General features: G+C 43.1%; 1 protein-coding gene across 1 annotated transcript; it reads left to right on the plus strand.

Annotated features, from left to right (window-relative positions):
• The first annotated feature begins 14,152 nt into the window (after window positions 1-14,152).
• LOC100763899 (T-cell immunoglobulin and mucin domain-containing protein 4) lies at window positions 14,153-41,542 on the plus strand. The gene is made up of 9 exons (XM_035448104.1): window positions 14,153-14,210; window positions 18,347-18,688; window positions 20,639-20,876; window positions 22,014-22,082; window positions 22,397-22,450; window positions 34,996-35,077; window positions 37,329-37,416; window positions 40,288-40,327; window positions 41,458-41,542. The coding sequence occupies exons 1-9, from the start codon at window positions 14,153-14,155 to the stop codon at window positions 41,540-41,542; spliced, it is 1,056 nt and encodes a 351-aa protein (XP_035303995.1).
• The last annotated feature ends 30,547 nt before the right edge of the window (window positions 41,543-72,089 follow it).

Raw genomic sequence — 72,089 nt, forward strand, 5'->3', positions numbered from 1 at the left:
CAGGAAGTTCTGCCTATACCTTTTCCTTTGCTATTGGCCATTCAGATTCTTATTAGACCCATCAGGTCCCTTAGGCAAGCAGTAATATATCTTTACATAATTAAGCAAATGCAACATATCTTTACAGAGTTAAACAAATATTTTGCAACATGTAAGTTCCCTGTGTATGTGCATGGTATTCATGGAGGCCAAAGGAAGGCATTGGATCCCTGGAACTGGAGTTACAGGCAGTTTTGAGGTGACTCATGTGAGTGCTGAGAACAGAAGCTGGGTCCTTGGCAAGAGAGCAGCAGGAGCAAGGGCTCTTAACTGTTGCAGCCCTGTAGTTGATTTTTTTAAAAACTCTTTTACGCTTTTGGGGCCCACCACACAGCTCCCACATAAATAGACAGACTATTCTTACTTATGAATTCCCAGCCTTAGCTTGACTATTTCTAGCCAGCTTTTCTTAACTTATCCCAAATACTTGTTGCCTCTGGGCTTTTACCTTTGTCTATTCTGTATGTCTTTCTTTACTTCTTACTCCATTGCTGGCTGTGTGGCTGGCCCCTGACATCTTCTCTCCCTCTCCTTTTCCCACTCCTCCTTCTTCCTTCTATTTATTCGTTCTTGCTGCCAGCCCTACCTATTTCTCTCTCCTGCCTTGCTATTGGCCATTCAGCTCTTTATTAGACCAATCAGGTGTTTTAAGCAGACAAAGTAACACAGCTTCACAGAGTTAGACAAATGCAACATAAAAGACTGCAACACATCTTTGCATCATTAAACAAATATTCCACAGCATAAATGAATGTAACACATCTTAAAATAATATTCCACAACACAGCCCTGCCTTTGTTTTTCTTGTTTCCCTTAAGGGTTGTGGGAGGGGGAAAAGGTGAGGATGTGGTTGATGCCTTTCACAAATGGGTTTTGGACTCTTCACCATGTAGAATCAAGTTTCTGCCTGGAGAAGTGAAAACAAGTCATTGTATAGAACTCTTAAAGCAGCAGTTTTCAACCCAAAAATGTCGAACGACACTTTCACATGAGTCGCCTAAGACCATTGGAAAACACAGACATTTACATTACTACTCATAACAGTAGCAAAATTATAGTTGTGAAGTAGCAATGAAATGATTTTACGGTTGGGGTCACAACAACATAAGGAACTATATTAAAGGGTCACAGCATCAGGAAGGTTGAGAATCCCTGTCTTAAAGGCTCTCTCTTGCAAGTGACCTGAATGAGAAATGTGACTCTGTGCCCAAAAGAGAACTGAAAAATTTGTAACACACACACAAACACACACACACACACACACACACACACACACACACACACACACACACACACACACAAATAAATAAATAATAAATAAAAACAAAATAACCCTGGGCTGGAGAGATGGCTCAGAGGTTAAGAACATTGACTGTTCTTCCAGAGGTCCTGAGTTCAATTCCCAGCAACCACATGATGGCTCACAACCATCCATTATGAGATCTGGTGCCCTCTTCTTGTGTGCAGATATACATGGAAGCAGAATGTTGCATACATAATAAATAAATAAAATCTAAAAAAAAAACAACAAAATAAACCTCAAACAAACAAAAAACACTGCCACGAACTTAACTAACCCTAATTTATATAAAATCCATTGACTGAAGTTTCCAAAGGCCTCCAGTTTTATATCTGAGGTTTCTCAGTATTGTGTGACATGGGAAGTGATTTCACCATATTTGTACCAACTAGTATCTCACCAAAGGAACTGAATGCCGTACCTTTTCATTCTTACAACTATTCTCCTACTTCCAATTTCCTGAGGCAGTCTAGCATCAGAGTTCAGTTTCTGGTATTTCAGCATTTTCTGGAAACCTTCAAATAGAAACTCCATTTCAGAGAGGAAAATAGATGCAACAATGACTTTTTGAACCATGCAGAACATGGACCCACCCAGGCTCCATTTCTCTTTTTTCAGCTGGTGGCCCCGGCTCTCTGAGGTTGGCTTCAATGCCACATGACTCAAATCTGTTTCCTCACATCTTTGTTTTCTTTGCCTATAAATCAAAACATTTCCCCAGTTTCTTAGGATTTTGAATTTATCCATCAGTAATTTCATCCAATTCTCAAATCGGTTCTCTGGTGAAGAGATTATTCATTTGTATCTTACAGATAAAATAAAGTGAGTTTCAGAAGTGAGATCAAGCCTTACCAAAATTCCTGGCAGCCACTCTTGACTTTCCTGATTTGTCATATCTTCCACCTAGTGGTTCAGAATATGAATCCATTCATCCACTCCTCTGATCCCTCTTTCCATGTAAGTATAACGAAGAAGCCATTGTACCTTTACAAGTTTATTTTGGAAGCTCATATGTAAACAAGATATATTGTTAAGCATATAACCATGGCATAATGAATATGAGATCCCTTTCCATTTTTCTAGCACCTAGGTCTGGGGACGGTAGATCAGATGGCCTTGGGAGGACATCTGCAAGTGGAGGATTGGCTGTAGGTATCCAACTTTAGGATAGATGTTTAAAGTAAATCCTTTAGTTGCATTTGTTTCCCAATATTATACACATATACACAGATGGACACACACACACACACACACACACACACACACACACACACACAAGATAGACATAGAGACACAGAGAAAGAGACAAAGGCAGAAGACAGAGACAGACAGAGACAGAGAGACACCTACAGAAAAAAATTGGAGATGGATCACCTTTGGCTGAGAGATTTATTGAGTGTTATCAGTATTGCAGATAGCATCAGGGTCTCAAGAGAAGGGGTCTTCAGCCCCACCAGACAAAGCAGGGTGCCTACTCTTAAAGGTTTCTGAGGCAGAGAGAGATTGGCCCTTGTACCATGCAGAAGTAGACTAGTTAAACTGAGCTGTAAAATAGGCTCTATGTGATATGGACTATGTGGTAAGAGTCACAAAGACACTGGATAGTTGAATGGGGCTGATAACTGCAGTTATATTGTCTCAAACACCAGACTGCAGAGGTGGTTGGGCATTCCTCTATTCTTTTCTCAGACCCAGGAGGAGAGATGATGGGAGGTGAAAATGATGAGTGGCCTATTCCTCCTTCACAGCAGCATCAAGAGTGGAGGAAGACGGCAGGAGAGTGAGCCCAGACACTACGCAGTGATGCCTGGAAGTCCTGGTGTCTGCTGCAAAGGCCTTTCTGGATCTGAAATTGCAAAGGACAGAATCTATCACAAATTGCCTTAGCTCTAAAGAGAATTTGTTGGCTCATTGAAGTCCTTATTTCAGGAGGCTGAATTAAATCAGACCAGCCATGCTGTATTCACCACCCACTTTCTGCTTGATCAGTTCTCTGTTGAACAGCTTTGCTCATTAGTGGCACAATGGCTAGTGTGTATTTTAGATTCATGTCCTCAGAGATCAAAGATCAAGTGGAAAGTAACAGGGACCCCGACTTCCCAGAAGACTCTCAAATTGTCTCACAATTATTAAGTCAGTTTGGGACACTTGTCTAGCATTGAGCCAATCACCATGGCCACAGTCAAGAACAATTGCACTTGAGCCATGTTTACTGAAAACAGGGAAGGGCCTGTTCTCCATAGACAAATCTTCCGATGCGGAGAAGCGAGGTGGTAAAGACATGAAGTACACAGGGCAGCTGAGGATGGTCAAAATGTGCTTGAATACAAAGTGGCCATGAGATTTTAGGATGCAAATTCCTCAAAGCCTGTCCATGGAACATTTCAGACACCAATTGCTATTAACAAGAAACACTTATTTTTGGAAGAGTGAACATGCCACAATATGAATGTGGCAGTCAGAGGATAACTTGCTGAAGTTGCTGTTCTCCCTCCGCCAGGAGGGCTCTAAGGATTGAACTCATATCATCAGGCTTGACTGAAAGCCCCTATACCTTCTGAGCTATCTTGTTTGATCACATTTGTGTTTCTTAAGTAAAGGAATAAGTGCAATAAACTTTATTTTTAATTTTTTAATTTATTTTTAATTTTTTATTACTTATTTTTTTATTTTTTATGTTTTTGGTTTTTCGAGACAGGGTTTCTCTGTGCCTTTGGAGGCTGTCCTGGAACTAGCTCTTGTAGACCAGGCTGGTCTAGAACTCACAGAGATCTTCCTGCCTCTGCCTCCTGGGTGCTGGGATTAAAGGTATGTGCCACCACTGTAAGAACAAAACACCTGGATGACCCTAACCCCGCCCCCTAACAACCCGGGCACTCACTCACCCGCCATGCCTTTCGACCTTTGCCCTACTGCGCATATGCAACCTTCCCTTTAAAAGGTCCTGCCCCACACCCCTCGATCTCTCTTTCTCTCGGTTCCCCTAGGGTTGGCTGACTGCCCATCCCCCCCTTTCCCCCCTCTCTGGTAAATAAACTCCACGTGGATTGCTTATTCGTTGTTCCTTTCTTTATTAGCAGCTGCAGCTTAAACAAAAGAATAACATTTGGCGCCCTGGACGTGGGAAGGCTCTGCCCTTGATACCCCCTCCACATCCCGCTGGCGGGTACGTGTTGGGTCAAGGGCATCCTTATCACGCGGGATAAACAATCCACATTCCAGATCACCGGTTTGCTGGGATTCTACATACAACACCGGACCCAATTCGGTAAGGCTACCCCTTTCAGTTAGCGTAAACGTCTCTCTGAACCCGAGGGACTGACCGTTGATCGTCCGGCACCCCTCTGGTGTTCTTGGAGGCGGGGAAACACCCGGCCACGACCTTCACGGTTACGGTCGACCCCCTTCGCTGACAATCCCTCTTGGCTTACTTCCTAAGGGTGGTCCCATCAGTAGCTACTTGCTCCCTTGGCGATTAGTCGCTGCGCTGCGGGACTGTGGGATTTTCTGTTTTCTTTTTCTTCTTCGGGACAGCTGAGTCCCTGTTCAGACCCAGGGTCTATCGGGCTAAGGCCCCTCGGTACCCCCCACCCGGGCTGACGAGCATCCGGAGAGGGGCTTTTACCAGTTTTTAACTTGCTCACCCATGGGAAATAAGCCAACTAAGGAAATAAGCCCATCCACACCACTGGGATGTCTTTTAGAGAACTTAAAACCCTTCAACCTAATGCCATTAATTAAGGCATCTAGACTCACATATCTCAGTACTAAAAAATGGCCTAGGTATTCCTTAGAGAACCAGTCTCACTGGCCCCCAAACGGGACATTAGACCCCGAGGTTTTGCAAACCGGAAAATGGAAGGAGTTACCTTATGTACAGGCTTTTTTCTATCTATCTGCTAAACACTCTCTCTCTCCCTCCTCATCCCCAATTCTTCTGGCTATGGAATCTAAGCCTGAATTAAATCTTATAGACTTGGATCCAGCTGATGAACCTCCACCGGTTCGCCTTCACCCTTCAGCTGCGCCTTCTAAAGCTTCTACTAAGATCCTTGAACCTTCTCTCTCTTCTGTCTCAACCTTCCCCGCTCCGGCTTCCTCTGACTCAGCTGCTTCTAAACACTCACCACCTTTGGCTCCTACTTTCACCCCACCTATTACCCGTTCTAGGACCGGATCCAGGGCTACTAAAGCTGATCCGGCCACCATCCTCCCCTTGCGTGAGATAGCTGGTGTGGACGGCGTGGTTAGAGTTCACGTTCCCTTCCCACTATCAGAGCTCTCTCAGATTCAGCACAGATTAGGATCTTATACTTCTAACCCCACTGCCTTTATAAAGGAATTTCAGTATATTTCACAATCTTATAGCCTTACTTTTCATGATGTCTTCATGATTTTAAGTAATAACTTACTACATGAGGAGCGCGAGCGAGTTTGGAATTATGCGAGGGCATGTGCAGATGAGATACATCAGACTCAGCCAACTCACCCTACTGGGAATGATGCTGTCCCGGAGAAGGAACCCCACTGGGATTATAACACCCCGGGTGGTATCCTGGCTAGAGACCAGTTTGTAACCTGCTTAATGTCTGGTCTCCGTAAGGCTGCCCTAAAGCCCATAAATTATGATAAACTCCTAGATATAGTTCAGGACAAATCAGAGAATCCTTCCCAATTCCTACAGCGTCTTAAACAGGCCTTTTTACAGTATACTAACTTAGACCCTGAGACGCTAGAGGGAAGACAACTTCTCATGACATACTTTTTCGCTCAGAGTTGCCCCGACATTAGGGCTAAACTTAAAAATTTGGAGAAAGGACCCCTAACTCCACAGGATGAGGCCCTAAGAGTGGCGTTTAAGGTGTACCATGGGAGAGATGGCCAGACCCTTAAGAACAGATACCAGATGCTAGCTGAAGCCGTCCGACCAGCCTCAGCATCTGCCCGGGATCCCTTGCTCTCCGGGGCCAGAGTGCCGCAGCATCCATGCTTCAAGTGTGGTCAAAAAGGGCACTGGGCCCGGGGTTGCCCGAACCCCCGCGCACCACGAAAGCCATGTCCTAGATGCCAGGAAGTAGGCCATTGGTCAGTGGACTGTCCCCGTGTCCCAGGTGACAAGAGGACATCAAACACAGGCGGCCTTCCAGTCGATCTCTTAGCTCTGGCTATAGATGAGGACTATGAATGACGGGACCCTGGCTCTCTTGACCCGACCACCATCATCTCTGAAAGGGAGCCCCGGGTGGACATTAAAGTATCAGGGCGGTCTATCTCTTTCCTTTTGGACACCGGTGCCACATACTCAGTCCTAAAGGAGTTTTGGGGACCTACCTCTCCTTCTCGTCTTCCTATTGTCGGGGTAGGAGGACAGCCTTACTTACCTCAGCAGACTCCACCGCTTAGCTGTATTTTTAGGGGGATTCCCCTTACTCATTCGTTTTTGGTTATACCGACTTGTCTGGTACCTTTACTAGGGAGGGACCTCCTAGCTAAAGTGGGAGCTTCTATTTCCTTTGCTCCCCACATTCGCCTAACTCCAGACTCACCTGCTGCTCCCCTCCTCCTCCTTCTAGCTACTCACCCTACGGGGTCCAGTACGTCATTTCCTTTACCAGCCTCTCAGGTAGACCCCAAGGTCTGGGACACCCAGAACCCTTCTGTGGCTAGACACCATCCCCCCATTGTCATTCAGTTACAGGATCCCTCTAAGTACGTTGCTCAAGTTCAGTACCCACTCCCACTCCAAAGCCTTAAGGGACTTAAACCTATTATCTCTGACCTCCTAAGGAAAAAGCTACTTCGTCCTACCTCCTCCCCCTTTAACACCCCTATACTGGCAGTAAAAAAACCTAATGGGACTTTTCATCTGGTTCAGGACCTCCGGCTAATTAACTCTGCGGTCGTGCCCCTCCATCCTGTGGTTCCTAACCCTTACACACTCCTCTCTACTATCCCCCCGGGGACATCTCACTTCTCAGTTTTAGACCTTAAGGATGCCTTTTTCTCTATACCCCTCCACACCCGGTCTCAAAATATCTTTGCTTTCACCTGGACTGATCCAGATACTCATGTCTCCACTCAGCTCACCTGGACTGTCCTACCTCAGGGTTTCCGGGACAGCCCACACCTTTTTGGTCAGGCCCTGGCTTCTGACCTGCTCTCTCTGTCTTTCCCTAAATCCAAGTTCATACAGTATGTAGATGATATTTTACTTTGTAGCCCCTCCTTGGAAGTTAACCAGACTGACACTTCCACCCTCCTAAATTTCCTGTCTAGCAGGGGTTACAGAGTCTCACCTTCTAAGGTTCAATTGTCTACTACTCAGGTCACCTATTTGGGACTAACCATTACCCCAACCCACAAAGCTATTACTGTAGACAGGAAAAACTTAATCGGGTCTCTTGCAGTTCCTTCTACTAAAGAGGAGATTTTATCATTTCTGGGAATAGCTGGCTTCTTACGTACCTGGATCCCCTCTTACTCCCTCCTTGCCCGCCCCCTTTATGAGGCAGCTCTCGGACCTCCCCATGAACCCCTCCTTAACCCTGTTACTAAGCCCTTTCAGAGACTTAAACAGGCTCTCCTAAAAGCCCCTGCTCTTCATCTACCAGATTTAACTCGTCCTTTCTCCCTCTATGTAACAGAAAAAGAAGGATTTGCCCTTGGAGTTCTAGGTCACCAGCTAGGACCTTCCTTTGCACCTGTAGCTTATCTGTCGAAGAAGCTAGACCTAACCACCCAAGGATGGGCATCCTGCATACGTGCTTTAGCAGCTGCTGAGCTTCTTATCCGTGAGTCAAAGAAACTAACCTTTGGGTCACCCATCACTGTCTTCTCTCATCACAACCTGTCCCATCTCCTAACCTATAGAGGCTTACAAACTCTACCTCCTTCCTGAGTTCTTTCCCTCCAGGTGGCATTAGTAGAAGATGCCACACTTACTTTCCAATCTTGCCCACCCCTTAATATCTCAAATCTTCTACCTCAACCTAATGCTAACTATTCTCCAACTCATTCCTGCATTGAAACCTTAGAGGAACTATTGCCCCACCCTTCACACATACAGGAGGGCACACTACCTCAGGCCACCTATACCTGGTACACAGATGGCAGCTCCTTTTTACATGAGGGGACCCGTAAAGCGGGCTATGGCATAGTGTCAGACACCAGGGTGGTAGAAGCACTTCCTGCCCACACTACTAACCAACAGGCTGAATTAATAGCCCTCACCCATGCCTTCCAATTGGCACAGGGACACTCTCTAAATGTTTACACAGACTCTAACTATGCTTTTCATATCCTCCTGTCCCACGCAGCTATTTGGAAGGAACGTGGGCTACTTACTACAAGAGGAGGATCCATAACTAACTCAGATTATATTATGGCTATGCTAAGGGCCTCTCACCTCCCCAAAGCTACAGGAATTATTCACTGTCGGTCACACCAGACTGACAGCTCCGTTATCTCTAGGGGCAACAATCGGGCTGATAGATCAGCTAGGGCTGCAGCCCTCCGAGGCCCAGATCTACCTCACCCACCACAGGGAGTTCATACACTACAACCCACATCCTCACAGCCACCTCCTGACATGAGACAAATTCTGTCCTATTTACACCAGCTTTTCCACCCTAACAGTAAGGCTCTTTCTCTGTTTGTCAAGGCTCACCTCAAACCTACTTCTGAGGACTTAAATTTCTTAAAAACTATCACTGCCTCCTGTAAAACCTGTCAGATGTCAAACCCTAACTCCAAGTATCGTAACTCCTCTTTTCCCACCCACCAGGCTAGGGGCTCTCTCCCAGGGACTGACTGGCAACTTGTCTTCACCCACATGCCCACAGTCAGGCGAGTTAAATACCTCCTGGTACTAGTGGATACTTTCTCAGGGTGGGTAGAAGCGTTTCCTACTACTAACAAGAAAGCTCAGTCCGTCTCTAACATCCTTCTCAGGGAAATTATCCCCCGGTTTGGGATTCCAGCCTCTCTTCAGTCAGACAATGGTCCTGAGTTTACCTCTCAGATCTCTCAAACCCTGTCTAAAGCTCTCAATATTCCTTGGCATTTTCATATTCCATACCACCCCCAGTCCTCAGGGAAGGTGGAGAGAACTAACCGTTCTTTAAAGACTGTTCTGGTTAAAATGTCACAGGAACTTCACCTTGACTGGGTAAAGCTTCTGCCTCTGGCCCTTTTCAGGCTTAGGGCTCTCCCTAAACAACCACTTTTCATCTCACCCTTTGAACTCATGTACGGGCGGCCGGCTCTAACACCTGGCCTCTCACCTAAACTCTCGCCTCTCCCTGACCGCTTGCTTACACCTTTACTTCATCATCTCCATTCCCTCCTTTGGGAATTTGCTGACCACTCTCTACCTCGACCGTGTGCTACCCCCTGTACCTCTCCAATTAACATAGGGGATCAAGTACTTCTTTCTCCTCCAGACCAGAGCCCCTCCCCCCTGTCTCCTAAGTGGAAGGGCCCTTTCAAAGTAATTCTTGTCACTCCAACAGCAGCTAAGCTTGAGGGCCTTCCCCACTGGATTCACTTATCCCACCTCAAGCCCTTTACTTCCCCACCTGAGACTCACCCTTCATACACAGTTTCTACAACAGGACCCTGTTCCCTTAGGTTTCAGAGCACACTGAAATCATCCACTTTACCTCCTATTTCAGAAGAATAAGGCTCAATTTTTACAAGGCTGATTTAAACTTTCCTGCTTCTAATTACACTCTGCTCATTAATTTCCAAAGTATCTCACAATAATTTACTTAGCTGTTGTTACAGGAATGCCAGCCTAAAAGCCATGGATCTAAAGATACAAGGACCACCAAGTGTTTGTGCCTTCTGGTCAAAGGTAACCAGAAAGATTTCATACTACCTAGATATGATTTAATATGTCTAATCTTTGTTTTCCCAAACTTTAAGGACTCTTATAAGTTCCAGGGAGCCGAATCAGATCCAAACAGGTCAGATTCACTCCAGGTAATATCCAACCCTTCCCCAGTCCCAATTTCCCTTCCCTCATCTTGGGACTCCTCGGGAACCCCTCCCTCATCTTACAATCTTCCCCTCAAATGACAGGACCTAAGAAAATTTTTTTTTCTAAACTTAACCTTGTCCTCTATTCTACAAACATCTTGCCAGGACTAAAAGGCACCAGAGTGGCCCGGACTACAATGAAACAACAATCAACTCCAGGACGTGGCAGCACCCCCAACCCCCCAAAGACGGTCAACGCCCCAGGCCAGCAGGAAGCAGCCTTAAGACATCTTCGCCCCTACTTCCCTAACCTGCCACGCCCAATTCTCTAACTTTTGCCGGGATTGTAAGAACAAAACACCTGGATGACCCTAACCCCGCCCCCTAACAACCCGGGCACTCACTCACCCACCATGCCTTTCGACCTTTGCCCTACTGCGAATATGCAACCTTCCCTTTAAAAGGTCCTGCCCCACACCCCTCGCTCTCTCTTTCTCTCGGCTCCCCTAGGATTGGCTGACTGCCCATCCCCCCTTTCCCCCCTCTCTGGTAAATAAACTCCACGTGGATTGCTTATTCGTTGTTACTTTCTTTATTAGCAGCTGCAGCTTAAACAAAAGAATAACAACCACCACCCAGAAATGCAATAAACTTTTGTTAAGGTTTATGAACTATACTAGGACAGTTTTAGGTTTACACAAAAATCACAGAGACAGCAAAGGAGAATCTTAAGTACCGAGTATATAGCTTTCTTTATATTAAATTTTTTAGTTAGCATACAGATTAATGGGTTTAATTATGCCATTTTCATATATATGTATCATATTCTCCTTCCAGTTGCTCTTATTGTCACCCTTCCTTCTGTTATTGGTATCCTTTCTCTGCCCAAACAGTTCCCTTTTTTTCAAGTTGTAGACTCACATTCAAGTGTATATTTCAACATATGCATTAAATATATATTTAATAAGGTATTTATATATTAAGTAGAATAGACATTTGTTTGTGAAACATATTTCTAAAAATAGATGCTTAGATCTACACTCTACATATGAGAGGGAATGAGATATTGCTCTTCTTTTTCCTTTTAAAAATGTGGCACAATGGTTGCATAATCTTGTTTTTAAGTTTATTATTTATTTTGTGTATATAGGTATTTTGCTTGCATGTATGTCTGTTCATGTGGATATGTAGTGCCCACAAAGGCCAGAAGAAAACATCCAGAAGGACTGGAGTTACAGATGGTTGTGAGCCACCTGATGTGGGTTCTGGGAATCGAACCCATGTCCTCTAGAAGAGCAGATATCTCAGATAACCACTGAGCCATCTCTTCGGCCCTGCTTTTCTTTTCTTGCCTTTTCTTTCTCTCTCTCTTTTCCTTTCTTTCTTTCTTTCTTTCTTTCTTTCTTTCTTTCTTCCTCCCTTCCTCCCTTCCTTCCTTCCTTCCTTCCTTTCATTCTTTCTTTTTTGGCCATTACCTCACTTGACTTCTTTAGATATCTTCCCTTCCTCTCCATACACAGACCCCATTCTATTTCATATAAACACTCATACACATGAATTCTGTATATTAGGGGAAATATGCATTATGACACAGCTGCTTCCTCCATGACTATTGCTATCATGTTTGTTTTGATGACCTACAAAAGACCTTGTCTTGCAGTCATTAAAAAGAAACAAATTGGCATAGTAATAGCCAGGTGTGAGGTAATGGCCATGGGGCTGTTATCTTTCTTTCATTGAGGTGGAATATCACCAGATCCCACCTGAGATTCCACATTTTCCTGCCTCTGGCCTCTGTGTGCATTTGGAGGATGCTGAGGGGAAGACTCAGTGGTACAACATTAGACACCTCACCTATGCTGGGGTAGGTGTATATATAGATGATGCATCAGCCCACAAGGTCAGACCTATTCTGTAGTAAGAAATCCCTTATCCTTGTTAGTATAGACAACCCCAGTAAATGCATTAGTTTACCAGACTGAATGTGAATGGAATGATTTCTTTGGGGTGTCACTGTACTCTTTCTGGGGTGAATAGAAATGTAATCATGGCTCACCCATAACTGTAATAGCACAAAGCAGTATCTATCAGTCTGGTTTGCCTATTTCACTTGACATGATGATCTCTAGTTCTTACTTTTCCTTCAAATTTCACTTTTCTTTATAGCTGAGTAAAACTCTGTTGTATGTGACTACATCCCCTTTATCCAGTCACCAGTTGTTGGACATCTAGGCTGGTTGCCTATTGTTTCAGTTACCTTTCTATTGTTGTGACAAAGCATCATGACCAGGACAGCTTAGAAAATGTTTAGTTAGGCTTACGGTTTCAGAGGGCTAGAGTAAATGATGGTGGAAGAACAAAGGCAAGGTGGCAGGAACAGCTGAGAGCTCATATCTTGATCTGCAAGCAGGAGGCAAAGAGAGCATACTGGGAATGGCCAGAGAGACTTTGGAACCCACAAATCTGCCCCCAATGACATACCTACTCCAACAATTCCACACCTAATCCTTCCCAAACAGCTCTACTAAGTCGGGACCAAGCATTCAAACATATGAGTGTAGGGGCCCATTCTGATTTAGACCACCTCACCCATCTTGACTATTGTAAATCGTGTTGTAATAAACATGGATGTGCAAGTCTCTCTGTGGTATGCTGACTTGCATTCCTTTGGGTTTATACTTAGAGATAGTTTACTATTAACCATACATTAGGTTGTTATATTTATCATAATTAATAAATCAATAATGAAACATCACAATGGATCAAAGTCCAACTTTATTTAGACTTCTTTCACTAGACTTTTGTTTTCACTTAATGGCCCTTTTCTTATTTTAGTAACAATGTTTTAGTTTTGTTTTATGTATGAGTGTTTGCTTGCCATATATGTATGTGCACCACATGCATACCTGGTACCTAAAGAAGCTAGAGGAGGTTGTTAGGTTCCCTGGAATTGGATTTACAGAGTTATGAGCTGCTATATGGGTGCTGAGAACAGAACCCAGGTCCTCGGCAAGAGCAGCAAGTGCATCTCCAACCTAACAGCTTTTTTCTATTCCAGGACACTATATTTTGTATTAGTTCCTATCTGGTTGGCAGGGATTGGCCTGCTTTTTCCTGTCTGGTTTAGGTAGAGTTGGGTATGTCACTGTGTCTATAGAATCCTAAAGAACTACAAAATCATCTTGTTCAGGCCCTATTATCTGGTTTCCAATTTATCCTTTGTGCTCTTCCTTTTGGGTGGTGATCAGCTGTGGGTATGCTTGCAGGCAGGTCTGTTTTGGAACCACCCTGGTGAGCTTCCTATACTGGAGCTCTTCTTCCCAGTTCTAATAAACTCAGGCAGTGTAGGTAGCAGATCTTCTTTGGTGATTGTTCACGCCTTACTTTTCATTTTCAGTTGTGAAGGCAAGGGGCTGAGAGCTTCATGATGACTAACCAGAAAGGGAGTGGAGCTAAATACTAGATCACCTTTGCTTTGGCCACCATTAGGAGCACTGTGACTTCTGTAGTTGACACACACACACACACACACACACACACACACACACACACACACACAGAGTAGGCACACAGAGATGCTCAGGTGCACACAGGACAAAGGACAGAGAAGCACATCGGCACCCATGCTGTCCCTCTACACATTTGCACACATGCATTGGCCACCATGTGCTCAGCACATTTGATTACATATCCCAGATCGAGGGAGGTCACTCAGGATAAGGGAACAGGAAGATTGTGAGGCAGAAAGGGAAGTGAAAGACCAGTGTCCCACCCTGTCAGCAGTAATTGTGATATAAGGCATGGGTTTTGACAGACATACAGACTCCTGTCAAAATGTCCAAGGAGCTTCTCCTCCTTTGGCTGGTGATGGAGCTCTGGTGGCTTTATCTGAGTAAGTGTTCTGGAGGCTTCCATTTCAGGCCTGGGAAGGGTAGACTGTAGGGTAATGGGGTTCCACTAACGCCCACTTCCTTCTAGATTTGAGCATCATAGGATGTCTTCTTTGCCTTGTTACATGGGGATTTTTTTTCCCTAGGGACTAATTTGGGGGTCCCAGGGGAAGTTTCTCTTTGGCACATTGTTTGCAGGCCTTGACTCACAGAGATGAAAAGTCAGTTGGCATGGATACCATGAAGTGCCCAGCTAGCATTCTGCTTAGGACTGTAGCCTTCCTGGTCACTAAAGGTGACATTGTGAATATGTCTTGCATCATTCTACCTCTCCCTCTTTCTCTCATTTTTGAATAGAGGAGGTCAAGCCAGGTCTCCAGTAAACTCAAGCTTTTTTTCTGTTTGCCTGTAGCTTCCATGACATTTGAGGGGTTTCGGCTGAGTTCTTTTCTTTGAGGTTAGAGAACTTGTCGCCACACTAAGTGTTCATTCTACTGCCTCTATCCCTAGGTCCTCTGTACCACCCAGGAGGTAGGTGAGGACTGCTTCATCTCCTGTAACTTGTCACATGATGCCACGAGTACAGACATTCCAGAAGTAATTCATGGAATGAAAGCAGTCATTATTATTATTATTATTATTATTATTATTATTATTATTATTATTTTCCCTTTTTAATTTAAATGAGAAACAAGCTTAGTTTGCATGTCAATCTCAGTTCCCTCTCCCTCCCCTTCTCTCCTGCCCCCCACTAACCCCCTATTTCAACCACTTTCTGCTCCCCAGGGAGGGTTAGGCCTTCCATGGGGGAATCTTCAAAGTCTGTCATATCATTTGGAGCAGGGCCTAGAACCTCCACAGTGTGTCTAGGCTGAGAGAGTATCCCTCTATGTGGCGAGGGTTCCCAAAGTCCATTCGTATACTAGGGGTAAATACTGATCCACTACCAGTGGCCCCATAGATTGTTCAGACTTCCAAACTGACCTTCTCATTCAGGGGGTCTGGTTTCCCAGCTATCAGTCTGGGGTCCATGAGCAACCCCTTGTTCAGGTCAACTGTTTCTCTGGGTTTCTTCAGCCTGGTCTTGTACCCTTTGCTCATCACTCCTTTCTCTCTACAACTGGATTCCGGAGTTCAGCTTAGTAGCTGTGGGTATCTGCTTCTGCTTGCATCAGCTACTGGATGAAGGCTCTAGGATGGCATATAAGGTAGTCATCAATCTCATTATCCGAGAAGGGCATTTAGGGGAGCCTCTCTACTATTGCTTAGATTGTTAGTTGGGGTCATCTTTGTAGATCTCTGGACATTTCCCTAGTGCCAGATTTCTCTTTAAACCTATAATGGCTCCCTCTATTATGGAATCTCTTTTCTTGCTCTCCTCTATTCTTCCCCTGACTAGATCTTCCTGCTTCCTCATGTTCCCCTCTCCCTTCCACTTCTCCCCCCCTCTTTCTTCTAACTCCCTCTCCCCTGCCCCCCATGCTCCCAATTAGGAAGCAGTCTTTTTTTGTTTTTGCATCTTCTCTTTAAATTTTGCCTGAGCACTTTTTATTTCTTATGTACTTACATTTATTTGAGACAGTGTCTAACAATGTAACCCACATTGGACTTCAACTTGGGACTGTTCTGCCTTACCCTCCTGGATACTGGAATAACAGATACCTGGTCTAAGAAGCTTTTGTTACATAGTAAAACTACAGGAAAAAAAATTGCTGGGGTTTATGTCCTCATGATCTGTCTGTGGCTGGACAGTGACTGATGGGCTGTTCCAGCCTCGCTTGAAGGAGTCAGTGCCTTGTGAACTGATCTCTCTGTTTGCTTATTTCACTGTTGCTTAGTTTTGGCATAGAGTCTTCCTAGGTATCAGGGCCTCCCTTGATCTTGCAAGGCTCCTGTCTCTGCCTACTGAGTATAGGGATTACAGATGTGTATCACTATGTCTGGCTCATTTATTTATTTATTTATTTATTTATTTATTTACTTATTTACTTACTTACTTACTTACTTACTTATTGTCTGTACTTCAATGGTCAACTGTGAAGACAGTGACCACTCAAGAGTTTCCAAGGATCAAAAAGTAGATATGTCAGAAGAGGTGGTCTGTGACATCTTCACTCTGGCAAAACTGACATTTGGATTGGGGAAGGGCCTAAAGGTCACCAGCTGGAGAAGGAGCAGGCTGGCAGTGGCAGGGAGGTCACATTCACACACACCTGTAATCTGGGAGAATTGCACATGAGAAACTGATACGGTTGCTGTGATTTCTTTTCTCCCCAGTACTTCCATATCTGAAGGAAACTGTTATCATTCTGTTTCTGCATCTAATGTGTGTGGTTCCTCATTCTGAAACTGTTAGGGCTTCCATGAGGGTTAATTTCTCTATGTTTCTTGGCATATGAGCCTTGGGCATTCCTTTTGTGGCAAGCACTACCGCCTATGCTTTGCGATAATGAAGAGTGCGGCTTTCTTTCAAGAACCCCAAAGCACACAGTGGGGGAGAGTGACGCCACACCAAATTTCATGCTTCCTTTTTTATTGTAACTTTTATTAGGTGAGTAATATGGAAACTTTTGGGTGAAAAGATTAAAAACAGTACAAAGTTTAAATCCCTTTTGATCTCTGTGCCAAGCTTCAGCCATTTCCTTTCATCTGGCTACCGTAGGTACTGGGCACACATGCAGTGTGCTTACAGCACACAGGCAAAATACTCAAACACATTAAATGAAATCACATAAATCTTTTTAAAAAAGAGTAAATAGGTGAGACAAAATCTGTGACTGCCTGCATAAGACCGGTACCAGATCAAGCCAACAAAATCGTAGCATGACTGTTAAGCTGATCATTAAGTCCCACCCTTAGTAGAGAAACTGGTGGCAATTGATGACTGCCAGGAGAGGGATAGCCCATTGTTTTCAGGGCTGTGGCCCATAAGAGGATACCCATGCTCTCATAGATGACCCTACATGTATGCACATGCTGGCAGCACTAAGTGAACACACTCAGGTTTTTAAACAAGAGAGCACGTGATGTTGGAAGGGTGTGGGGGCAGTTGGGGAGAGATTGGAGGAGAAAGAATAGACAATAGATTTTATCAGAAATACATTATATGCATGAGTGAAATTATTAAACAATTTAAAAAAAGAATGAATACGTAGGGTCAGCAAGATGGCTCAGTGGGTAAAGGTGTATGTGCCAGAGCAGTGGTTCTCAACCTTCCTAAAGCTGAGACCCTTTACTACAGTTCCTCATGTGGCAGTGACTCCTGACCATAAAATTATTTTGTTGTTACTTCATTGTAATTTTGCTACTGTTATGAATTGTAATATAAATATATGATATGCAGGATATGTGATACGGGGCTCCCAAAGGGGTTGTGACCTTCAGGTCGAGAAGCACTGTTCTAAAGCCTAAAGACCTCTGTTCAATCCTCAGAACCAATGTGAATGTGGAAGGAAGGAACCAATTCACAAACACTGTCTGGCCAGCAAACACTCATTGTAGCATGTACACATCTCCCCCCCACACACACACACATACACACACTAATCAAATTTAAAAAACTGTAAAGAAGTGCATATCCACAAATGTTCCCTAACTTCGTATTATCTAGCAGCAAACAGATGATCCAGAGTGACAAGTCCCACTTCCATTTCTGAACATGGTGTAGGATAATAGAGTACACCTCAGCAGCTTTCTTTCCTGTCAGAATCCTGTCTGGGCAGGGTAACCCATTTGAGACAGTCAATCAGGCACTATCTGCTTAGTGAGATGCTGGGGCAGGCACAGTTTTGGGGTGGCTTTAGGTGAAATATGTGACCAAAATGATAGGGTCTGACTCTTCATTGGGGAGTTGTCTTACTCAATGACACTCGAGAGCAAGAGCAGAGCGTTCAGATCAGCAAACAGGTCTTGCTGTGGAGATGTGTTTAGAGATTCCAGACCAGCGGTCACTAATTTTGAGATGGAAGCTTGTGGATTTAGGTGCCCAGGGGAACAGGCAAGCACATTGACATTTGTGCTAAAGGAACGAAGGACTCTCCCTTGTGTGGCTGGAAGCCTCTGATGGTACACAAATGGTGAAGTGTATTCCAAAAATTTTCATCTGCATAGCTAACAGCTCTCTCACTTTTTCCCTTAGCACCAGCTGCCTCTGAGGATAAAGTAATAGGGTTTTTGGGCCAGTCGGTGACTTTGCCTTGTCATTACTCATCCTGGTCCCAGAGCCGCAACAGCATGTGCTGGGGCAAAGGTGCATGTCCCAATTCCAAGTGCAACCAGGAGCTTATCCACACAGATGGAAGGACAATCACCTCCAGGAAGTCGCTAAAATACACACTTTGGGGGAATATTCAGCAGGGCGAGGTGTCCTTGACCATCTCAAATGCCAATCAAGGTGACAGTGGTGTGTACTGCTGCCGTATAGAGGTGCCTGGCTGGTTCAATGATGTCAAGAAGACTGTGCGCCTGGAGCTGAGGAGAGGTGAGGAAACCATGGGGCTCAACCCTGAGAGGGAGTTCTGTGGTTTGTGGTATCAGATTCATTCATCGAATGCTGATGGGAAAGTAGGGCTTACTTGAGCAATGGGTGGGAAGGCTGGGTTTCAAGTGGTAAGCCTCAGAGTGTGAGCAGGGAAATCCACATACTAATCACAGCCAGGACAGCCACAGAAATGAACTAGGGGATCCAGCTGATAAATGGGAGAGTCGGATTGAAGATGGAAGGTACTATCTATCTGGGGGTCTTTTTGACACCTCACAGAAATTCAGTCCAATGATTTTGGGCTTCCCAATTTTTATGTGAATCATATTTTTTTCATATTGACTGATTTCCAAGTAATAAGAAAAAAATTACCGTGCGAACTGTATACTATCCATGGATCAGTTTTAGTCTACAAGCAAATGATTTGTGACTCCTGGCAAAGAGAGGATTGGCATGACATTGGGCACCACCCTTGGCTGTTCTCATGCCCTCTTTCTTCCCATTCCTATCAGATGCTTTGGGTAAAATTTGGGATGTGAAGGTACTCTTAAAGATTGGGGCTGTGTAGAACAGACCACATGGAGCTTATGGCTGACATATGTGAACAATAAACACCTTTAGGACATGGATCTTCTCAGATTGCTTTCATGTGCCCTAAATATGGAACTGGATGATTTTAATTAGTGATCTCCCATGCATAATTGTATATTTTTCTCTTACAGCAACTTTGTGATACCAAAGAGGAAAGAGAAGTTTATTGGCATTAGCTTAGTCCAACAGGAGTCACCTCTTTATTTACATGGTATCTTAACTAGTTACTAGTTTATAAATATTGTTGGCATCAGTACTCTGCAGGATCAATTGCAAGTTGAGTGGAACCCTTTTGCTTCATTAAAGCCTATAGGAATTTGGCATATTCTGGAGACGGTGAGAACCATACAGTAAACTTCAAATAATGAATCCCAAATCTATGTTAGTGAAGCAAGAGAGGTTGGCACAAATCAATCTTTAACATATAGCAAAGTCTACATTCTCACCCAAAGTCACATACATAAGACTGGCTTACTTTGTTTATAGTTGGGATAGAATCTCACTATGTACCCTAGGCTAGCCTTGAACTAGAGATCCTCCTGTCTTAGGCTTCTAAGGATTAGGATTGTGTGTGCGCTCTGTGACTCCTGGCTGTGGGCTCACTTTGATGAATTGATTTATTTGTACAATACCAGACACTGTGATAGGTTTTGGATTCATGGAAGAGAACAGGACAAATGCCTGGTTTCCTTGTGCTGATAGTTTGATGGGAAAAATAGACATTAAGCAATAATAAACAAATAAATGTGTAGTTATAAAAATACAATAGATGCCATTGTGATCAAGTATTAGGACATATGGTAGGGAAGACTTGTTACTGCATAAAAGAGCTTTTAGCTGAGATCTGAGAGCTGGGTGAGGTCTAGCCTACTGAAGGGGATCAGCAGTTGGAGTGAGGATGAGGTAGGGCAGGTGCAGACATTGCTGCGGCTAGAAGGTCATGGGCACAGTGAAAGAAATACAGAAAGGAAGGTTGACTGAGGAAAGTGAGAAGGTTCTCTTCCAGCAACATGTGATTGAAATGACAGAAGCTTGTTGCAGGGCAACAAGCAGGCCTAAGTGGGTTTTATTCTTTTGTTTTTGTTGTTGTTTTGTTTTGTTTTTTTTTAAACCTGATAGAGGAGAACTGCTGAGTTTTAAACAGGGCAATGGCATGTATAATATGTATGTATGTATGTATAAAATTTCTGTAGCCAGAGTGTGACAAATAGACCAGAAAGGACAGAAATATAGGCAAGAAACTTAGCTGTAGTGATTGGTCCAGGCCAATGGAGCAAGAGAGGCCAACAGAAGTGGAAAGATGTTAGATTGTGTTTGTGGTGTTTCCTATTCCCCAGATGTATCTTTTGTTGGTTACAGCCCCAACAACCACAAGACCAACCACAACCACTCGCCCAACCACCACCCCTTACGTGCCCACCACCACAGAGCTTCCAACAGCAGTCTTGACCACACCTGAGCCCATAACTGCAACACCACCTCAGACACTGGCCACCTCTGTCCTCACAACAGCAGCAACCACGTGCCCCTCAACAATGCCCAGCTCCTTCTTGCCAGAAACCACAAGTTTTCCAAACACTGAGATCTTCACCAAGGGGTCTGCCATCACTGCAGGTGAGAATTGTCCATTCTGTCTCCTCTGCTGGTCAGATGTAGTTTCCTTGGAACAGATTCTTCTACAGTGGGCAATCCAGTGCACTCGTGTGTGTGTGTATGTGTGTGTGTGTGTGTGTGTGTGTGAGAGAGAGAGAGAGAGAGAGAGAGAGAGAGAGAGAGAGAGAGAGAGAGAGAGAAAGAGAGAGAGAGAAGAGGATGGGGATTAACAAGATTGGGAAGGACATAAGAGAAAGTAATGGGTGAGTATAATCAAAATATATGCACATATCAAAATGTAATAAATCCATTATGTATAGTTAATATATGTCAATAAAGCCTTCTTAAAAGAATGTAAGATGTATTCCCTAACAGAAATCAGTTATATACTTGTTTCCTAACTTCTTTCTATTTTGTTCTGAATTTTTTTCCTTACCATGAATCTTGTAACTCTGAGTGACCTACTCCAATGCTTGTTAAGGCTCCCACCATGCTTCTGATTATGAAGTAAAAATATCAGAACATCATTGTGAGGTAGCTTGACTGCTTTTCCAGGCAATCCAGCTGCTTCAAAAAGGCCTGGATAATTCAGACAGCTTTCCAAAATTGAGTTGGTCAATTCTGTTACATTCTGAATAGTCACCAAAATCCTTGAGCTCTCAATTAATCAAATTTTGCCTGTTTTTTGTTCCTTTGTATTTTAAAACAAAATCATTATTCAACTTGTTTTTTGACACAAGGTCTCTCACTGAACCTGGGACTCACATTTTCAGCTGGAATACCTGGGAAGCATGTTACAGAGATCTGCCTGTTTTCTGCTCCCCCTGCTGGGGTTACAGGCACATACCAGTATGACCAACTTTTTACATGAATGCCAACAATGCAAACCCAGGTCCTCATGCTTGAGTGGCAAGCACTTTATATTGTCTGAGCCATCTCCCCAACTGAATAATCATCTTAAAACAAAAAGTATAATGTTTTTTTAATTCTAAAAATCACCTTCAATTATTGAGAAAAACTGGAAATGTGTCAATAATAACAAAGATGATAATAAAAATCGTACTGAATTCCATCACCCACCACACTGTTGATACTATTTAATTTTTTTAGCAGTTTAAGAACAATCTTTTTTTCCCTTCAGAATCAGAAACCGTTTCTTCATCCAGCGTGGCGACCACATCTGCAGGCGCAGCCTTGCTCATACCCACAGGTATGCAGAACATACTGCTTGGGTCTTCCCTTCCACCTCAGGCTGGGGAGATGCAAATGCTTAATAAAAGTGATCCAGCGATGGCCCCAGTCCTTTGTGCCGGGATGTCCACCTGAGGCATGATGACATCAGGGCAGTGTGTATGGTTGGTTCCTTCTCATAGCTTGGAGGGAGGAGGGTAGGCAATGTGGGAGGAGGGAGATAACACTCTTTAATTCATGGAATTTGGGGGCCTGCGTATGACACCTCTGTCTTATTTACTATTACACTTCTAACTGGAAATTTAGGAGGACTTTGTTCTCTGTTTTTCCAAGGGTCCGAAGCTTGGATTCTTCCATCAACTTCACAGCAGATGACACAGAATATGGGTGAGTGTGAGACTTCTCAGCATTGAGGTCACAGAGGTCTCTCTGCTTTTTGAGTGGTTTGCCTCTGACCCTGGGAACACTCTGGTGTCTGTCTGTGGCTCTTGGAATCAGCTATTTTGGTTCCACTGTGCCTGTCTCCCACATCCTCTAGTTAGACAGGAGGAAAGTGAAACATTCTTGCCTTCTGCTTTCTCAGGCCCCTCTCTTGTGGCCTTTCTTTTTCCTCCTCATCTTCTGACTCAAAGCCAGGGATAGTTGTAAACAAATCACCTCTCCATTTGTCAACCTGCCATTTATTTATGTTAAACCATATAGACATTATTCCAATGTGCTTTTGTGAAGGGGGACGTGAAACTATGGGAAACAAAAATTCTCTTACTCATTTTATCCTTAATCCCAGCCCCTTCTCCTGACAAAATCTATATTACTAGTTAGAACATTCTAGATAATTTTGTACTACTGCCTTATTTATATGTGTATTTTTTCCCATTGGGAATAACCTTATAAGATTTATCTCCAATATTGATGGCATAAACTTGTTTGTAACTGGTACAAAATCCATTATTTGAGCTCTCTTAATTGATTTTGTTATTTCTTTCTGTTTCCCACAAAACCCTGCTATGTGACCATCCAGTAAACAAACAAACAAACAAACAAAAAACTAACCTGGGACAAAAACTGTACATTCTTATACTCTATACATTCATTTTAAATTTTTTACTTGCTATTAATATGTGTGAGTAGTGACATTTGTGCCATGACATGCACACAAAGGTCAGAGGACATTGTTGTAGAGTCATTTCTCTTCTTCCACCTTTATCTGGGTCCTGGGCAGTTGCACTCATCAAGTTTGTGCTGTAAAGGCCTTTACCCACTAAGTCTTTTCACTGGCCCATGAGATACATTTTTAAAAAGATTTATATTGATTTACATGTATGTGTATGTGTTTGTGTGAGTAAATGCCACACATGTGTGGGTGCTCATAAAAGCATTGGATCTCTTAAAGCTGCAATTTCAGGTGGTTGTGAGCCACCAGTGTGGGACTGAGTTCAAGTCCTCTAGAAGACCAGCAAATGCTCTCAACTGCTAAGCCATTGTCCAGTCCTACAAGATATATTTGTTTGCTTGTTGGGTTTTTTGAGACAGGTTTCTCTGTGTACCCCTGGCTGTCCTAGAACTCTCTCTGTATACCAGGCTGGCCTTCAACTCACAGAGATCTACCTGCCTCTGTCTTCCAAGTACTGGGATCATGGTGCGGGCTACCATACCTGGCTCTACTAGATACATTTTTTTTTTTTTTTTACAAAGGGTCCTTATGAAGATTTTCTGTTGGACTGGGCAGGTTGTCCCTGCTCTTTGCTTGTTTCTATTCATTTCTATCATGAACACCCTCTCCTCAGCACCACACCTGTTCTGTCACCTGTAAAGCAGAATGTAGCTTTTTAGCCTCTTCCTGCCTCACACTCTGTAAACTTGGCTGCCATTGTTCCTTGCTATTTCTCATCTATTCTTTTTCCTTGTGTATGTCTTTAAAAAAAATCCACTAATGCCCCATGAAGCTTTTGCATCTGGTTTTATTTACTTCCTTTGTACATCAGACCACTTTCTTTCTTAGTCTGTGTAGAGACCTGCTGTGTCGTTAAGCTGCTGTGTGCTATTTCATTACCTGTTGACTGGTACTTCAGTTGCCTAGGTTTTAGTATTATACCCAGTGTAACTGTGCACTTCCTTCAGCCCGAGTACTTCCTTAAGTATTTATGCAAGCATTTCTTTAGGAGAGCTGGTAATGAAGTAGAGATGTTATGTTGAAAAATGTGAACTATTAAATTTAATAGCTATTACAAAATTGTCCTTGGAAAAGGCTGAGGCAATTTGTTTGTACTCCCACAGATTATCTGCTTCTCCATATCCTCCCTACACTTGAAATGACCATTTGTTCACTTTCTTCTTTCAGTCCCCCAAGAACATGTCATCTTGTTCCTCTCTTGTTCTCATGAACAGAGTCGGAGCATCTTTGTGTTTATTAGAAAAAACATCTATCCTCCAACTGTGTAGAGAAGGCAATGTGGCATCACTCTCAGAGGCTCAGAAGATGGGATCGGAGGAGGGGACAGACAGTCCTGAGTGGAGGGGAGAGGATGGGTCTTAATGTAGGGCTATAAATTGAGAGGAGATGCGAGGGGGATCTGATGTTGAGAAGCTCTGACTCGCACCAACTCATGGCAGAGGTGAATAGAAATCTGGACTAGGAGTTGACAACTTAGGGGAGGTTGGCTGTCAAGATCCCTCATTCTTTGTTCCCGGATTAGAGTAAAGGTGAGTGCTGTTTTCAAGTCAAAGAAAATGTAGGAAGGAGAAATGTGATGGAGAACAGGCGGAGTTGTTCACAAAACTATTACCTATCATTTCATCCAAATCTTAAAATAGTTTATATTGAATTACAAGAGATCAAGATGTCCTCTGATGCTTTCCCTGCAATACTGTCCCTGATAATTGTTATTTGACTCCTCCATGTCCAAATCTCAGCAGAAAGAATTCTTGCGGCCCTGTCTGTAGGCTAAACTGTGAAAGAGGACTATGTTGTAAGAGGGACTGTCTCTATGTCACATGTCATTATGGAAGAAATTCACTTAGCACATATTAAGTGCTGGGTCAACACTAAGGTATTTTCATGGATGACTTCATTTAGGATCTCTTTGGTAGAAATTCAGGGTCCTATTTTATCTGAATGTCCTGAGGCCACGGAGCTCTCAGAAGCCCTGTCCTGGAAGTCCATCTCTAATAGCTACCTCTTATCTGTTATTTATGTTATAGTTCATCATCAAGTGTTTGGGAGCTCTCCAAAAGTTCATGTGTCAGGGAGCTGTATCCCCAGCTACTGATGCTATTTTATTTACATGTGTCTGTGTCCATGTGTGTGTGTGTGGGGGGGGGGGTCTGTGTGTGGTGTGTGTGTGTGTGTGTGTGTGTGTGTGTGTGATGTATGTGGGTTCTCACAGAGGCCAGAAGAGGGCATCAGATCCCCTGGAGCCAGAGTTATAAGCAGTTGTAAGCCATCCCAGTTGGGTTCTGGGACCTGGGACTCAGGTCCTCTGGAAGAGCAGGAAGTACATTTAACAGAAAGGCTGTCTCCCAGTTCCTAGTGAGGCTAGTTTGGAAAGTTTTGGAATTTTTTTGTGTTTTTTTTATTAATTTATTTTTTTTTTACAGTCCAATCCCCCTCCCTCCTCTCCTCCCATTCTCCCCATCTCCCTACACCTGCCATCTGCTCCTCAGAGAGGGTAAGGCCTCCCCTAGAAAGTCTACTAGGTCTGTCTCATCATCTCATTGAGGCAGGACCAAGGCAACTCTCCACCCCCACATCCCTGTGTCTAGGCTGAGCAAGGAATATCTCCATATAGAATGGGCTTCAGTATTCAGTTTGTGCATTAGTGTTAGATCTGGGACCCACTTCCAGCAGCCTCATATATTGTTCCAGTCACCATTGTCACCTATATTAAGGAAGCCTAGGTTCTGGAAATTTTGAGAGATGAGAAGTAGCTGGAGGAAGTACATGGCAGGACCAGGTCTTTGGAGGTATCCCACCTCTCACCCCTTTGTCTCTCTGCTTACTATCTGCAAGAGATAAATAGCTTCATCTGCCACATTCAACTCTCCAAAACTCCTGCACTGCTTCAAATGGTTAGTAATTACAATTCAACTGAGAATACAACCAAACAACAATAAAAACTCTGAAGAAGGTTGCATGTAAGTTTCCTTTGCCTCTCAGATGTAGCCATTACAGGATTCTCCAACCCTTTATACCTCATAGCAGAAATGTGTGACATGGTCCCCAGTTATCCCTTTGTTTGTGGATTCCTTAAGCCCTTTCCCCAGTGCCCCTCACAGCCTTATGCATAGCCTCCAATAGGGATTGAAAGCGTTCTATGGAAGCCTAATGTCACATGGTTATATCACTATTTCATGGTGATTTTTTTTAATTTTTAATAATTTCAGATGAATTACTTTCCTTGTCCTTTTCTAAATCACAGTTTCCTCAAAATATAAAATGTAGATGATAGTGGTGCTTATATCAGGACTTTAAGAATGGAAATGCATAAGAAAGGCTAGTGTGTAATTATTGACTGGTAAATGATAGTCATCACGAAGGATCCCTTTTTCCTTAATACTTTACATCTCTGCCACAACCCTTCCTTTTAGGCTAGTGCAGAGGGAATGTAATAAGAGTCCATTTACATCAGCTCTTGCCTAACTTGATATTCTTGCTAAGAACATAGATTTTTTTAGATTTATGATATTTTTAAAACTGTTAATTACACTAGGGGAACAGCAGATGAGTGACAAAATTACAAACTCTGGAAGGTTTCAGGAGCTTTTCAAATCTTACAGTAGTAATTCTCCACCATCAGTGAGAGTGAGGTTTTGAAAGCTTTCCCAAACTCCTTTCTAGACAGCTTTGTAGACCTGCCAATCACTGGTTTCATTGCTGGGGGTGGGGTGGGGCATCTTTAGTCCCCTGTTGCCTCTTGGTTGCTTTGTTCTTTTTGTATTTCTCAGTCTGTGGAGATTCCACTTCACAGCTGAGGAGGGGGAATCAATTCATGGCTTTAAAAAGGAGCTGCAGTTCAGTCTTCTATTCAAGGGCCTCTAGATTTCTGCAATTTATTTTGTAAGGCAATTCTGCGTACATCTATCTTCTGGTTCAATGGTCTCTAATCTCCCAATGTTTGGTCTTCAATGGAAGAAGCCTTACCCAGGATGACACATTCTCACCTCCATGCTCTTGATAGGTGACATGTTCTAGGACTTGCCCAAGATCAGACTTTAACAGTGAGCTGGGACTTCTGGCCACATTTCAGGGGTTTTCATTTTTAACCGTAGGTCTAAGAACATGCAATGCATAGAGAAGTGCTATTTGTAGAACAGTGGAAAACTGATCCCAATGAGGGTTGGTCTTTAAAAAACAAACAAACAAACAAACAACAAAAGAAACTTTTTAATGTCTGTCTGTGTATACATGTGTGTGAGAATATGAGCATACAAGTATGTGTTCCTGGGGTGGGGGATGCCTGTGCATGAGAAAGTCAGATGACATCCACAGCTCAGATGTCATCTTCAGGTACACCATCCTCCTCCTTTTTGAGACAGGGTCTCTCACTGGCCTGGAGATCACCAAGTGGAGTAGACTGTTGGCTAATGAGCCTCAGGGATCCTACTGTCTCTGCCTCCCAGTGCTGGAACTGACTATAAGCACCCATCATACATTCCTTTTTACACAGGTGCTGGGGACTGAAGGTCCTTGCACTTGGAAGACAAGTGCTTTCCAGACTGGCCCCTATCCCCATCACTTAGGATTGACCTTTGCTCCAGGTCTGATTGCCATTTTTTTTCTCAACAGAGCTTTCTTGTGGGTAGGATATTGTATTCATTTCTAATGTTTAATTTTATTATTCTTTCAGCCACTAAAGGAATCTTCATATTACTGTCAGTGTACTATGTCATAAACATAGATGACAGCATCCTTCCACAATGTCAGAATTTATTGGATAACAGATTCACAAGATAAATTGGTTTTGTTAGCTATAATTTGCCAAATGCTCCCAAATTCCCATGATAGTTGACAGGCTGTAAGTCCTTTCATTTTAATCTTAAGTACTAATATTAACTTTCAGTTCACACATTATTTATCACGCAGCAAACATATCCACATATATGTACATATGTGTGTTACAGAATGGTTACAAAAGGGCTAGATAGCTGGGCGTTGGTGGCACACACCTTTAATCCCAGCATTCGGGAGGCAGAGGCAGAGGCAGGTGGATCTCTGTGAGTTCCAGGCCAGCCTGGTCTCTAGATCGAGTGCCTGGATAGGCTCCAAAGCTACACAGAGAAACCCTGTCTCGAAAAACCAAAAAAAAAAGGGGGGGGCTAGATAATGGGTTCATGGGCCATTACAACATAATATTAAATGTCCTGTTTATAGGGCCCAGGGACAGCATTGCACTTGTCACACCTGGTGTGCTCAGTAACTTCTCAAGCCTGTTTTCTTTTTCTGATTCCCCACCCCCCAGACAGGGTTTCTCTGTATTGCTTTGGAGGCTGTCTTGGAACTAGCTCTTGTAGACCAGGCTGGTCTCCAACTCACAGAGATCAGCCTGTCTCTGCCTCCTGAGTGTTGGGGTTAAAGTTGTGCGCCACCAACGCCTGGCTTCTGATATGGTTTTAATGGGCCTAATCTCCTTTGGTAAGTTTAGTGTGCTGAACCCTAACCTTTAGTTATTTGTCTGACTGGGCCTCATGAGTTGCCTTAGACATTTTGTGCTGTTTACATGCACAAGGTACAGAGTTAGCCTGCAAGATTGAGTCAAATGCTGCTTGTAAAGTGTAATAATCTCTCAGGGCATGGCACAGGATGAAAAATACTGTTTTACACAATACAAAATAAATCAGACCAGGGCCCAGCTTGATTTCAACGTACACCTATCACCAGGTGAAGTCAAAGCAGTGCATGCTCAGATAGATTGAGAAGTGCGGGGTCAGTGTAGTACAGCTGGCAACAGCAAACACTCTTCTGGTAATAGGGCATCTTTCTTTGCTCGTGATTTTTGTTTTCCTATTCTTGGCTCCAGAGGCCGAGTGTTGGCAAAGTATGGTAAAGGTGTTTGGGGGAAATGTTTCTTCTTTTTCCTTTTCTTACTGTAACTGTCTCAGCAATGCCAGCCAAGCTTCATTTTCCAAAGTGAGCTTGGTTTTCATTAGGTCAACAGATTCTCAGAGGAAGGTATGGCGTCTCAGAGGTAGAATTTCATATCTTCATCTTAAACTTCTACATTTGATTTAGACACATGAAAATCTGTAATATCACCTTTAGCTGCTACTCTGTAAATGACAAAGGGTATGTAAAAAGGAGTAAGTTGAAACTGAGGTTGTGACTCAACCAGTAGAATGTTTGACTAGCATGCACAAAGACCCTGGCTGAGTCTCCATCCCCAGATAAACTGGACGTTGGGACCTATTCTTACGATCTCAACACTCAGAAAGTGGGAACAGGAGGAAGTTCAGTTAATTCTCAGCTACATTGTGAGTTCAAGGCCAGCCTTAGAGATATGAGACCCCGTCTTAAAGCAAAATAAATCAAAACAACTAGTAAGTCATGGTCACTTTAGTTAAAGGTGTCCCATACTTTGGGATGTAGACAGGCTTATGTATCAATAGCCATCATCCATCTTGTCTGGTTTTGTTGCTGTTGCTTTTGTTTTCTGGAAAGAGTATGAAAATTCCCACCGAGGACTAAGAGCATTTTCTGCTCTTCCAGATGCCCCAGCACCTACACTGAGCAATTCACCATTGCCTGTTGGCCTTTCAGGGATGACTCAGGGTGGTCTGAGACAATGGAGGGCAGGAATCACACCTAGACTTAGTTATGCTTATTTCTTGTCTTAGATTAAAACCATCACTTTAGGACCCTGAAGATGAACTTGAAAGAGGAGGAGTCATTGGATTTTTCTCTCTCTCTTCTTAAATGTGGTCATATTTTCTGCTTCTTGTTATTAATTTAGCTCTTGAAATTGACTTCTGAGGGAGGGTGGATGAACTGATCCTGGCTTGGTGAGACACAGGTTTTGACCCATATGTTCAGTAACACTGACTCTGATCATGTGCTCTCTGGAACCCACTCAAGTTTTGGCAACTTTCTCTCTGTCCCCTTGGCTACATTTTCTTCTCTCCCAAATGTTATTTTCTTGACATGAGAGAGGAAGAAGAAGACTTATTTTTGCCTTTCTTCATGATTCTCTTCAACTTCATTCAACTCTTCATCTCACAATATCTGTAGGTGACCCAATAGGAACTTCATTTAGTCCCCACCTCTATCTCATATGCAATACAATAAAATGTTTAAGAGCCCAGGTCCAAAGAATCAAAGAGGCCTATGCTCCAAGCTCTGATAAATTTCTTAGTCTTCCCAAACTCATTTCTTCTCCATAATGGACAGAGTAATCAAATCTTCCCTGTGGACGTAGACAATGCCTTACAATGAAACAATGCATGAGAGCCCTGAGACCAGTTCTGGATATAATAAGTACTTGGTAAGTGTCTTATTAGCATCAACTTCCAAAATTACATCTTGGCCTTGAACTACTCTTAGAAGACAATATACAAGAAAAATTGGCATTCCAGCAAGCTTTTGCTCAATACTTAGCCTGTGAGTCATCACAGTAATTATTTTGATCAGGAAGAAGAGCCAGTGATTAAAGGCACACATTCCTGCCCCACAACTGACACCAAACTAAAAAGCTTGTGTACAACAAAGAAAACAAATGGTAGAAAATTTTGACCCACTATTATATGATGACAGATCAGCATCTAAAGTAAAAGGAATTTAAAAAAAAAAACTCAATAGCAAATATAGGGTGATCTGTGTATATACTTCTTAAAGAAGGGTCTATCCATTTCCACAAGTATGGGAAAATGTTCATTACTATTCAAGGAAACACAGATCCAGACCCAGTAAAATCTTACCTCACTTCAGCTGGGATCAACATACTGTTGGTGGGGCCAGTAACTATGTATCATGGAAAATGCTATAGAGATTTCTTAAAGGATAAAAATAGAATAGCATGTGATCCAGGGATCCACTTGGATATATACAGAAAGAAAACACAATCAGTGTTTCAAAGAGTTACTTATGTTCCCATAGCAGTCAAGAAACAGAGTCAGTCATGGGCAGAAAATTGAAAAAAGTAGTACTGTGATACTAAAGGAGGCCAGCATGCACTTTGGTATGCTAACAGGCACCACAGATAGTCATTTGTCCCTCCTGTGTTTTGGAATTTTGGGAAATGGAGTTTCTTTTGGATCTGACACCAGCTCCATCCCAAATGGATGACATGGCTGCATTCACAGGGAAGAAAGTAAGCACTGATCTATATCCTGTTGCTGTTTCCTGAATAGCACAGTGGCCTTTGCAATATGTCCCATGTGTCCTCTCACATTTTATGTAAGTGGGGTGGGACAGGGGTGCTGTTTGATATCATACCCCAGTGCTGGTGTTTGCAAAGTGTCTCTTACGTTAGACCATTCCAATTTGAAAAGATTAGCTCTGATAAAACTGACCCAGGCTGGCTTTCTGTGTGATGGCCTCAATTTCAAGCTGATCCATCATGGATGATTACAGTAAAATAGGATTTGGCAGAACAAACATAGGAGTTTTGAATTCTTACCTGCCGTTTCCAGCTGTGGGAGAGAATAACAGAAAACAAACAGCAACGATAGTCAGTAGTAGCAGTGAAAACACACTGACTTTCCTCCTTGCATTTTTATGCTCCCTGGAATTCAACAACCCAGTTTCCCCAAAAACCTAATAAGCTCTCTGACATCAATTACAAGTGCTACAAACCTTCTCCTTTGGTCTTAAGTGCTGGAAAGTTGGGGAAAGGGGGGTACAAGAGTAATCAATTTCAATAATTTTTTTTAGGCTGATATTTTCCATATCCAGGCCCCCCTCTCCATGTCTTCTGTGGACACACATGTGACTTATGGGTTTAAGTACTTGTGCACTCGTGCCTATGAAGTTCAAAGCAGGAGGATGACTGTTGTTCTGTTGCTCCCCACTTTGTTTCCTTGAGACAGGGTCCCTCACTGGACAGGAAGCCCATTGGCTCTGCCAGGCTGCCTGGTTGGCCAGCTAGCTGTCAGATCTGCCTGTCTCTATTCCTCCTCCAATCCTGGGAGTTACAGCAACTCTTGGAGATTTGAACTCGGGTCCTCATGCTTGCAGAGTAGATGTCCTTATCCACTCAGCCATCTCACTGCTCTCTGCTTGTTTTTTAAATATGTGTTATTTTTATTATAGGATCTTTACTGTGTTCTTCTTGTATGCTCTTCTCTGCTCTGGTTTCTGCACTGCTTTTACTTTTTAGACTGTTTGCTTTTTTTTTTTTTCCTCTTCCACCTCCCCAGCCCACCTCCTATTCCTGATATTTGTCAGGATTTCCCCCCTTTCTCATGGGATATGCATTCTGAAGATGAACTGCTTGCTGGATACTGATGATTCCCCAAGAGTGTAGTATCTCTGGCTGTACTCTTTTTCACAAAATTGATTCAGATTCAGATAGATCAACTGGTTAATGGCACGTACAAGGTGTGTGTGTCCCACTGGTACAGTAAATATAGTGCCTGTGACTGTGTCTCATAACCCGTTTCCCTCTAAAATCCACCTCTGTCCTTCCCTCTTCGGAGTCTTTGTCAATAGTTATCTAGTAGCCGTGTGTCTCCAGTGGGAATTTGGAGTTACTTAAGGCTCTTACTTCTCTGTAGCTCACATTTAATATCCATATTCGATTTTTCCTATCTTCCATCAAACAGTTTTGTAATCTGTCTCTTATCTTTTCTGTCTACCAGCACAGGACTTCAGACCCAGAATCAGAAAAGGTGCCCCTGGGCTGTTCCCTTGTCCTAATTAGGCCCCATCCAGCACAAACATCTCTGTGACTTTTAATGGCCTGAGAAGCCAGTGGAGTTAAAATAAAGCCCTCCACAACTAGGTCAGGCACACAAGGTAATCTCTGGCTACTCCACCCAGTCCCTCACAGTTGTCTGCATGTCAACATGGGCACCATGCTGTTTTGTGTCTCCATGGCTTGGCTGATTGTGTTCCATCTGTCTGAGACACCCCATTGCCATTCCTTGCCCAATTAGTTCTTGCACAGCCATACTTCCTCTGAGCTGTCAATTTGACAAACAGTTATTGAATACCAGGTATATGCTAGGTCATGTTGAACATGCAGAAAGGGACTCTGTAGGGTGTGTTCTCATCGATGAACCTTGACCTTTGAGCTGAGTGTCTTGCCTAGGCCTGCCTTCCCCAGAAGTCTGTACACATCCATCATTGCCATCGGTCTTTTAGGCTAACACAATCTTCTGGCTTCTGGCCTCTGGTCTCTGGCACACATTATCAGTGTCCTAAGGAGCATAAAGTCTATGGTGCAGTCATCTTGGCATTTTAAGCAGTTGGTGCTTAGGGCTTGAGAATTCCTGGAAGAAAGTTCCCTTAGACCTCAGCTATTGGTTATGAATTTTTTTGTTTCAGCTTCAATGTCTCCTTTCACAGAAGCTTTTCTGACCCTTCAGAACAGTCTACATCTTCATGATTCACCCTGAGATATCCTTCATTCATTCTTCATGTAGTTTTATGTGGTTGTTTTTAATCAACCTTCCACATTAATGATGAGGTGCCTTAAAGAGAGCTTGACACTTGTGTGACCATCACAGAGTGGACTTCCAGATTCCTAAACAGTGTAGCTTACTGCATGCATGCCTCAGTTATATGATATGTGCACACACCATGTGCCCATGTAAATGGTACATAAATGATATTTATGTACCTATGGTATGGATATGCATGTGTACGCATGCACATGCTCACGCATGCGAAAATACACACACACACACACACACACACACACACACACACACACACACACCACAGTATAGTCTATGAGAAAGAAAACAGGATATCAAATCAAACACACGATGGTAAGCACAAGATGTATGAGGCTGCTGTTAGAGAAACAGAATGTGTTGTATTAAAGTAAATATATTTTTCTTTTTCTCTCTTTTTTTGTTTTTTGTTTTTTTGTTTTTGTTTTTGTTTTTCGAGACAGGGTTTCTCTGTATTGTTTTGGAGCCTGTCCTGGAACTTGGTTGGTTGACCAGGCTGGCCTCGAACTCACAGAGATCAGCCCACCTCTGCCTCCTGAGTGCTGGGATTAAAGGCATGTGCCACCAACGCCCTCATAAATATATTTTTCTAAGTAGGAAGCCTATACTCTAATGAGAAAAGGTATAGGACAGTGAGTAGCCCATGGCAGCCATCAGCTATCAAGTACAGAATTGCCTTTGCTGTAAACTCTTATGTGTTGCAGTACATTTACAGCAAGCAGGTTAGCATGTGTGCATGTCTACACACACCTCCCATCCTCCCAATTGTACACACACTAAATAAAGTATAACTTTTAAGATGTTTTAAAGGTTGGAGAGATGACTCAGTGGCTAAAACCTCTTGCTGCTCTTGCAGAGAACCCACGTTTAGTTCTCGGAACCCATACCTGACAGCTCAAAATGGCCTGGAACTCCAATTCTAGGGGATATGATGCCTTATTCTGGCTTCCATGAGTTCCAGACACAGATATTATACACACACATACATGAAGGTATTCATACATACATACATGCAGGCATTCACACATAAGATAAAAATAAAACTCTTTTTAAAAAGTTGTAATAATTACAAAAAAAAGAAAAGAAAACTGAAGCCAACTGCTTATTCTCTGGGTCACCTTTGAGCCATCTGCCAAGTGCAGATGTTCTGTTCCTCTGGGGTCATGCTAGAGAACAGTGGGTATTGGAGGAGAGCCATGTCAAAGCAAATCTGCATAGATCATTTATACAAACAGAAAGATGGTGTTGCAGAATTAAATATAACATCTGACTTAGCAGGTGGTTTTGGAGACCTATTTCAGTACGTACTTTTAATTCTCCCACAGCAAGTCTAACTATCTTCCACTCTTTGCCTCCCCAGAATTAAAGACGAGCAAGCCTTCGGCGAGAAGGGTCAAATCAAGTCAGGTAAAAGATCTATGAAGTACTGGAAGCATTTGACTTTGATTTTAGAAATTGCCAATAGAAGTTTTCACAGATGGACTTGGGGAAATAGAATATTGCTAAATGGCAAATGCATAGTAACTATTATGAAGTGGTCAAAGATTTGTGAACTTGTACTCTTGGCAGAAGTACTATTGATTGTTACTTCAACATGCACAGACACTCTGAAAGCAAAAAGAAAAATATTTACGAAAACATGCAAAAATCATTACATGTCCCTTGTTTGAAGCTCAGTGCTATTGATGCAACTACGGCACTAGCATCTGCCTCCACTGTTGCTCTTGTTTTTTTGAGGTTTCCTTTTATTTTTGTTTATTGCAAAAATGGTTAAAGTAGCTTCAAGTAAAAAACATTAGGCATCACAGATGTCTGCGAAGGCAGTCCTTCCTTGGAGACAGTCGTGTCTTTGCTTCTGTTTCTGGCTGATTCTTGTCTTCTGTGTGCTGGAGAATGTGACAGGAAGGAAGGAAGGAAGGAGTTGAGCTGGCCCAAGGGAAGTGGGAGTGTCCTCATAAGATGACTGAATGCCTGGCTCAGAGCAACAGCCCTTTAAATTCCTAAAAGTTTACACTGAGATAGTTTTAAAAATACGTATTAATTTTAAAACCAAAGATAGCAAAGTCACTACATAGCCACACACGTAGTATATGTTTTTATAAAAGCTGACAACATCTTTCCAAGTGAAAACGAAATCAATGGGGAAGATGGTAGTCACATTTTGGCAAATCTAATTTGTGGGGCTTATTGGTGTTTACTCACTCTTGTGTTTGATGTGAATTGTCAAGTTGACAGAATGCAGAATCACCTGTGAGACAGGTCTCTAGGTGTACCTGTCAGGGATTATGTTCCTTATATCAACTGAGGTGGGGAGACGCACCCACTGTGAGTGGCGTCATCCCTATTACAGTCCTGGGCTGTGTAAGTGGAGAAAAGGAGCAGAGAGGCAATGTTTTCTGCTCCCAGGGTGTGGATATGATGCAACCAGCTGCTTCAAGCTTTGGCCACCTTAATTTCCCTGAAACTGAGAGCCAGAAGAAACCCTTTCTCCCTTAAGCTGCTTCTTAAAGATCATTTATTACAGGACCAGGAAAAGAAATGAAGACAGTTAGCTTTGTTGCTGTTGTTGCCCTGCCAGCATGCCAAAAAGAAACAACTTAGAGGATGAAAACGCCTTCCTGCTCAGGGTTGAGATGTTTCCTTTCATAATGGCATAGAGAACATCGTGGAGCTGAACAGCTCATATCATGGCAGCCAAGAGGCAGAGAGAGAGAGAGAGAGAGAGATAGAGAGAGAGAGAGAGAGAGAGAGAGAGAGAGAGAGAGAGAGAGAGAGAGAGAGAGGAGGGGGAATGGAGAGGGAAAAAGAGAGGGGGAAGAAGAGAGATTGTCTGTCTTCTTGGTTTCTTTCCCTCTTCCTCATCTAGCTCCCCAGTCAGGGCAGGTTTTCCCAGTTTAGTTAATCCTGTTTGGAAACATTCTCAGGGACACACCCAGAGGTGTGCTTCTCAAATCTCCTAGGTGCCCTTCACTACGATGAAGTTCCTAAGATTAACTATCACAAGGAGACAGAGATGGCTCTCGTGCCTGCTCTCATGATCTGTGTGATGAGCAATGAGTGAGGCTGCCTGGTGGCATCATGTATGTCTCCCTTGGGAAATGGCACTGCAAGTGCTCATGAAAGAACAAGGATGGAAGGGGCCAATCAAGTCTCCTGGAAACATTTTGATGTGCTAGTCTCCCAGGCCAAACCTTCAGAACCACCCTGATAGAAAATTTGAAACTGAGCTTCCTCTTCCCTTTTATTTTGTTGTCTAGAAGCTTGAGTCAGCCACGAAAAGAAGTACACAGGGAGAGCCAAAAGGCTTTAAGCTGTGCCCAGCAAAGAGATTTGACAGTGGAAAACACAGCTCACAACTAGTTATTATTATTTTTTTTAATCTCCTAATGTTTGAGTGCAATAACCCAAGATGCCTGACGTCTAAGATGTAGACTAATATGGGGGTAAAAATGCTTTGGGTTTTTAATGGGAAAGTTGCACCTATTTAGAACTTTGAGTTTGTTTTGACTTGGAGACACATCAGGCAGAATATCATGAGCAGTAATGAAATCTTTGGTGACTGGAAGGCATCCTTGGGGTGAGAGGTGTCCCATGGTACCCTCCAGAGATGATGGCATTCAGCAGTGAGGGATCAATCACCTTGCTTGTATCTTGACAGACCAACAGACAGACCAACATCTTGATCATTGCTTGCTGCGTGGGGTTTGTGCTGATGGTGTCACTGTTTCTGGTATTTCTTCTTCGAGGTAAGGTGGGCAGGGCCAGATGTGATAGACCTGCAGGGAGGGATATTTTCGGGTAGAATGCAGAGCTGCGGTGGCTCAGGGGTGTCAAGGGAGGAGGGATATTTCCGTTTCCTCCTCTTTCCTTTTATGCTCACAAAGGATCAGTTTCTCACTGTCCTCACCCCAGCCATGGGGGTGACAGGTAAACTTATCACCATCGAATGGCTTTGTGTATTGTCCTCATGGTAAAGCTGACACTTTTGATAATGAAAAAATGAGACCAAGAGCACTTCATTAATAGGACAGATACCATACACAAGTTGTGCCTAATTTGTTCTGTCTTTGTTATCGACTTGTGTTGAAAGGACTGTTGTACTGTTGTTACATCTCTCTCTCTCTCTCTCTCTCCACTCTCTCTCAGTTCTTTTGAGACAAGGTTTCTCTTTATAGACCAGGCTGGCCTCCAACTCAGAAATCCTCCTGCCTCTGTCTCCTGAGTACTGGAATAAAGGGATGTGTTTTCACTGCCCAGCTATTCTTTCTGTGAAATCAATTATTTATTTTTATATGTGGAGGTGTTTTACTTGCATATATATCTGCATACCATATTGTGCCTGGTACCCATGGAAACAGGAAGAGGGCAGCAGATCCCATGAAACAGGAGTTACAAACAATTGTGTACTGCCATGTCTGTGCTGGGAATTGAACCTGGATCCTCTGGAAGAATATTCTGTGCTCCTAACCACTGACCCATCTTTCTAGCCCTGATACTCCTTTCTTACAGTTGGAGACACCCCTGGATCCCTGTCTTATATTTTCAAGGAGTGTCACAGGAGTAGCCTTTAAAGCAGGCTTGCTTAGGGACCACAGATAGCCTTTGGGAGAGAAAAGCCTTGGAAATGGTTTGCAAATACATTCATGTGTTCAAGCCTACATTTTTTTTTTTCAGGGAACAGGACCCAACGTTTTCATAAAATTCTGAAGTTGACCTATGATTTATACCTTCCCTACCTCAAAAGGAAAAACTATAAATCCTGCAAAAGGAAGCTATGAAATAAGCATTATGGTTTTCATATAAAGTACAGACACACAGCACCCAATACTGATATAAAACAGAGTAAAATTAATGCTTCATTGCTGCCAGCTATAGATGAGATTATTCACCATTGAATCTGTCCTCAGAGAGTGCTGTAAAAACTATCTAGAACTTCTTAGATGCTTGCTGTTAGCACTTACATGAAGCCATAGCTGCTGTTTTGGATGATTCTTGCTATATCTCATAAAAGTGCATTTAAACAGAAATGAGGTGCTGGGGATATAGGTTAATCAGTAAAGTTCTTGCCACTCAAGCATGAGGACCCAAGTTTGATTCTCAGAATCCATGCAAAAAGGCCAAGAATTATAGCTTTTGCTTGTAATCACAGTGCTGGGGAGGCTGGCATAGCTGGATCTCTGAGGCTCTCTAGCCAGCCAGCCTAGATCACCAGCAAAGTCTGGGCCAGGAACAGACTCTTTCTCAAAGACAAGGTGGGCAATGTCTGAGGAACAAAAAAATTGAGGTATATGGCTTCCACATGCATGTACGTAGATGTGTACAGATGTCCACATACAAATATAAGCCTGCACATGTATGAATATTCACAGACATGCACACACACACACACACCAAATCAGATGAGTCCTTATAATGTGGGGTACTAAATAACTCAAAAATGCAATAGCTTATACCCTTAGAGAAGGGCATTGCTCAGCCCTCATCAGAGAAGCTTCTTCATGCAGTAGATGGCAAATAACAAAGAGATCAACTGGACAATGTGCAGAAGTGACAGACTTTGGAGTACTCAGTCCAAAGAGAGATGGCTATCAAACCCCTCCTCTCAGGGCTCAGGGCTCCATTTGGAAGAGGAGGCAGGAAGATTACAAGAGCCAGAGGTGGTGGATGACTCCATGGAAACAGAGTCTTCCAGACTCAACAGAACTTATGCACATACAAAGTTACAGGGACTGTGACAGTGTGCACAGAGCCTATGACAACATCCCAACACTGAGAAGGCAAGTAGAACGAAGCTCCATTCTTAACCCAGAAGCTTTTGCAATTGATACCTGCTGGGAAAATCCATTTTCTCCAATGGAGTGTCACTGGATATATCAACCACACTCTAAGACAGGCCCCATGCCCAGGAATAGCTGCCCAACACAAATGAATTCCATGCTTGCCTTCCTTCCTTCCTTCCTTCCTTCCTTCCTTCCTTCCTTCCTTCCTTCCTTCCTTTCTTCCTTTCTCTCTCTCTCTCTCTCTCTCTCTTCTCTCTCTCTCTCTCTCCCTCTCTCTCTCTCTCTCTCTCTCTCTCTCTCTCTCTCTTCTCTTCTTTCTTTTGTGTGTGCACTTTCTGTTTTATATTTCTTGTCTTATTGCATATTGGTTTTCTTTCTTTTAGTATGTTTGTTTTGATTTTCAGTTTTGTTATTGTGTTCAAGGTTTATTTTTAATGTTTTGAGAGAGAGGGGAGAGAGGGAGGAAGAGAAGGAGGGAGGAAGGAAAGGGGGAGGGAGAGAGACAGAGACAGAGCAGGGGGGAGTATGAATATGAAGTTGGATGGGTGGGGAGGTGAGGAGGATCTGGGAGGAGCTGGGGAAGGAAAAGAAAAATGATCAAAATATGTTTTATGAAAAAAAAAATTTAAATGCAAATTTACTTAAAATGTAACAACACCATAGCAACAGTGTAGGAGCAGTTTTGAGATGAACAGTTAGACTGAAGGCCAGAAGCAGCAAACATCAAGCTGGGGAAGGAGAGGCATCCCTGCCAATGCTGGTCTATTTGGAAGGGGGTGAGCTTCTTCCAGCAGTTCACAAAGCAGCTCTGCTCACATCCTGGCCTTGTCTTTTCAGGGAGAGTCACAGAAGCCAATTGTTTGCAGAGACACAAGAGGTAATTCATCTTGCGTGGCCGATTGTTGCGATGATTATACAGGCTGTTACACATGATTAGATACTACTCAGTGGTTTAATGACTTGTGCTTATGTTCTGATTAAACACAGGGCTGGAGAGACATTGCATTAGAGGCAGAAAAGGCTGTGGAGTTTTAACTCACATTAACATCTGTCTCAGTTAACATTACAGGTGTGTCCAAATAGGACTAAGGAAATCAGGGAGCGTTAAGGGAAGTATAGTGTGTGAAAGATGAGGCATGCTATGGTATTCTCTGCTTGAAGTTATTTCAGCACTGAGTAATTCATTTTAAAAGCACATTGTATGTACGGAGTCACTGAGAAGAGGGTTAGCAATATGGAAATCAGGTAACATGTTTGCAACATTATTCCTGGGATTTGGTTCCTTTGCCCCGTAGACCAGCATGTGTCAGTACTTGCTTTATTTTTGAAGAGTATGTGAAGAGTCTCTGGGATCAGATTCTGGATATCTGTTCTATTTATAGCTTTTAGGGTGAAATAAATGAAATAATTTGTTGTAAATCATTTTAATCATTAATTGCATCAGCACCACAACATTTATTAACAATGACACCTTATTAGATGGGGGATCTGAGGCCCTGCAAGGTGACTTTCTGAGTTCAAAGCTGAGCATCCCTTGGGATATCAATGCATTTAGGTCATGATTTTATACTTTTGAAAGCAAGTTGTATACTCTTTATTGTAACAGGTTGGCAAAAGTCCTCTGTGCTCCACAGCCTCAGTTTTCCCACCTGTAAAATAGGAGGCTTGGGCAGGATGGAGTCTGCTGTCCTCAGCCTGGATTTAGGGTGCTACAGCTAAACAGGTCCTTTGAGCTTGCTTCTTCTTTCTTTCTTTCTTTCTTTCTTTCTTTCTTTCTTTCTTTCTTTCTTTCTTTTTTGTTTTGGTTTGGTTTGGTTTGGTTTTTCGAGACAAGGTTTCTCTGTGGCTTTGGAGGCTGTCCTGGAACTAGCTACTGTAGACCAGGCTGGTCTCGAACTCATAGAGATCCGCCTGCCTCTGCCTCCCGAGTGCTGGGATTAAAGGCATGTGCCACCACCACTCGGCCGCTTCTTCTGGTTCCTAATCATCCTTTTCCTCTCTTTACAGGCCAGATAACATTGAAGATTGTAAAAGTGTCCTCAATGACATGTCACATGGAAGGGATGATGAAGATGGAATCTTTACTCTCTAATTTACCACCTTCTCTTAGGATTGAGCATGGGGGATGATATTTGTATTGTCAAAATAAGTTTGGGGACATTGCAATTTTCTTTTAAAGCCTCACTTTTTTTCCACTGATGCTATGGGTCCAGTCTCATTTTATATTCCCACATGAAGGTGCCTTAGAGACACATCTTTCCTGCCTAGTGCTTTAGCCATCTCTGTAGTTTTGTGACTAGGTGATCCTTTTCCACTGGGCTTGTTACTGTCAGTCATAGTGAACACATTGCCATAGTGGTGGGAGTCCCTTCAGTCATCCAACAGTAGAGGGAGTTAAAAATACCCAAAGCAAAAAATCTTTTTGCAGATAGCATCTGCCTGTTGGTGATAGCTGAACTCCATTTACACAGCGAGCATTTAATCTGGCTGGCTGTTTCCTGGTATCTACATTGCCTTTCCTCTAAGACTCAAGTTCAGGTCCCTTGCTACCTCAGTTGCTTTCCTCTTACCTGTGCCTGTGTCTCCCTTTTTCTGCCAGCTTTCTGAGTTCAGTGCCCACATTGGGTATAGTATGAGCACCCTAATGCTTTATTTGGGATGCAGGTAATACCTCAGAATCACATAGAAAGTTTGACTCTCTGCTAAAATTCCTGATTTCTTTTATGATATGACTTTCTTTTCATATCTGAGTGTCTTTAAAGCTGACCATAGTGCCATCTGAACTCTTGCCAGAGAAATTGGGTTTTGGAAGCAGCCAAGTGCTATCAGAGCGAGAGTATCAGATAACAAGGATTTTTGTACAGACCAAAGCTGTCCAAGTAAATTCCTCTAAGTATAATTCATTGTAATTGCAGCCCAGGAAGAACAGATTTGTCTTAAAACTGTAGTAATTACTAGTATGAGGAACCCTGAGAGAGAAATAAAAGAAGATAATTGTTGAATGGATTTTAAGAAAAGGTATGTCTGAACGAAGATGCTTCTGGCTGGCTACTATGGAAAGCTAGCTAGAAGTAAAAGACATTTCTCAGACGTTCCTCATGCTCAGGGCAGCAGTATCATTAAAGGAATAAGCTCGTGGTCCTCTATCTAATGCACCTTTGCATTTCTGCCTCCTTAACATTACCTTTAAGGGGCAAACAGAGACTGAGATGGATCAACTGGGAAAGGAGCTTACCGCCAAGCTCAATGACTTACGTTTGATCTCTAGGACCCATATGGTGGAAGAAGAAGGCCTATTCCTGCAAGTTATCCTCTGATGTCCACACATGTGTCATAGCATGCACCATTCACCCCCCCCATATTATACACATGAACACACAAATAATAAATTAAAAGGCACAAGGCAAACAAAATTAGCCTCATGGTGAAGACTATAGATCTGCTACCCTGTAACTTACTTGACATGGCATAATCCAGTTGATAAGAACCCATGCCCAACCCTCTCACCGGGGTATTTGTTCATCCCAGATCATCCTGTTGTATGGAGCAGAAGAGATAGGAGCCATCACTGTTTCCTTTTATTCATCTTGAGGCTACCTTAAGCTGCTGAAGTCTGTCTGTTTAGAAACTAAGGTGTGAAATAGTCCTAAAGTCAAGTTCAGGGACTCAGTGTTGTCACAAGGAAAGTAGAGTTTGACCACATGACTTAATATAGGTAATCAGTTTTAAAACTGTGTGAGTCAATGGTACCCCTCCTCCCATCTTAGCTCCCCGCTCCCTATCCATCTCCTAAAACCACTCCCACCATCAGTCATCAGCTTAAGTCTGACTAGAAAGAAGACAGGAGGGCACTCCAAAACAGCATTTAACTCTGCTCAATGCCTTAACCATTCCCCAGTAGTGGTTTTAAGATTCCTGGCTCAGACTGAGTCATGCTTCCATGTATACACATGGCATTTTAGATGTAGTAATGGCCTTTGGGAGTCTCGGCCCTAGGAATCCCCAACCTCAGGAGAATCTTGCAGTCAAGAAGGGAGTTTTCCAAGTGGGAATCTCTGGGTCCTGGTCCTGAAGAGATTCTTTTGTGGTTAGCCCAGAGTGTGAGTTGAGCATCTGATTTTTTTTTTTTAAGGACCCAAAGAAATTCTAATATACATCTAGTGCTTTTACCAGTATTTTGGGGGTGATCTCCCTAGAGTTGCCACATGTTACTTGGGAAATTAGGGTCTCAGAGTTTTTAGTCTAGTTAATAAAAGAATTTAAGAATGGACACAAAAGAAAGCTTGAAGACAATTTATATATATATATATATATATATATATGAAAAACTAAGGGTGGTGACACACATTTTTAATCCCAGCATTGGAGAGGCAGAGACAGGTGGATGGATCTCTGTGAGTTCAAGGCCAGCCTGTTCTACAGAATGAGTTCTAGGACAGTCAGGGCTACATGGAGAAACCTTGTCTTCAAACAAACAAAAAAGCCCCAAGCTCTAAAACTGGAAAGCTGTGACTCTCCATGGCTACCTGGAGGAAGGAGACAGAGGATGAAGAGACAAGGAGGATGAAAAGCCTTTGATTTAGGCCAGCATGCAGACCAGGCACTTAATGGGCAGATAGCCACATGATAGACAGACAGCCTCATAGGGAGATACACGTTAAAGAAAGAGAGGAGGCTAAAGTGATCGGGAAATGGTACTTAGGACAGAGATAGAAAGAAGCAAAGGGAAAGGTATTTTGAGTAATTCAGAGAAGTGAACAGACTGTGTACATAGAAGTGTACAGACTGTAAGTGAGACAGAGGAATTCTGGGAAGGAAAAGAAAAATCCCATTAAAGAGATCACTTTTCCTCCCTTCTCTTTAGCATGGCTTACTGTGAACCTGTCTTTCTAAAGGGTGGTCCCTTGGCCAGATAACTGACCAGCCCAACAGGATTCACTCTCAAGGGAGCAAAGGCATGTCTCCACCAGTGGTTGGTTCCATTTTTTAAGGTGAGAGCACCACCCACCCCTGTATCAGCCTGGCTGTTTTCAAGCTATGTGCTTCATTCAACCCAGCAGCCACAATGCACCTGAGCTTGTTAGGAATGTGAATTCCTGCCCTCATCCTGTACCTGCTGAACCAGAAACTGTGCAGGGAGGGCCTGGAGACCTGGGGTTTAACAAACTCTTATAGAGTCATAGCTCCAAACAGGTGCAGTCTCCCTCTCTCAGACTATGTGGTGGCAACCCTGGAGAACAGAGGTTAGGAGCTTCCTGAGTTAGCAGGACACTGTAGATTCAACTCTCAGATGATCTGCCTGACCTTTGAAGAGTCTACCAGCTACACCCTTTTCCCTGCTAACATTTTCTCCATGTTTCTCCTCAGCACAAGCCATAGGTTCCTGGTTTCTGACTTTCAGCTCTTAAATCCACAGAGAAGTTCTTCCTGGGGCAGATTTCAGCATCCAGGCAGTCAATGCAGTGAGTGGAGGAATTGAAGGCAGTTGTGAACAATGAGAATGTCCCTATGTCTAGCTAAAGACATAAAAATTTATGTCCCACGGAAGCAAACATATGGCTGCTGGTGAGGACAAGGAGGCCAGCTTTAGATTGGGCTTATAAAACGATAAGCTAATTTAAAAAACAAACTGGGGATGTAGCTCAGTGGTAGAGCACTTGACTAGCACGGGCAAGGCCCCGAGTTCGATATCTAGCACTGCTTAAGTATCTAAGACTCCTTGACTAAAGGTGGCTTTTGGTGTAGTTGTTTATTTCATTCTCTTTGTGTAGTCAGCATGAACTGGTAGCTGTGTGCAAACAACCTTCTAGTATCTATTTTATGCTAGGAGAGTGGAGGGTTGTTACTAAGGAGTTTAAAATCTAAATGAGACAAAACACACCTAGTAAAAGTGATGGACTGGAGTCCTGTTGTTTCACGTTGCCATAACATGCGAAGACTGATTCACAGTACTCTTACAGCTGATGTGTATAGAGGAAGGCCACAATTTAACCCTAAGGATTTATAGCTGTTAGACCCCCGAAAACTCAAGTATCCGGGGTCCCAGGCGACTTTCGCGGTCACCCCAATCACCAGGCAGATTCGAGAGCTTGCTGCAAACTGCACGAGGCTTTATTGTAATTTAACGAGCTAACCCCATGTTAGCTCGGGTCTTTGACCCACCCACCATGGCGGATGGCTAGCAAATACAGCTCGAACCCGCTGCGTACAGATCTTGTAGGGCAGCATATGGGGAGTGTCTAAGGGTATGCACAGGCTCACGATTGGTGTGCCTCCAGGCTTGGAGGGCTTGCCCTGTGTTAATTGGTCAACTGGTTGTTATGGCCCATAGGCCCTCCCAGGGTGGTTGCTATACTTTGTGCATCATTGCTGTGTACTTGTCCGTAAAGCACACCCAGGGTCATAAAGCATAGCGCCACCAGCTACCTTCTGATTGGTTCCTTGTCACGAGGCAGGCATCTGACTTTCTAGTGTCTAGGACAAGGTCATAGAAGCACATGTTCGGCCGTTATGGCTGCCAAAAGGGAAGCTGGTCCCTTCAACAGCAACCTAGTTTTTCAACCTTGACCTTGAAATGAATAGGTAACACAATCATCAGTGGTCTAAACTGCATTCTGGGCACTCAACTAAGGGTTTCAAGGCAAGCACCAAATCTGGAAGCTCAGCCACCACACTGGCTTGTTACCCCTTATTTGAGCTCAGAAAACCGAAGCACAGAAAAGAACTCACTCAAGGTCATGTATTCCAACCCCCTGCAGCAGAGCCAGGCCTTGAACCAAGCTTGAAGGAACCCCATTTTCTTTTTGGTTTTGCTTTGCTTTTTTCCAGATAGATTCATGTGTGTCCCATGCTGGCTTTGAACTTGCTATGAAGATAACTTTGAAGTCCTGGCTTCCCCTGCGTCCATTCCCCAAGTGCTGGGGTTAACCGATGCTCTAGTCTCTATCTACCCTGAGCTTTCCAGTGAGGGGTTTAGCTTATGGCTTCATGCACTGCTCCTCCAGACTTGACCTTCATTGGACCCAAATGGAATTCAGTTTACTGGGATCACTGGCAATTTGAATATGTTGACTGTTCTCTAACTGCACCCCCTTTGCAACTCAGTCTTCCTTGTCCCTGTGTTACTGACTCAGTACCCAATTTGCATTTGTAGAGAAAGCAGCAGCAGAGTGGAGAACCTGGCAGGAGCCTTAATGAAGCCAGGTGGGACACATTTAAATGGGAATGTGTGGAAGTAACTCACAAAGAGCCGAAGCCAGCTGTCAGCAGGCTTAATGAAAGGTTAACAGGAATTCTGCAATGGCTGACTGGGGAGGCTCTTTGTCTCTCTAAAGAAAACAGAAAGTTGAGAAGTGGGCTCCCTGGGTGGAGACAAGAGCAGAAGGAGGAAGCCACTTGAAACCACAGGACGCAATCTGTAAATAGAGTTTCATTTAGCCTTGTAAACATGCCGCAGTCTTTAAAGAGAAAAAGAAAATGCCTTGAGTTCTTGTTGCTCTGAGCACCAGAGGACAGCAGGGGGAAGTGTTCCCCAATAAAAGGAATGCTAGTGCTGTATTGAAGAAGCCTGGGGAGCCCCCGAGAAGATTACTCATGGAACAGAAGGTTGGTGGGAGCAAAAAGGCTCTGTTCTGAAGCGGTGCACATTATCCACATTGGAAATGGGATAGCTGGGCCCCCTACACTGCTTTCTTCTCAAGCCCTGTTACTCAGCTGAAGAAACTGCAGGCACTTCCAGACCTTACACTTTACTTTCTGATAGTGATTGTTTTTTCCTGTGCATTTGCAGTTGATGAGAATCCGTGTCTGAATGAACCACTACCAGCTCTAGATTCCAGAACCTTCCAGTTTAAAAAACTGGGGCTCAAGGGAATTGGAATTGACATGTAAAACAATCTTGTTTCTAATTCAAATAAAAACGTTAAAAACAAAACAAAACAAAAACTTGTGGGTCTCAAATCACCTCCCTAGAATGCAGAATCATTCTTTAACCCGGGCTCCACTTTAACCCGTTTGGATTAGAACCTTTAGTATAACTTGTAAGATCTTCAGCTGACTTACACAAATCAGTTCTAGGAGTTCTGGCTGAAGGCATTGATTTTCAAACTTGGCCACAGTCATCTGGGGGTCTGAAAGGAGTACCCTCATGTGGCTTTTTCTCTGAGGTCCAGATTTGATTGGCTTGGGGAAACCTGGCTGTCAGGCGTTCTGAAAGTAGCAGTGCTTGCAGACCACTGTTCAGACAAAGATAGCTTTACCCCAGACAGTAATGCCCATTAATCAGCATAAGGCTTGCCTGAAGTTACAAGGTTTTGTGTTTTTAGTGCTCCCAAATGATTTTGCTCAAAGAAATGATCAATAAAATGCTCAGAGAAAAATGTGAGAGGCAAGATAATGACCAATTATTATGAAAGATTCCCATTAAAGTAAGAAAAGCTGAGCTGGAGAGATGGTTCCATGCATGAAATACTTCCTGCACAATCATGAGGACCAGAGTTCAAATCCTAGCAACCATATAAGAGCTGCCTCTAATCTTAGTGCTCTGCAAGCAGAAGAGGTGGGGTACTGGCTAGTCAAGATGAGTCAGTAATCTCTGGGTTCAGGGAGAGACCCTACTTCCAAAAATAAGGTCTCGAGTTCAAGAAAGAGACCTAGTATCAACCTCTGGCCTCCATACACACGTGTACACATGTGTCCACCTACATGCAAACATTCATACACACATAAACATACACACAAGTTAAAGTCAAGACCAAATTATATATATATATATATTGTTAGACCCCCGGAAAACTCAGGTATCCGGGGTCCCAAGCCATGACTGCGGTCACCCCAATCACCAGGCAGATTCGAGAGCTTGCTGCAAACTGCACGAGGCTTTATTGTAATTTAACGAGCTAACCCCATGTTAGCTCAGGTCTTTGACCCACCCACCATGGCGGATGGCTAGCAAAGACAGCTCGAACCTGCTGCGTACAGATCTTGTAGGGCAGCATATGGGGAGTGTCTAGGGGTACACACAGGCTCACGATTGGTGTGCCTCCAGGCTTGGAGGGCTTGCCCTGTGTTGATTGGTCAACTGGTTGTTATGGCCCATAGGCCCTCCCAGGGTAGTTGCTATGCTTTGTGCATCATTGCTGTGCGCTTGTCTGTCAAGCACACCCAGGGTTGTAAAGCATAGCGCCACCAGCTACCTTCTGATTGGTTCCTTGTCTCGAGGCAGGCATCTGACCTCTAAGTGACCAAGGCAAGTTTATGGCAAGCACGTGTTTGGCTGTTATGGCTGATGAAAGGGGAGCTGGTCCCTTCATATATATGTTCTAATATATAAGATCTACCCTCTTATATATAAATATTGTGGAAGACTCTCATTGATGAGCAAATATTGTCTTCATGAGATTTATTCAACTGCAAGGAAGAGAGCACAAAATTAGTGACTAGTTAGCTTAGACTAGATAGATTTCATGTAACTAGAAGTTTGAGAATAGGGCGGTTCCAGGTTTGGTTTAACAGCTTCATTGAGTCATGACTCTGAGTTTCTTGGCTCTTGCCTCATGGTTGCAGGATGGCTGCCATAGCTCAGATATGCTTTCATACAAATGCATCACAAGGAAGGAGGTGGCTAATGGGGATTTCCCTCAGATGTGACTCTATGTAAAAGAGAACTCTCTCACATAAGTTACTATGTGAGAGTCCCATATGTCTCATTGTCCAGAGCTGGGTAATGTACCCAGTCCTTGGCAAAGTGGTTGACACTGTACAGGTGTCGAAGGCCAAAAGGGGCCTCATACTGAATCAAGAGTTAATCATTGTTAGATGACCAGAATCGCTGCAACTACAAGATGTTTTTTCCGGTTAAGCTGCACAATACATGTTGCAAAATGTTCTCCCTTTTCTCAGAAATAGCTGCGGTTCGCTAACAATGGGACCATGGGCTAAGATTTACCTTGCCTCTATTTCCTCTTGAAAATTTTCCATTCCTCCTGCTCCCTTACCCCGCCCTGAGTAAAAATCCCCTGCATATAAGCAAGCTTTACCTTTCAATAAACGAGACCTTGACATTGCACAGACGGACTCTTGTCCTTTCTTGCGCCGCAAGGTCTCTCTCCTCTCTCGCCCTCATGACCCCTTTAGGTGACAACCCCCTCGAGACCCGCGAATAACCTGGCCTGCTGGACGGGTCAAGTGGCGCCCAACGTGGGGCTCGAGGTACGGTGGTCTCCGGACAGCGCTAAGAGAAGAAGAGGCTAGCCGACCCAAAGTGGAGACGCCCTGCATCGCTCGTGCACCGGTCTGTCTCGAGGTAAGTACTGCTGTCCCATTATCGTCATGGGCAATTCAGCCTCTAAGGAGGCCCTCTTTATCAGAGAAATAAAGAGTAGTCTTAGGGAGAGAGGAAGTAGAGTTAAGAAAAAGGATCTCTTTAATTTTTTTTTTGTTTGTTTGTTTTGTGGAGGAGAAATGTCCTTGGCTGGTGATTCATGGGCCTGGCATTCATCCACTAAGTTGGAATAAAGTGGGAAAGGATATTAATGGTCTCCTCAAAAAGGGAGAGGAGATCCCAGATTCCTTCTTTAGTTTTTATGGAGTTATTAGAGATATTCTTAAGGAATCTGAGACAGAAGGAAAGGTTTCTCACCTGCTTGCTCTAGCAGAAGATTTCCTGAATGGCTTGTCTGAAAACTATGAGACAAAAGGGAGTCAGACTGATGGCACAAAAACAAAAGCTAAAGGCCCTCCCTCGGAGTCATGCACACCTTCTCTCATGGATGAGGATATTCAGGAAAAAAATTTAAGTCCCCCATTGATTAAGTCTCCTCCGTTATTAATTAAATCCCCCCCCCAAAAAAAATGTTCCTGAAGTTATTCTTAATTATTGGGCTCTTCTCAGGGACGTCATTCAGAGCCCTGAACTCGTTGGTGAGAGGTCTCGCCTCTTGCTGACTGTTAAAGACTTCCTTCAGAAGTCACGACCATTGTCATGTACAGAAGCCAATGACTGACCTTCCCCTATTCCCTCAGCCTGTGCTCTCACCCTCCTGGGGCTCTGCATACTTGCAAGCCACGGAGGACTCACTGGTCTGCTCATTGCTGGCAGCATTTCTTAGAGGCGGTCAAGCTTGGAGGCTGCAACTTACAGCCTTGGGAGATGCCAACACGGTTGATGGCTAATTTTGATACAGCCAGACAGAAACTGTTTTTGAGAATTACAGACAAGAAAAGGAAACATATTTAAGCTTAGAATTGTTCAAATTTTGGATGCTCATATTTCAATGATTGACTATAAGCTACTATGTTAAAAATTTCAATTAGGATTTTTCTTTTCTACAAGCTGATCATGACCTAGGCAAAAGGAGAAATGTGAGACGTATGCAAGTTATGAATGAACGGTGTGGCCACACCTGGATGCGTGATGTGATTGTGAATTTATGAATGCGGATGAATGGAAATGCCTAAATTGCCTTGGATATGATTAGAGATATTTACATTGCCTTGGATATTGTTTAAAAAATATCAAAATCACTTTAATAGAGTCAAAAGAGCATCCAGTTAATGAGTCAATGTCTTAACAGGAAAAATTATGATTTGAGCCCTAGGAGATAGTCAATTAAAAAGTTAGCAAAAGTTTATAGCATTAGCTTGGAGATATGAGAATCCATGATACTATAAAATTTGGCAGATGAGAGGATGTAGGTCTTACTAAAATTTTATGGTCAAAAAAGGACATCTAGAAAATAAGGGTTGATACATGATTTTGAGAAGGATTTATGAGAAGCCTCAAAAAAGAGCCAACCTGTTAGATTCACAGCTTGGCAGGTCAGCTAACATGCAGGTGAGGTCTTATCAGCTTGTCAGCCTCAAAGATTAGATTAGAAAAGGCTACTCAAAAACTCTAAATAAATCTAGAGAACTGTTAAAGACATATGTTATATTCTAAAGAAATTGGGGCTTAATAGATAACAATTAAAAAAGATAATTTAAAAATCTTTTAAATGAGTTTTTTAGAAATTGTTATGAAATATTCATTGGTTAAGTATTTTTTTGGATATCTAATGATGATTTAAATCCTTTAAGTAATATTCTATAAGAAGATAATGATCCAGATATACCTAAACAACTAACTAGAAAGGTAGACAAGTTCATATCTCTCACTCCCTGATGGGGACGCTGGAGAGACAACAATTCCATGATTACTCTATGCTGCCCTAAAAGAGGAGTGCTGTTTCTATGTTAACCATTCTGGAGTTATTAGGGATTCCATGGCCAAGCTCAGAGAAAGACTCAACCAATGGTGAAAGGAACGGGAGTTCCAACAAGGCTGGTTTAAAGGAATCTCCACCCTCTTAGGACCCCTACTTATTCTTTTACTGCTGCTTACTTTTGGGCTATATATTCTTAATCACCTACTCCGATTTATTAAAGAATGCTTATCCATAACCCAAGCCCTAGTTCTTAATCAGCAATATCAGGCTCTCAGGCAATAAGCAGGACCATGGGTTTTAGGATTAAAACCTCACAAAAAAAGATGGGGGAATGAAATATTTTAGTTTGCTGAGAGAAAAAGTTTTAAAAGATTTTAGTTCACAGAGAGAAAAAGTTTCCCACAGGCCTTGGCCCATTACAAGGGGGTTGGCCCCAACCCTGGGCACGTCCTATGGTTTAGACGGGGGCAATCGCCAAAACAATCCTCTTTGGGTCACACCTGGCTGGCCAACAGACAATCAAGGACTTTCCAGGGTATGTTCTATGGTTTTTCCTTTGTAGAAAAGCAAGTCACACCTGGGTGACCACTCTAACATGAGATCATACTTTGTAATCAATCACTTTATGCCCCTTGCCTGTATGCTGATCTGTGTTTTTTTTTCTGTATAAGGAGCCTGTAACCCTTGCTGGGGTGTGCAGCTTCCCCGAATTGCTGACACCCAAATGCGCATTTGTTCAATGTTTTAGAAAGTATTTTAAAAGAGAACAAAGTATGATACATGTCTCCTACTCTAAGCAACAGTTTAATTGATGGTTTCAGAACAATGATTTATGGGTGATTGTCTTTGCTCAGTTTTCAGGAAGAATTAATAATCAGTTTCTAGCTCATGAACTGTTACAGTTTGCACTAATGCATTTTTGTATTTCCAAAATTGTAAAAAGCAGTCCTATAAAAATATGCTATGTTAATTTTTACCAATGGTTCTATTGGGAGAGTCACTTATATAGGTTATTAATACAAAGAAATAGATAGAGCAGACAGCTCTGACTTCAGCTCAAATAATTAAATTGCAAGCTGTTATAATGGTCTTTTAAATCCTGGTAAATAATTCATTTAATTTATATTCTGACAGTCACTATGTCTTCAAGGATCTTATGGCAATAGAGACAATTCCATACATAGGATCCAATATTAGATTAATTTGAGCAAATTCAAAATGTTATTCACCTAAGAGAATTATCATGTTTATGGGTCACATTGGGAACCTATTAAATAGGCCTTTCACTGATTACTGGCCAAATGGAATGAATTAACTGATTAACAAAATCAGTTGATTTGCCTCAAATAGAAAAAGCTTGACAGGCTTGTAACTTTCTTCATAATAGCAAAAGTCTAAGTAAGAAATTTGGCTTAACCAGAGAGACTGCTGGTCAAATCATCAAACAATGTAAAATAGGTCCACAATATGGCTATGGCTAATTTAAGGATGAATCCTCAAGGCCTGCTCCCCAACCATTTATGGCAAATGGATGTGACTCACATTACAGAGTTTGGCAAGTTAAAAATGTGCCACTCCACAAACAGGAGAAGCCATCAGGCATGTTATAAGTCACTGTTTAAGATGTTTTGCTTACATGGGAATGACAAAAGTTATAAAAACAGATAATGGGTCTGGATATACTAACAAAGCTTTCCAGCAATTTTGTGCTTAATTCCTGAGACCAGTGCTACCGGGACAGCTCTTGTGGCCTAGTCCCGCCCAGCGTGCATGGACCTGCCTGCCAAGCCTGTAGCAGCTTGGGATGGCTGGGCCTTTGGGGACGCAGCATGCCGCTGACTTGGGGGAATGAAACGCCTGCCTCCATGCTTCTATAGCAGTGGCCAGATATGAGGCTAGCCCACAAGCCAGGCAGTGGTGGGGCATGCCTTAATCAGCCGAGGATAGCCTCTGGCATCCATCAATGGCTCAAAATTATACTCAAGCCTTATGGAAAAATCCCCTAACTTACAAATGGCACAGACCAGATCCAGTCCTCATTTGGGGAAAAGGACATGCATGGATTTTTGATACTCAGGCCAATAATGCTAGATGGTTGCCTAAATGCCTTTTAAAAATAAATAATCCACCCAGGGGAAGCCCCTGAGAAGTCTTTTAATTCTGCTTAATTCTAGATAAAAGATGCTGTCTTTTTGGCTACTTGTGTTTCCCCCCTTCAACTGCCATTGCCGCTGGAAGCCCTTATCAGATCTACAACTACACCTGGATGATCCTCAACCAAGCCAGTGATGCTGCCAATGTTTCCACAACTATTACAACCACCCCCTCCTATTCCCCCCTGATAGTTGATTTATGTGCTTTAGCCTTAGGCGCCTCTCCAGACTAGAGGAACCCCTGACCATTTTCCCCCCAGGACCTCCCTCCTCCGATGACCTTATTCTCTCCTTAATTAACCCTACTGTTCAGGCCCTTCATCAAGCCAACCACTCCCTTGTGAAGGACTGTTGGGTCTGTTATTCTTCCACCCCTCCCCTTTATCAGGGAATTGCAGGCACTTACTAATTCCTACCTTGCCTGTTCTACTAGATTAACTACTTAAATTGTCACCTTTACCTTTTCAAAAACTAACCAGATTCATTAAGTCTCAGATTTACGCCATCCTCAAAAAACTGGTTTTGGTCCTCTACCATCTCCTAGAGGCATTAGATTCTGAGCTGCCTGACAACTATAAAAACCCCCACAGTCCTAAAGGACTGGAATTCTCAGGCCTTAAATCCATGGTAAATGCTTCTGCTTTAGCCTTACAGTCCCTTAATAATTCTCACCATCAGGAATGCTGGATTTGCTTTTCCCCTAAGCCACCCTTCTATGAGGACATGCTAACTTTCAAAAATCTTCTCTTCACTAATGAGACTTCCTCACTAAGATGGCATTCCGTGAATCATGAGGGCTTGACCTTAAGTCAGGTCTCAGGCAAAGGCCTCCGTATTAGAGGACCGGAACTCCATTTCCCAGAACCCTTACAGCCAATGTACAGCCAAACTATCATTATTAGCCAGTCATCTACATATGTAGCTGCACCTGATGGAACTTATTTTGCTTGCTCTCAGGGACTCACTGCCTTTTTTCCATCTTTCAGTTTCTAGAGAATAAAGATTATTGCGTTTTGGTACAGCTTTTGCCTCAAATCAAATACTATTCAGGGGAGATCCTGGTCTCACAGGCACAGCGCAGAGTGCTGAGAGAGCCTGTCTCTATGACCATTGCCCTTATGCTGGGGATTGGTGGCCTTGTTGCCGGTATAGGAACCGGAACAGCTGCCCTTGTACAAAACAATCAACTGTTGCAATTACAAATAGCTATGAACACGGATCTTGAGGCCATAGAAAGATCCATCAGTGCTCTGGAAAAATCGCTGACCTCTCTATCCGAGGTGGTTTTGCAAAATAGAAGAGGGCTGGATCTCCTGTTCCTTAAGGAAGGTGGCCTTTGCGCTGCTTTAAGGGAAGAATGTTGTTTCTATGCTGACCATACTGGCATTGTCAAAGAGTCTATGGAAATCCTGAGAGAACGGTTGGCTAAAAGAAAGAGAGAGTTTGAGAACCAAAAAGGATGGTTCTCAAATTTGCTACAGGGATCCCCCTGGTTGTCTACTTTACTCCCAACTATTATAGTCCCCTTAATTGTTTTCCTATTGCTTCTTTCTTTTGGCCCATGGGCCCTTCAACGGCTAACCCAGCTTATTAAAAGACAAATTGATTCGGCCTTACCTAAAAGTATTTCGGTCCATTACCACAAATTAGTAGCAGCTGACCCGGGGGAGGAGCGAGGGTCGCAGCAAGAGCTCAGGTTCAGTAATCAAGGACTCAGGTTTAATAACTCAAGATTGATGCAGCAAGGGAGTACTCAATGACGGGAGTATGCATAGGTCCTGGAACAGGGGGCAACAACGTACAGAGGTCGTCAAGACCGGCTCAACAAGGCACGTTGCCTGTCCAGGGGCGCAGCCTATGCGGCCTAAGACAGGGGCTCTCTTGATAATAAGATTCATCATCCCTTTTTGTATACAGAAGGGGGAGATGTCGAAGGCCAAAAGGGGCCTCATACTGAATCAAGAGTTAATCATTGTTAGATGACCAGAATCGCTGCGACTACAAGATGTTTTTTCCGGTTAAGCTGCACAATACATGTTGCAAAATGTTCTCCCTTTTCTCAGAAATAGCTGCGGTTCGCTAACAATGGGACCATGGGCTAAGATTTACCTTGCCTCTATTTCCTCTTGAAAATTTTCCATTCCTCCTGCTCCCTTACCCCGCCCTGAGTAAAAATCCCCTGCATATAAGCAAGCTTTACCTTTCAATAAACGAGACCTTGACATTGCACAGACGGACTCTTGTCCTTTCTTGCGCCGCAAGGTCTCTCTCCTCTCTCGCCCTCATGACCCCTTTAGGTGACAACCCCCTCGAGACCCGCGAATAACCTGGCCTGCTGGACGGGTCATACAGGCTCATTTACAGGTTGATACGCGGTCTCTTTCTCGAACTCCATCAACCTTTTATCTTCCAGGATTTGCACATGGCTATTCGAAACGTAGTCTGGTTAGTATGGGTAAAACTAGGAGGCTGTTAGATAACCTTGACTTAGCTATATTGTAAGACCCCCAGAAATTCAGGCTTCCAGGATCTCAGCCCAGGACCTCGGCCACCCCAATCACCAAGTGGAGTTGCAAACTTGCAAAGCACCAAGCTTGATGCAAACTGCACTAGGCTTTATTGTTGTTTAACAAGCTAACCCCATGTTAGCTCGGGTCTTTCATCTATCCACCATGGCGGATGGCTAGAGATCTTATAGGGCAGTGTAAGGGGAGTGTCTAGGGGTATGCACAGGCTCACGATTGGTGTGCCTCCAGGCTTGGAGGTTTTGCCCTGTGTTGATTGGTCAACTGGTTGTTATGGCCCATAGGCCCTCCCAGGGTGGTTGCTATGCTCTGCGAGTTATTGCTGTGCGCTTGTCCGTAAAGCACACCCAGAGCCATAAAGCATAGCACCACCAGCTAACTTCTGATTGGTTCCTTGCCATGAGGCAGGCATCTGACTTCCTAGTGACCAAGGGAAGGTCAGACAAGCACGTGTTCAGCAGTTATGGCTGCCGAAAGGGTCGCTGGTCCCTTCAATATGCATTCATCCACCAAGAGTGCACTGGCTGGCTCCTATGTGCCAAAGAGCCATGCAGGGCTTTGGGGATGTAACAAGAGCAGGAAAGCTCCAGGCCCAGTTCCTAGGCAGATTGAAGGCAACAAGACCTTTTTTTTTTTTTTACTTCCTGATTCCAAATTGTTGGAACATTGGGTGATGTCCTGAAGGGACAATGAGAGAAATAGATAAAAGTTCAGAATTCTGTGTATAAATTTATATGAAACCTTTGATATGGGAACATTGGGGTGTTTTTGAGAATGGAACCGTTCTAGGATAGCTCGGACTCCAGAGACTCAACAGCCTTCTAAACTGCCCAGACCCAGTGACTTTCAGGTTCTCATCTCTTGGATTCCAAGAATGAAATTCACAGCAGACCACAAAGAGCATATTTAAGAAAGAAGTTTATTATAGTTAAAAGGAGAGAGAGAGAGAGAGAGAGAGAGAGAGAGAGAGAGAGAGAGAGAGAGAGAAAAGTGCAGAAGCACAGGTATATCAGGAAGTGTCCCTGGAAATATGGTATCATCAAGTCACTAGTCTGGGATTTTTAAAAGCACTTAGGACAGAAAGTAAAGTAAGGAATAGGGAGGCAAATGACCCTCAGTCCATTTGGCCCAGTCAGGTGTCTAGGTGCCTCTTCTGGGTTTCAGCACTTTAGAAAGAAGGCTCACTTAGGAAGTAACAAAGAAACAGGAACAGAATGCTCTTCTGGTATTTCTCTTCTCCAGCAAGGACAGGGCATTCTTGGAACAGCTACTTTTGAGTCTCTGTGACCAGTTTCCATGTCCTGCTCTCATTACTTTGAAATCATAATTTTGATGTGTCATAAGTCATTGGCTGAATGGGCTAAAAATTTAGACCTAGGAGGGCAAGGAGAATTCCAGCAAGAATTCTCAGCCATGCTGGAACATTGGAAGCTCGGCAGAGAGTAGGTGGTTTCATCAAATTGCAAAGTTGGAAGACTAGAAATGCCTCTCTCCCTGCTTCTATTGCTGTGCTTCGTGGTGTCTAAGTATTTTAAACCTGTCATACTCTGTGTCAGAGGAGGGATGGGGCCTCATTTAATTTGGGGTGGGGTGGGAGGGATGGAAACATGCCATTGAAGCAAAGCAACTAACTGTGGTTCAACAAAAGCAAATATCAAGCATCTTGAGTCCTACTTGGTCCAATAGAGCAATATCACCTCTGTGGGGAGCTTGTGTGTCTAGCTGTGTGCTTACTAATCGCAATACTGTCAAGCACCATCACCAGTATTATTCGAGCACTTAAAGTAAACCAGACACTTCTCTAAGCTGGGGAGGGTCTCTGAACACTGCCGCCAGCAGAATGTCAGTCTGCCATGGGCAAGAAGGAAGTCCCACTCAACATGACTCAGTAGCCAGTGTTGGTTCAAACTTTGAGAGTCTGATTTGGGAGAGTTTATTTCATGCATGTTTAAGCACAGCACAATTTGAAAAAAAGTTTCCTGGTGATAATTAACTCAATCTCATGTGTACAACACAGCTTAAGACATGATTACATTGAAACTCTTTGTAAAATACATGAGACAGACCACTTCCATGAAGATGGGTTCTATAGATTGACTGTTGGTGACATTTAATGGTCTGGGGTGGAATCTTGTGTGGTTTTGGTCATACAGATAGCACAAAGGTCATCAGGCTATTACCACCTGCATTCCCAACCTTCTGGGCCAGGAACTAGATCTTCCTTTGAAGAGACAACCCTGCATGTTTATCATTCCTGCTTTCCCTAGTGCTTATCTGTCAGCACAAGGACCTCATGTCACCTACATTACTATTTTCTTTTTGTAGTGGTGGATAGCAAACCCAGGGCCTGGCACATTCGAGGCATCATAATGGCTACACTTGTACTCCATAATTACATTTACTACTTTGAAGTAGTTGGTGGTTTCATTCTATTTATTTGACAAATGAAGAACTAGGAGCTGAGACAGATGCCTAGTTGGCCCACAGCCAAGCTGGAATTCAAACTCTAGTGCTGTGCCATCACACAAGGCTTTACTCTTGAGCCTTTTCAGTCATGTAAATGTTCCTCTGTGCCAGCTGCAGCAGAAAGTGCCTGCCACCCTCGCTGCTTGGAGCCTGAGATAGGAGGCTCACAAGTTCTAGGCCAGCCAGGAAAACTTGGTAGACATGGTCTCAAACTAAAATTAAAAACAAAACAAAACATGGGTATACATACAGTCCTATAGTAATTGAGTGCTTATGGAGGAGAGGCCCTGGGTTTAACCTCCAATAAAACAGAATGAAGGAAAGGAAGGAAGGAAGGAAGGAAGGAAGGAAGGAAGGAAGGAAGGAAGGGTAAACAGAAAGAAAAAACAGAGAAACTTTGGTAATCTCTTGATGATTCCATTCATGTCCTGCAGAAGGCAGGAATGACCACTCAACCATGAGTTTTAGGGTTCTTCACTCCTCTTTTGTCATCTAAATAAGATGACTTGATTTTCTTTATCACTGGTTTTTCTTTCTTTTTCTTTTTTTTTTTAAATTTTAATTAGAAAGATTATTTTACATGGCAATCCCAGGTCCCTCTCTCTCCCCTCCTCCCCTGCCCCCCACTAACACCCTACCTATCCCATATGCTTTCTGCTCCCCAGGGAGGGTGATGCCTTCCATTGGGAGTCTTTAGAGTCTGTTGCATCCTTTGGGATAGGGCCTAGGCCCACCCCCTTTTGTCTTGGCTCATAGTATCCCTCTATGAGAAATGGGCTCCCAAAGTCCATTCCTATGCTAGGGATAAGTACTGATCCACTACAAGGGGCCCCATAAATTTCTGAGGTCTCCTCACTGATACCCACATTCAGGGGGTCTGGATCAGCCCCATGCTGGTTTCCCAGCTATCAGTCTGGGGACCAAGAGCTCTCCCGTGTTCAGGACAGCTGTTTCTGTGCGTTTCACTAGCCTGGTATGGACCCCTATGGTCATCAGTCCTCTTTCTCTGCAACTGGATTTCAGTTCAGTTCAAGGTTTAGCTGTGGGTGTCTGCTTCTACTTCCACCAACTGCTAGATGAAGGCTATATGATGTCATATGAATTAGTCATCAATCTTATTATCAGTAGAGGGCATTTAAGGTAACCTCTCCTCTGTTGATTAGATTGTTGGTTGGTGTCATCTTTGTAGCTCTCCAGACATTTCCCTGGTGCCTGATTTCTCTTTAAACCTATAATGTCTCCTTCTATTATAGCATCTCTTATCTTGCTCTCTTCTGTTCTTCCCCCAACTCAATCTCCGTGCCCCATCATGGCCTCCTCACCCCTCCTCTTCTCCCCTTCTCATTCTCCGAGTTCCCTCTCCCCTCCCCCATGCTCCCAATTTGCTCAGGAGATCTTGTCCCTTTCCCCTTCTCCAGGGGACCATGTATGTCTCTCTTAGGGTCCTTCTTGTTTCCTAGCTTCACTGGCAGTGTGGACTGTAGGCTGGTAATCCTTTACTGTGTCTAAAATCCACATATGAGTGAGTACATACCATGTTTGTCTTTTTGTGACTGGGTTACCTCACTCAGAATGGTTTCTTCTAGTTGCATCCATTTGGAATTTCAAGATGCCATTTTTTCCCCCACTGAGTAGTACTCCATTTTCTCTATCCATTCTTCAGTTGAGGGGCATCTAGATTGCTTCCAAGTTCTGGCTATTACAAATAATGCTTCGATGAACATTGTTGAACAGATGTCCTTGTTGTATCAATGTGCTTCTTTTGGGTATATGCTTAAGAGTGGAATTGCTGGATCTTGTGGTAGACTGATCCCATTTTCCTTAAGAATCGCCATACTGATTTCCAAAGTGGCTGTACAAGTTGGCACTCCCACCAGCAGTGGAGGAGTGTTCCCCTTTCTCTACATCCTCTCCAGCATAAACTGTCATATCCCTGGTTTTTCTGAATCCTTCCAATGAAGGGACTGGGAGAGTGGTGAAGAATACAATGCTAGGAAAATCTAGGGGCTGCTGGGTCTTACATTCTTGAGGAGAGTCAAGCTTTCACTTACTTCCAAGTGAGGCAGTAGATTTGAGTACAGAGAAGGGATGGTAAAATTGAATATTTAAATTTTAATAGAAACTTAGCCACCTTTGGCTTTGAAAATTATACCTTGAAAGCCTTCACAGGAAAAGGAGGCTGGGATGGAGTAGTTGGTAAAGCACATCTCTTTGCAGGGTTTGGTGACTGAAACTGTCCCCTGTGGGATCATGGAGAAGGTCTTGGGCTTTGTGGGTGAGATGACGCAGGGGAGGGTCCTGAACTAAAGTTTTCACTTCTCACAAGCAGGGTAGCCATGTTGAGGTCAGACACCTGGGAAGGGGTCACCCATGTGAACTCTTCCCAACCCTTCCTGCATCTGCTCCCAAGGCTTTCGTGCCTGCCACACCATCCTCTATTGACTCTCCTTTATGACTGGTATCAACCACCTAAAACTGGGCGGACTTCCAATACAGAGGAAAATCTCGGAAGACGACCGAGTGTGCCATTCTGTAGAATATAGACAATATGTTGAGAGTTCATTATCTCTATAATATATTCTAAGTCGGGCAGTATTGGCACATGAATTTAATCCTAGCACTTGGGAAGCAGAGGCAAGCAGATATCTGTGAGTTCAAGGTCAGTCTGGTCTACAGAGCTAGTTCCAGGATAGATAGGGCTGTTACACAGAGAAATCCTGTCTCGAAAAACAAACAAACAAACAAACAAAAGACCCCAAATAAACAAACAAAAAAGATATATTCTAGAAGTTATTTTAATAAAGATTTATTTTAATTTTGTATGTATTACTATTTTGCTTACATATGTGTAGGTGTACCATGTCTGTGTTTGGTGTCAGAGGAGGGTGCTGGATCACCTGGACCTGGATTTATGGAGTTGTGAGCTGTCATGTGGGTGAACTGATGACAGGTCCTCTGTAATAGCAACAAGTGTAATAGCAACAAGCTCTGCCTCCTCTCTAGGTCCTTAAGGTTATTTTTTACATTTCAATATTTTAGATTTAGTTTAGTTTATATGTGTGTTTTCCTGAATGTATGTTTGTGCATGCTTGGTGGCCACAGAGGTCAGGTGAGGATGCCAGATCCTCTGGAAATGGAGTTACAGGAGATTGTGAGCCAGCACATACAAGCTGGGAACCAAACCTGGATCCTCTATAAAAGCAATAAGTCCTCTCAACTGCCAAGCCATCTCTCTGACTCCATATTTCAATTTTAAATCCATCTTATACTTCGGTTCACTGTGGAGTTTCCCATTCCTACTAAAGGATGAGGACTAGAAGATAAATGCTCCAGGTTCTGTCTGGAGTCTAGTTATTTTAGGTTCTATTGTGTGTTGAATCAGATATCATGCCATTATTTAAACCTACATTTCCCTGGAGACCTGAACAGTGGAAAATCGCACATAGGAAATATCCCACTTTAAAAAGACACACGCTGGGCATAGGGGCTCAGGCCTTTAGTCCCAGCACTGGGGAAGCAGAGGTTAGCTGGGTCTACATAGTAAGTTCCAGGAGCCAGTGCCACATAGAGAGGCCCTTTCTATGGACAACAAACAAACGGACAAACAAACAAACAAACAAAAACAACAAAAATACAAAGACAAGCATTTCAAGGGCTGGAGAAATCAGCCCCCTTACACACTGTTAGTGAGAGTGTAAGGTGGTACAAATTCTTGAGTGTATGTATACGGCAATATTGGGCTTTTATTACTATTATAACCACCATCAAGTAGAAACAATCCCATCGTCTGTGAGCTGATGATTGAAGACAATAGATCTGTGCAAGCAAGCAAGAAAATTCCATTCAGTATTAAAAAGAACAACTGGGCTGGGCGTTGGTGGCGCACGTCTTTAATCCCTGCACTCGGGAGGCAGAGGCAGGTGGATCTCTGTGAGTTCAAGGCCAGCCTGGTCTCCAGAGCGAGTGCCTGGATAGGCTCCAAAGCTACACAGAGAAACCCTGTCTTGAAAAACCAAAATAAAATAAATAAATAAATAAATAAATAAATAAATAAATAAATAAAAATAAATAAGTAAAAAATAGAAAGAACAACTGCAAGAAGGATGAATCTGAAGACATGCTAAAGAAAGAAGCCAGACTGAAAGTTGACCAGTGTGGCTTCATTTACATGAAAGATCTGCATATGTAAATCTGTAGCATCAGGCTGAGCTGGGGGTGAATGCAGGAAGTGGGTATGATTACCAAGGGGACTAGGGTTTTTTTTTGGGGGGGAGGAATGTTCTAAACTTAGCTTACTATGATGCTTACATAATTCTAAAAACATGAGAAAACCATTGGTCATATTCTTAAAGTGGCAATTTATAGTATGTACCCTATAGCCTATAGCTCAGTAAAGTTTTTGAACATGTTGTTAGATTAAGTGACTGTGGGACCATGCCCACCTTAGAACACACTTGCAACTAGAGACTGTGATAATTTAAAACAGCAATGTCTTACCCGATTGCTTCATACTGAATTTGTGTTGGTTAATGTTTTCCTGTTATATATTTCTGCATATTGTTATAATTATGACTAAGAGTACTTAGAAAATATTCGGAGGAGTCAGCCTCCGAGTGTGTGTGGTGTGTGTGTGTGTGTGTGTGTGTGTGTGTGTGTGTGTGTGTGTGTGTGTGTGTGTGTGTGTGGTGTGTCCCTGTGCCTGTGTGTGCACATGCCACACAGGGAGGAAGGAGAACAGGAAGGCAAAGGAAGATTGCTGTGAGTTTGGGGCCAACCTGGTCTCTGCAGTGAGTTCCATACAGGCAAGTGCTATATTGTGAAGACCTGTTTCAAAACAAATGGGGCTGGAGAGATGGCACAATGGTTATGAGCATTGACTGCTCTTCCAGAGGACCTGGGTTCAATTCCCAGCATCCCAGCATTCTCACAACTGCCTGTAACTCCATTTTCAGGGGCTCTGACACCTTCACACCAAAGCACATGAAATAAAGTTAAATAAATTTAAACCAACGCCACCTTCCTAAACCCCAGGCAAACAAACAAGCAAAAAAACACCAACAAAAAACAAAATCCCAACAATCAAACAAACAAAAACAAAATAAATCAAAGACAAAGTGACAAATGAAAAACCTAAAATCAGTGTTAGTGGGCTTATATAAAAATAAAACACAGCATTTTTGTAGGAAGTTGTTGGGCTTTCTCTGAAGGGTCTTCTCTGTTTCGAGATTCAGGTCTTTGTGGGGCTAGTGTGTTGCACAGCAATTCAATTTAGATTAAAACATCCCCCAAGAAGGAGAGGGTAGTCTTGTGAGACACAGGAAATAACAAACACATGTCTGGGAAAGATGACCTTAGAAGATTCCCGAGGGCCCCTCTCTAAGGTGATGGAAGCTGCAGCAAACAGTATAAGCTAAGGAGCTTAAGTTCTTCTGAGCAGCTAAGCCCCTATAAGGAGCCACTCTCACACCGGTGAGCTGCCTGCATGTCTTGCAGAGAGCCATGGGCTTGCAGCTTTTGAGTCATCTCCATTGTGGCTCGTGGGTGACTCAGCTGTATGCCAGTCATCCCTGTGTCTGTCAGTAACCCCTTGTCAAATTGAACTTGGATAGAATCATTACGTTGGTCTCTCATGGGCCCTGCAGGGGTGAGTAGATGAGTGTGTGCCTGTGTCTACCCAGAAAGAACTGAAACAATATTGCATTTGCCGAGTTACTGGTAGCATAAACCTGGGAGTCAAGCCTGGTGAGACCAACAGTGAAGAAACCCTGCCCTGGGCTAAGAGATTAGTTAATCAGACACACTTGAGGAGAAAGACCACCAACCCAAATCATCATGGCCAAACTAATTAGTTAGAAGCAACCTTGGCTATTCATGTACACGAGCTGCCTCTCCCTAAAGGCAGGGCTTGAGAGATCAGCATTGGACATGGGGAAGATAAGGGTTTTTGTAATTTAGGAGTAGAGAGTTTCCAAATGGGGGATTCGGTGGGCAAGTAGGCAGGGTTACAGAAACAGAACCTAAGCATAGTAACCTCCTGAAACAAAGACATGGGGGAAAGGTGGTCTAATAATCTTTGAAACAAAGGCATAGTTGCCCCATCCTGGAACAGGCATTACAGAACCATACGTAGTTAATGTTACAGGTGGGGCATAGCCCAATCCTTGAGAAATAGATTTAATCATAGACAGGAATGAATCTAATTTGTCTTTACTATAAGATGGTTTTCAAGCCTAAGATGGAGGAAGGCTGGTTTATAAGATCTACATGTGTCTTCCTTTTGGGAAGCAAGAAAGCCTTCGCTGACACTTTCCACTCTAAATCAAATTTAGGAGGCTGAGAGCCTGTGCAGTTTTGTATTAACTGCAGTGAGTTCTTGTCACTTGAAGTCTCTGTTTAGTGACAAGTATTAGATTTAATTTCCAGACTTTTGGTTATTTAAATAATTGTTGAAAACAATTTAATAAAGCATTTGAATACAGAGTTAAATATTTGTATTTTTTATTTTAAGTATTTGGGTTTTTTTCAAGACAGGGTTTCTCTGTGTAGTCCTGGTTGTCTTGAGACTCACTCTGTAGGCCAGGCTGCTCTTGAATTTACAGAGATCCACCCTGCCTCTGCTTCCCGAGTGCTGGGATTAAAGGTATATGCCATCACTGCCTGGTTTAAATATTTTTAATATTTTATCCTTTTATTTCCTCTTGTCCAGAGAAAACTATCCTTGACTTTTGGGGAATTGTGGGTCTAGTTTAATTCACAAGCAAGCAAAATGTATACATTAATTTTTTCTATTATTCACAAAGGGCTACATTGTGCAAATTGCTGGGTATCTTGTTCTATTCTCCAATACCATATATGTTGGAGATCTATCTATCTATCTATCTATCTATCTATCTATCTATCTATCTATCTATCTACCTACCTATGTATTTATTTTATTTTCAAGCTTAAGGAGCATTTTGTTAGAGTATGAGAGAACAAACGACAGGGCAATCTGGAAATCCTAGCAGTTGCGGAGGAGGGGGTTGGATAACAGCCAGAGAGACAGCTATGCCTATAGAGTTGTGTTTATAGGCGATCTTATGAGGTCAGCACATTAAAATACATTTCATTCATTTATTATTGTTAAATAATGTGTCATTATATATATTAACATTTAACCATTGAACTACCGAGATCAGTTCTTCGAGACTACAGTCTATACTACAAAGAATATTATGTAGATTTTTTTTACTGTGTGTGTGTGTGTGTGTGTGTGTGTGTGTGTGAGAGAGAGAGAGAGAGAGAGAGAGAGAGAGAGAGAGAGAGAGAGAGAGAGGAGAGAGAGAGAGAGAGAGAGAGAGAGAGAGAGAGAGAGAGAGAGAGACTACACTGCACATGAATGTCATGGCATTAATCTGGCGATCAGAAGACAATGTATGGGAGTTAGTGCTCTACTTTCAGCATGTATGTCTTAGAATTGAACTCAGCTTGTCAGGCTTGGTAGCAAGAGCCTTTAACTCCTGTGAGTTAAAGATACTTGCTGGCCCCAGTGTCTTTTAAAAAGAAAATTATTTATTATGTGTATGCAGGTGGGTGTGTGGGTGCAACCTGCCTCAACATGCATGTGCAGATAGGAGAATGACTCACAGGAATAAGTTTTCTCCTTCCACCGAGTGGGTTCTAGGGATTGAACTCAAGTTATGGGCCTTGGCAACAAGAGCCTTCCCAGCTGAGGCATCATCTCATTGGCCCTGAGTATAGATACAAGGGGTGGGAGTGTGGTAAATTCCTAGAAGTAGAATTTCCGGCTCAAAGTGTATGGTTACTTAAAATTTTGATAGATTATTATTGGTTTTGTCTTAGATTGTACTAGACAGTGTACACTGTCTCACACTGATGGATCCTAGGCTTCTATCACTTTGCTTACAGCTCCATGATACAGCCAAAACAGTTTAATTGTACAGATATTCCTTCTAGATTGGAAAACACTTACAAGACAAGTGTTCTAGGGTTCTAGACTTAACTTTGTTGTTTAGCATTTTTTTTAGTTCTGGGTATAGTAATTTTTAATTATCTTGTTAATCCATTGACTTGTTAATAATAGCTTGATTACAGGAGCCAGGGGACATGGAGTATTGCCACAGAACAGTATTTTCTGAACACAACTGGGATGTTACAGTCAGAGCCTCAATAGCTGTGGTTGCCTGTATAAGCTCTGTACATGGTCACACAGACAGCGGCATTCTAGCGTAGGTGGAGGAAGTGCTCACAAAGTCCCATCACTAGGTGAGGAGCTACAAGCTGTGGATGGTTGCTGAGGGATGGAGAGTCAGGTTCCCTCAGGAACTGCCCGTGCTCCAGTGGTCAGTCCTATGCCCATGTGTTTGTGGGTAACACTAACTGGACTCAGTTGGTTAAATAACAATGATGATAATGATAACAATGATAACAAATATAGTAGAAGAGGACATGCGTTTGAGAGGGAGACTTGGAAGGGAGGAAGGGGTAGATAGGGTGAAATTGCATTGTACTCATGTAGGAAATCCTCAAAAAAAAAAAAAAGTCTGGTGTTTTATTTCAGCAATAGGCTCTTGGGCCCAGATTACCCAGTTGGCATCAGCAGAACTGCTTACCCTTGACAGCGCACGTTTCCTAAGGAGCTTTGTTTGTTAAAGCTAACCCTTATCAAATTTATAAAGGAAACTATTTTCTTCAAAGCAGAGATAAGTAGGACAAACAGCAATGTGATGCATTTGTCCCTCATTATCTGTGGGGAATGGCTCCAGTATCCCTGAGGACACTAGAACAGAAGATACTCAAGTCCCTTATAGAAAATGGTGTTGTATTTACATATAAACACTTTGTGTCTTGAAATACCTTAAGCCTTCCGCAGGCCACATGGAAGAGAAAGGTAGGCTGTCTGAAGGGCTGGGCTTGAAGACATCCAAATATATATTCTTTGCTTCCCGGAAGCTCTTAAACTGTTTCGAGCCTTGAGGCACCCAACACATTGTACATGCTACAAAAGTTCCCATTCCCTCCCAAGTCCTTTTATGAACTAGACATAAATTCATGCAGATTATTAGGTAGACTCCAGTGGATTTGGTAACTGCAAAAAGACTCTTAAAATACTAGATTGTCTATCCTTCAGGGTCAAGTGAGACAGAAGTGATTCATACCCAGGCAGGAAAGGCCTTATAAATACAGACATTCATAATGCTTAATCTTGGAATGAAATACTTATAGTGAAAGACCCCCGAAGAGGTACTTTCGTAGAAGGAGACCCGCACCCAGGAATCAGCGAGGCCACGAACTTGGATGCAAAAGCAAGAGGCTTTATTGGAGACGCGGGTACCCGGGGCGACTTAGCTTCTGTGTGGCTAAGCGCCCCGAGCCAAGGGAAAGGGGTCCTTATATAGGGAAAAAGGCGCAAGCTAGGAGCAGGGATTCTATTGGATAATTCTAATGAGGCATTGTACAGAGCTATTCCCATTGGTCAATGTATATGAGGCGCTATACAGGGTTATTCAAATGAGGCAAAGTACAGAGTTATTCAAATGAGGTGAAACATAGAGTCTTTCAAATGAGGCGAAATACAGAATCATTTCCATTGGATGGTTCAAATGAGACACAGAGCCATTCCAGATCAGCATATTCTCAAGGTCTGGTGTCTGGTACAACAGACTCAATTCCCCCTCCCTCCGAGTCCAGATGGCTGACCTTGGGGGCGGAGACCTTGGGACGGAGTGTTTCTCATCGGGCGGGGCTCAGGGGCAGGGCTCCAGGCCGGCTCACTTGGTGTTCGTTCTCGTGCCGGCCCACCTGGTGCTCGCCCTCGTGCCGGCCCACCTGGTGCTCGTTGCTCGGCCCCAGCCCCGGGGCGCGGCGCCAGGCGGGCGGGCCTGGGTCGCCCCGCCTGGGTGAACCTGCTTGGGAGGGAGCCAGCCGCCAGGCGTGTGGGTGCGCGCGCGTACGGGAGTGTCACCGAGAGAGAGAACAAGCCAAGGGGCGGGGTCTTTCAATAGAAAGTTGGATTATTCACTTTGAACTAAATTAAGTTATCTCATTTACACAAAACAAGGCTCCCTGACAAATGCGCAGCCCAGCCTGAGCTGATTAATGAGTTCCTTTGTCGGGGATGCATTATCGATTAGACCTTTGTATCAACAGCCTGGGAGACGATGGGAAGTGATTTGATTTAAAAGATTTTTAAGCATTCAGACATCTGCATAAAAGAAGTTTTGAGTACTATACTTTTAGAACTCCATACTTAATCATCCCGTGAATATTTATGAAAACTCAATCTGAGTTTGTATCATGGTGTTGAACTATTTTTAGGTCAAAATAAGTAATATTCTCCATCTGTGGATTGAAATGTTTTTCTCCTTTGGTAGTTCTAATTATATATGGTTTAGGTCCAGATGTTTATTTTTTAAAGAAGGAAAATTTCCTTTCAAATCACCTGAAATGCCAAGTACTTAACCATGATGACTTACATTTCTATGAGGTGTTTAATTCTGCAAAATGTTTCCACCCCAGTTTCCGCAGTGCATAATAGTTAATTAGCATTTAGGATGTGCTGAGTACCATGCTGGGGATGTTTTTTAGCTGTATCATTCAATTCTTACAGAATGTTACAAACTAGCTACTATTAATATCCCTGTTTTAATGAATGAAGAAGCTGAAGTGCTGGAGTGGATAGCTAGCTTTCCCAGAGCCACAAGAAGCCAGAGCTTAAAAATACATTTTACCTGGAACCCAAGCCTTTGACCTATATTCTAAACAACCTCTGCAAACCTCATGGCATTACAGTTTTTAATACAGCTACCTGCATAGCATTGTGGGATTCTAGCTGTGGTTTTAAGAAGTCACCGTAATATTGTCTCCATTCTTCAGGAGACGAAAGTAAGGCATAGACGTAAAAATGACACGACAGGGGTCATACTGCTTTATATTGGTTGTAAAATCATTTTATCACCACAGGACACTAAAGTCTTATCTCCAATTAGAAAGCTTTCACTAATGCAAAGAAGCCTTTGAGTTCCTTTACAGTACTTCACAGGTCTAATGGAAATGGCAAAAAAAATTTAACATTAAATAGTATTAAAAAAAAGAAAAAAGTACTTATTTTATTTTCTCTAAATCAGATTCTAAACCTACAAATGGTGGACTAGGGGGAAATAACTTTTACTCAATTTGGGAGGCATTATCCCCTTCCCCGGTTTTAGTAGCCAGGAAGTAGGGGAAAACATGTTCATTACTAGTCCTTCACAGAAGTCTCTACCAAACCTCAGTCATGGAGGAGTTTAGTGAAGATATCTGGTACTTATGCAGAAAGATTGTATCATAAATATTTATACAGATGGAACACTTGATCACTAGAGGCAAGGCCCACTGGTTGCTGAAGCAGAAGTTCTCTCTAAGATCTGAATGTCTCTGCTTTTTTCTCACTATGTCTGTCTGTCTGTCTCTCCATGTGTTCGAGTGTGTGTGTGTGTGTGTGTGTGTGTGTATGTGTGTGTGTGTGTGTGTGTCCGTAGAGACCATGGGAGGCATCACATATCCTGCTTTGAACTCAGGTCCTCATGCTTGAACAGCAAGCTCTCCTACCCACTGAGCCTTCTCTTCAGCCCTCAGGAGAAGGCCCAGATAGCTTCAATTCATTCACTCTTGAGCTAACTGCTCTTTTGTTCCCCCTTTCTTCTGGCTTCAAAGGCACTCCTCTTTCTGCTCTTCCTGTCACACCCTGTCCCCACCCCAAGTTTCTCCCAAAGATAAGGTTCTAGAACATAAGTGAAGAACAAAGAAGATGTGGTGATGTCATGCCCTTGACTTTGAATCAAGAATTCCAAGGGGAATGGGAGGGAAAATATTCTACTACCTGGTTTAGGGTCACAGTCAGTCAGGAAGAAAATAGCATGTGCTCACATATCAAGACATCACCTTGCCTCTTGCCTCTTAGTGCTTTCTCTTCTGAGAAGGGAGCCAGCACTACAGTTACAACCAAGCTCTCTTCTTGCCTGGACCAGGGATATTTAAGTTCAAGAGATGTTCTCTCAAAGGATGCCAACCCACCAATGAGACATTGAACAGAGTTACTGGGTCTGGTGAATGCCAAAAAACCACAAAACCTCGCTGTAGAAGAGGGGGTGCTGTGGGGCTTAAAGACAAGTGTCTAGAACAGAGCTTGCTGTTCAAGCATGAGGACCTGAGTTCAAAGCAGGATATGTGATGCCTCCCATGGTCTCTACGGACACACACACACACACACACACACACACACACTCGAACACATGGAGAGACAGACAGACAGACATAGTGAGAAAAAAGCAGAGATATCCTAAAATTGAGAGAATTTTCTAGCGATCAGTTGCAATGTATGAGTTGCCGTGGAAGAAACTGTTTTTCCTGGTGGAGGTTTTCAAATGCAGATGGAGAGCTGTCCTGTCAGTATGTTGTAATTTATATTTAAGCATAATTTGGGACACTTGATCTTGATTTTGTGTATGACTCTGGGGTTCGAACATATGCATGCTAGATAGATGCTCTGCCACTGAGTCACACTCCCCAGCTATGATACCTGACATTTAAGGAGAATTTTTATCCTGGGATTCCTGAGTGTGTGAATAAGTAGGTCTCTGTCTATATATGTTCCTTGTACCTTTTCTTAGACTCTCTTCCTTCTGTTTGTTTTATACTGTTCTGATTTGTTTTTGTTTTACATTATTATGTTCTATTTTATTTTTTATCATTTTTTATTTGAATTAGAAACAAGATTGATTTACATGACAATCCCAGTTCCCTTCACCCTCCCTTCCTCCCCTACCCCCCCAACTAAAACCCTACCTATCACATACCCTTTCTTCTATTCTTCACCTGACTCAAACTTTCTGCTCCCTCATGACCTCTGCATCCTTCCTCTTCTTCCCTTCTCATTCTCTTAGCTCCCTCCCCACTCTTCCCATGTTCTCAATTTGCTCAGGGGATGGTGACCCTTTCCCCTTCTCCAGGGGACAATGTTTGTCTCATTTAGGGTCCTCCTTGTTTACTAGTTTCTCTGACAGTGTGGATTGTAAGCTAGTAGTCCTTTACTCTATGTCTAAAATCCACATATGAGTGAGTACATATCATGTTTGTCTTTTTGTGATTGGGTTACCTTGCTCAGAATGGTTTCTTCGAGTTCCATCCATTTTCTTGCAAATTTCAAGATTCCATTGTTTTTTTTTCTGCTGAGTAGTACTCCATTGTGTAAATGTACCACAATTTCTCTATCCATTCTTCAGTATAGGGGCATCTAGGCTGCTTCCAGTTTC

Source organism: Cricetulus griseus, chromosome 7 (assembly GCF_003668045.3).
Source record: "Cricetulus griseus strain 17A/GY chromosome 7, alternate assembly CriGri-PICRH-1.0, whole genome shotgun sequence".
Classification (NCBI taxonomy): Eukaryota; Metazoa; Chordata; class Mammalia; order Rodentia; family Cricetidae; genus Cricetulus; species Cricetulus griseus.

What these genes read in the sequence shown, in the direction of transcription:
- LOC100763899 (XM_035448104.1), top strand. Translation starts at nt 14,153, where the DNA reads ATGTCCAAGGAGCTTCTCCTCCTTTGGCTGGTGATGGAGCTCTGGTGG. An exon ending in GAAGGGTCAAATCAAGTCAG is followed by an intron (nt 35,078 to 37,328) that starts GTAAAAGATCTA and finishes GTATCTTGACAG; the next exon opens with ACCAACAGACAGACCAACAT. An exon ending in TCTGGTATTTCTTCTTCGAG is followed by an intron (nt 37,417 to 40,287) that starts GTAAGGTGGGCA and finishes TTGTCTTTTCAG; the next exon opens with GGAGAGTCACAGAAGCCAAT.